General features: G+C 38.6%; 3 protein-coding genes and 1 long non-coding RNA gene across 5 annotated transcripts in view; 2 read left to right on the top strand and 2 right to left on the bottom strand.

The window, feature by feature from the left end:
• Positions 1-15,079, bottom strand: part of LOC125246021 (gastrula zinc finger protein XlCGF57.1-like) — a 15,505-nt gene extending 426 nt beyond the window's left edge. Inside the window, exons 1-3 of the mRNA XM_048156867.1 lie at positions 15,024-15,079; positions 14,540-14,729; positions 1-1,094 (exon numbers count right to left, since the gene is read on the bottom strand). The exon at positions 1-1,094 is cut by the window's left edge and continues 426 nt beyond it. Of these exons, the coding sequence (XP_048012824.1) occupies positions 1-1,094; positions 14,540-14,729 (1,284 nt within the window). The 5' untranslated portion in view covers positions 15,024-15,079. The remainder of the gene's footprint in view (positions 1,095-14,539; positions 14,730-15,023) is intronic.
• Positions 15,080-21,518: 6,439 nt separating this feature from the next.
• Positions 21,519-37,663, bottom strand: LOC125246237. Of its 2 annotated transcripts, none has more exons than XM_048157161.1 (10): positions 37,547-37,663; positions 37,018-37,181; positions 36,731-36,859; positions 33,106-33,252; positions 28,336-28,395; positions 28,078-28,206; positions 25,783-25,911; positions 22,518-22,595; positions 22,217-22,358; positions 21,519-22,139 (listed from the first exon to the last, which is right to left on the bottom strand). In XM_048157161.1, the coding sequence occupies exons 2-10, from the start codon at positions 37,169-37,171 to the stop codon at positions 22,034-22,036; spliced, it is 1,074 nt and encodes a 357-aa protein (XP_048013118.1). In that variant the 5' UTR covers positions 37,172-37,181; positions 37,547-37,663; the 3' UTR covers positions 21,519-22,033. The 2 variants fall into 2 exon arrangements, with proteins under 2 accessions (XP_048013118.1, XP_048013120.1); XM_048157163.1 differs by having other exon boundaries at positions 36,731-36,856.
• Positions 37,664-50,319: 12,656 nt separating this feature from the next.
• On the top strand, positions 50,320-59,718 carry LOC125244337. Its single transcript, XR_007179318.1, has 3 exons — positions 50,320-50,590; positions 59,311-59,388; positions 59,648-59,718. It is a non-coding gene; the product is annotated as an uncharacterized LOC125244337 (long non-coding RNA).
• Position 59,719: 1 nt separating this feature from the next.
• On the top strand, positions 59,720-66,478 carry LOC125245678 (phosphopantothenoylcysteine decarboxylase subunit VHS3-like). Its single transcript, XM_048156390.1, has 3 exons — positions 59,720-59,776; positions 59,845-60,019; positions 65,858-66,478. Exons 1-3 carry the CDS (start codon positions 59,720-59,722, stop codon positions 66,136-66,138), a joined length of 513 nt encoding a protein of 170 aa, XP_048012347.1. The 3' UTR covers positions 66,139-66,478.
• Positions 66,479-72,089: the final 5,611 nt, after the last annotated feature.

The following is a 72,089-nucleotide window of genomic DNA, read 5'->3' as shown; positions in this document are numbered from 1 at the left end:
GCTTCCTTTTCTAATGAAACTCTTTCCACACTGTTGGCAGGCAAATGGGCTCTCTCCAGTGTGAATATTCATGTGTTCCCTAAGGCTTCGTTCCTGTGTGAAGCCATTCCCACACAGAGTGCAGGTGTAAGGCTTTTCTCCAGTGTGAGTGCTCATGTGGGCTATAAGGCCTTCTTTTCGAATGAAACTCTTTCCACACTGTTGGCAGGTGCACGGCTTTTCTCCAGTGTGAATTCTCATGTGGACTGTAAGGCTTCCTTTCTCACTGAAACTCTTTCCACACTGTTGGCAGGTGTAAGGCTTTTCTCCAGTGTGAACTCTCATGTGGGCTTTAAGGCTTCCTTTTACACTGAAACTCTTTCCACACTGTTGGCAGGTGTAAGGCTTTTCGCCAGTGTGAATTCTCATGTGGACTTTGAGTTTTCCTTCTCCAATGAAACTCTTTCCACACTGTTGGCAGGCGAATGTGTTCGCTCTAACGTGAATTCTGATGTGAGCTATAAGACTTCCTTTATGACTGAAACTCTTTCCACACTCTTGACAGGTGTAAGGCTTTTCTCCAGTGTGAATTCGCATGTGGATTTCAAGGTGTACTTCGTGACTGAAACTCTTTCCACACTCTTGACAGGTGTAAGCCTTTTCTCCAGTGTGATAACTCATGTGGACTGTAAGGTTTTCTTTTCGACTGAAACTCTTTCCACACTCTTGACAGGTATAAGGCTTTTCTCCAGTGTGAATTCTCATGTGGGCTATAAGGCTTCCTTTTCGACTGAAACTCTTTCCACACTCTTGACAGGTATGAGGCTTTTCTCCAGTGTGAGTTCTCATGTGGGCTGTAAGGTTTCCTTTGTCACGGAAACTATTTCCACACTGTTGGCAGGTGAATGGGCTCTCTCCAGTGTGAACTCTCATGTGGGCTATAAGGCTTCCTTTATGACTGAAACTCTTTCCACACTGTTGGCAGGTGTAAGGCTTTTCTCCAGTGTGAACTCTCATGTGAACTTTAAGGTGTTTTTTATGTTTGAAACTCTTTCCACACTGTTGGCAGGTGAAATAACCAAGTTCATGGCTAGCCTCTCTCAGTGCCATTAGGTCTAGGGCAAAAATAGACATAAAACAATTTAGAGATTTAAAGCATCAAAATCAACAACATGTATGATCTATATCCTATCCTATCTTATGGATCAGGGATGGGCAGCTTTGGTACTGGAGGACCACTGTTTTGCAGAGTTAAGTTTCAATTTTCAAGCATTCCTGAAGACTTAAGGCTGATTTATACTTCTGTGTAGCCTGTACAATGCAGCCCGACGCGGACCTCTTCGAAAATGTTACCCGTCTATTCTACGTGGACCGCAAGTGCTATAATTGGTTTGCGGTTACCTATTTGCTGCCACCTCTATTTGTATGCTTTTCTGACAAAGTACATGACAAGCTGCTTCTTCTTTGGCCTTGATGCTCAACATGACCGTGGACACTGCCTACCAGTGGTCTGGATCCACGTCGACGTGGACAATGACGCAGAAGTATAAATGAAAACAGACGCATAGCCTACGGTGCAGAGGCTCCGGCGTAGATCTGACACAGAAAATCAGCCTTTACGATTAAATAATGGGGTTGGGTTAAATTTTGGAGGTGTGTTTGATCAGGGATGGAGCTAAACTCTGCAGAATAGTGTCCCTCCAGGACCAGAGTTGCCCATCCCATCTATAGATCTTATACTCAATACACCAGTGGTTTTCAACCCTGGTCCAAAGGGACCCACCACTGCACATTTTGTATATCTCCTGTATTTTTCACATTAGAGGAGAGCTGACATTGATGGAGGAATTTGCAAACTACAATTCCTGTTCACTAAGATGATTTATATCGGACTCGATATAAACCTAAATATACTCGAATTAATTAAATTAATTGAAAAGTGTTTTACTATTCAATAAGTAATAGAAAATATTTGTTGTTGTAAGGATGTCAGACATAGCACAAACAATAGTAGTAGCCATTCTGTACTCTGACACGGTTAGCGATCTTACTACATCTGTACCGCGCTCAAGCCTAATCCAACCGTGACTTTTCAAGCGGGCCAGGGCACGGTACAGAGAGATCACACTAGTGACATTAGACAGAAAGAATGAATGCTTATGAAATGTGTTTCCCTCAGCACAAAACTTACATTTTATGGTTATACTCTTACCTGTAAATGTTATAAAATCATGTGTTCTGCCCCCACTTTGTGTTGCATTAGAGACATCTAGTGGTTTAAAGTTATATTGCATTTGAGTTCTCATATTTTAGTCCCTCCTCTCTTGCCGTAGTTTTTCTGTTTTGCTTCTGACTTTAATCTATGGAGAAGACATACAGCAGCTACTCTTTTCTCTTTATCTAGTTTATGAAGATCTAAGTCTGTAAGTATTTTGTTGGAATTATATCTACTTTGCTATAGTCTTTGTGTATCATCCGTTTTAGTATAATTTGTATGTTGTACTAATAGAGGATAATTGCGATTAGCATCTCTCCATAGACATCCATGTTAAAGTTAGCTTAAATGCTTATTAGCCCTGACAGTCTCATTATAATGGCTAATTTTTCTTATGTGATAGCTATATATGTTAGACTCGAGTTGCATATTCATGTATATGAACAGTTTGTAAAGCCATATTATTATGTTTTCACAGTTTTACAAAAAAGATTGGAAAGATCATTACTAAAAGGCCTTTCTCCACTCCGGTTTCCTGGGTCTTTATTTCATGGATCTTATGTTAGCTATCTGCTACGCTAACCTGTTAAAGCAAGAGCAGAATAGTAAAAAGACTTAAAATTCAGTCTGCTATCAAAGAACAGAGAGTTATCAACGCTGCAACCCAGAAGCTCAGCATAGATTCAACAATCCATCATGGAGGGAAAAAGTGAAGAAAAACCTCTGCTATGTACAGAAGATGGTCAGTCTCAGTACTCCTACTATTCCAAACACTCAACCCGTTCTAGTCATGCCTCATCTCACAGTTCTGCTGCCACAAGAGCTAGAGCTAAAGCAGAAGCTGCAAAAGTCAAAGCATCATATGCACAAAAAGAAGCAGACATGCTAATAAAGCAGGCACGGATAGAAGCGGAAGAATTAAAGAAAAAAACTGAGCTTGAAGTGGAATTGAAACGGAGGGCAACTGAGTTACAGGCCAACCTCAAAGCACTGAAAATACAGGGCGCTGCTGAAGCAGCTATTACGGAGGCTGAAATCCTTGAAGCAGCTTATGAGGAAGAAGTTGGAAAACCAACACAGCAGAATGTGACCAAATTAGCTCCGTATCACTCACATCAACGCATTAGTGAGTATGTGCAACAACATTCTCAGGAGCATGGGGATCAACAGTCTCAACTCATGGAACCACAACCCATCTTTTCACCAGAGCACCAGCCAAACATAGACAACGGTGTTACAGATAATCGTAGAATCCAAACACACAGTTCAGGAGAATGTAGCGATGTCATGTTCCAAGAATTACCAGCACTACGCCAGAGCACGAGCACAGCCTACGCTCAGCAAAGCCATGAAAGCCCTTTGAAGTTCTACCAGGATGAACGCAACCCTCTACAGACTTCACATCCCACAATCTAAAGGTAAAACCTATTTCATGCCCTCTAGAACATCCCTGCATGATCAGTCAGACACAACAGACTTAGCCAGATACCTGATTCGCAAAGAAATAGTTAGCTCTGGGCTCCTAAAGTTTGACGATAAACCAGAAAACTACTGGGCCTGGAAAGCTTCCTTTGTCAACTCCACCAGTGATCTGAACTTAACCCCCAGGGAAGAGTTAGATTTACTAACTAAATGGCTGGGACCACAGTCTGCAGAACAGGCCAAACGCATCCGTGCAGTTCACATCAATAATGCCAGCTCAGAAATCAAAATGGTGTGGCAGAGATTAGGAAGAATGTTATGGATCAGCAGAAATGATAGAAAACGCTCTTGCTTAAGAAGTTAGAGGAGTTTCCAAAAATATCAAACAAGGACAACGAGAAGCTGTGGGAACTAGGGGACCTGTTGCTAGAGCTGGAAGCAGCTAGGAAAGATGGATTCTTACCTGGATTATCTTTACCTTCAACACACCACGGGGAGTCAATCCCATCGCGCAGAAGCTCCCCTATAACCTTCTGGAGAAATGGATCTCAGTTGGCTCTAAATATAAAGAAGACCATCAGGTTCAATATCCTCCCTTTTGCGTCTTTGTAAAATTCATCAGAGACCAAGCAAAGACAAGAAACGACCCCAGCTTTGCTGAACTGACCATGAGTGGTTCAGTCAAGATGGATAAACCTCTGAAATACACCAAACCATCTGTGTTCACCAGGAAGACTGAGGTTTCTTCAGAAAGTGGTGATAAGCAAAACACTGTAGAGAAAAAGGTTGAGGATCCAGATAGATTATGTCCATTACATAATAAGCCCCATCCTCTAAGAAAATGTTGTGGCTTTCGCAGCAAGACCTTAGATGAACGAAAAGCATACCTCAAGGAGAAACGTATCTGTTTCAAGTGTTGTGCCTCAACAAGTCACCTCGCCAAAAACTGTGACAAATCTGTGCAGTGCAAAGAGTGCGACAGAAACAAACACTTAGCAGCACTTCACCCAGGGCCAGTGCCATGGAAGACATTGAGCTCTGCTGTTAAGGAAGATCATGGCGGGGAGCAGCAGGAAGATGAGACTCCAGAGGTTATGTCAAAGTGCACAGAGGTCTGTGAGGACTCATTCGGCTCCCGATCATGCGCCAAAATATGTTTGGTCCGAGTCTACCCTGCAGGACAAAGAGAAAAAGCTGTTAAAGCATACGCTGTCCTTGATGAGCAGAGTAATAAGTCCCTGGCCAAGACCGAGCTATTCGACCTTTTGGGCATTGGAGAAAATGCTGCACCATACACCCTTAGAACGTGCTCAGGGATTGTGGAAACATCAGGACGACGTGCAAGCAACCTCATAGTTGAGTCAATGGATGGAAAGGTACAGATCTCGCTTCCATCACTCATAGAGTGTGAAATGATGCCAGATGACCGTTCAGAGATCCCCTCACCAGAAATAGCACATTATTATTCTCACCTCAAGCCAGTGGCGGATAAAATCCCAGCCATTGATCCAGGATGCAGCCATTCTTCTTCTACTCAGGCAGAGACATACTGCGCGTACACAAAGTACGTAAACAGTATGAATGGACCCAACAATGCACCATACGCTCAACAACTTGACCTCGGCTGGGTCATTGTTGGTGAAGTATTTCTCAGAGGAGCCCACAAGCCTAGCAGCGTTAATGTTTACAGGACTTGATGTCTTACCTACTGGGCATACGTCTTTCCTTAAATCATGTCATAGTGTTATTCACATCCAAGAAAAGGTTTGACAAGAGGAGATCAAACCCACAGGCATACAAATCCTTGAAAGAGATGGACATGCTGGCAGATGACCCCGATGATCTTGGAAGCACAGTATTCAAAAGAACAAAAGAGGATGAGAAAATAGCTTTGTCTATTGAAGATCAAGCCTTCCTTGAGATCATGGAAAAAAACGTCCACATGAATGATGAGAATAGTTGGGTGGCTCCCTTACCATTCCATTCCTCAAGGCACCGTCTCCCAAATAATAGGGAGCAAGCAGTCAAACGTCTCTCATCTCTGTGTCGCACACTGGAAAGAAAGCCAGACATGAAAAAACAATATATGGATTTCATGCAGAAAATTTTTGAGTCAAACCAGGCAGAACTAGCTCCGCCATTGAAAGAGAATCAAGAGTGCTGGTATCTACCAACATTGGTGTCTACCACCCTAAGAAACCAGACCAAATACGGGTGGTGTTTGACTCTAGTGCCAGGTACGAAGGTGTCTCCCTCAACGACATCCTCTTGAAGGGACCAGACCTCAATAATACTCTTCTTGGCGTCCTTCTTCGTTTCCGCAGGGAGCCTTTTGCAGTCACAGCAGATGTGCAACAGATGTTTTACTGTTTCACAGTATGTGAGGAACACCGTGATTTCCTAAGGTTTTGTGGTTCAAAGATAACGACTTCACCAAACCTGTGACTGAATACCGAATGACAGTACATGTATTCGGTAACAGCCCTTCACCAGCTGTGGCCATTTATGGTTTGAGGCGGGCAGCACAAGAAGGACAAAAAGAATATGGCAAGGATGCTGAGCAGTTTGTCATACAGAACTTTTATGTAGATGATGGACTCGCTTCATTCTCCACTGGCAGAAGAAGCCATCAACATTCTAAAAAGAACAAGGGAGATGTTAGCTGAGTCAAGTATCATGTTGCACAAGATAGCATCAAACAGCAGCACTGTTATGAATGCTTTCCCATCTGAAGATCGTGCCAAAGATCTTAAGGATCTGGATCTGTCATCTGACCCTTTGCCGCTCCAACGCAGTCTGGGCCTCAGATGGGACCTACAAACAGACAGCTTCTCCTTCTGCGTGTCTGATGAGGAAAAGCCATTCACTAGAAGGGGCATCCTTTCGACGGTCAATAGTGTCTATGATCCCCGGGGGTTCGTGGCACCAATTACGATTCAGGGAAAGGCTTTGGTGAGAGATATCTCATTAGAAGAGTACGATTGGGACACTCAACTACCAGAAGACAAAATAATTCAGGAAAGCCTGAAAGATCCTTGATGGAACTTAAGCTACTCCAGATCCAGAGGACCTCCTTTCTGTTTCTCTGCTTGCCATGTATACAGAGAAATTTGTGTCTTCGCGGATGCATCGACTTAGCTATATCCGCTGTAGCATACCTTAAGGCCATTGATTCAGAAGGACACAGTCATGTCGGGTTCATCATGGGGAAGTCCAAGCTGGCTCCACGTCCTGCGCACACTGTCCCTCGTTTGGACTGTGTGCAGCTTCTTGGCAACAGAGCTTGCAACCTGATAATGGATGAAATCGATGTGGATATCCATACAGTCAAGTTCTAACGGACAGTAGGATTGTACTTGGCTACATTCATAACACGTCCAGGAACTTCTATGTCTATGTCGCAAACAGAGTGACAAGAATCAGGAAATCCTCACACCCTACTCAGTGGCACTACATCAGCACCAGCCATAATCCTGCGGATCACGGATCCAGGTCTGTCCCAGCCGCTCTCCTAAAGGACACCAACTGGTTTACAGGTCCAGCTTTTCTGACGAGAGCTTAGTTGGATGAGTCTCCTCAGCCAGAGATATTTGATCTTCTACATCCAGAGTCTGATGCAGAAATTCGCCCTCAAGTTTCAACCTACGCTACAAAAGTTAAAGGTGGAGGTATCGGCTCATATCGGTTTAGTAGATTCTCCAGTTGGAAATCACTTACCCGTGCAACAGTCAGACTCATTCAAAGAGCCAGAGCCTGCTCCAAAAATACAGACCACAAACAGAGAATGGGTGAGCTTCCTCCAAGCAAAACTCATAATTATAAAAGTTTGCAACAGGACTTCATTAAACAAGAAATTAAAAACCTCTCAAAGGGTGAAGAAGTCTCAAGACACAGTTCAGTCAGAAGTTTGGATCCCATCATTGATGATGATGGTTTGCTGAGAGTTGGAGGCCGAATATCGTCAGCAGACATGTCCTGGGAAGAACAGCATCCTATTCTTCTTCCAAAAAACCATCATGTCTATACTCTGCTGGTAAGACACTTCCATGAACAGGTTGCTCACCAAGGAAGACACTTCACTGAAGGCGCAGTTCGAACAGCTGGACTGTGGATAACAGGAAGTAAGAGATTGGTATCAAGTGTGATTCACAAATGTGTGACCTGCAAAACATTAAGAGGAAAGTTGGAAGAACAAAAAATGGCTGACTTGCCTCTGGACAGACTCACTATGGATCCTCCGTTCCCAAATGTTGGACTTGACGTCTTCGGACCTTGGACCGTCTCGTCGCGCAGGACCAGAGGTGGTTATGTAGAAAACAAACGCTGGGCAGTTATGTTCACCTGTCTGAGTACACGAGCGGTGCATATTGAGGTCATAGAGACCATGTCAACCTCCAGCTTCATCAATGCTTTGAGGAGATTTACCGCTATCAGAGGTCCTGTGAGACAACTCCGTTCCGATAGGGGTACAAACTTTGTTGGAACCTGTAAAGAACTACAAATAAATACAGAAGATCCTGAGTTGAAAGCTCACTTGCAAGAAAAAAGTTGCACTTGGACATTCAATCCTCCACACTCCTCTCACATGGGTGGAGTGTGGGAGAGGATTATTGGTGTTGCACGCCGCATTTTGGATGCCATGTTGTTGAAGGAGAACTGTCGCCTCTCTCATGAAGTACTTGTGACTCTTATGGCTGAAGTCATGGCAATCATGAACGCCCGACCTCTAGTTCCAGTGTCCTCTGATCCAGGGATGCCAGCTGTTCTCACACCAGCAATGCTGCTCACTCAGAAGATTGACCCAGTATCTGCTCCTCTGGGGAAAATGAATCTCCAAGATCTCTATAGCAAGCAATGGAGACAAGTCCAAAGCCTCGCTGAAACTTTCTGGAGACGCTGGAAGCAAGAGTACTTGAAGACGCTCCAGATTCGCAAGAAGTGGAGATTAGAAAGACCGAACCTGCAAGTTGGAGATGTGGTACTCCTTAAAGACACTCAAGTTAAAAGGAATGAGTGGCCCACAGGTGTTATTGTGGAAACTTTCCCCAGCCGTGATGGCAGGATTCAGAAAGTCAATGTGAGGATCATGAGACAGGGTACTCCCAAGGTGTATTCAAGACCTGTTTCAGAAGTTGTGCTGCTTCTTAGTAATGGGACATAGTGGTATTATTTAATACCAGGTGGGGAGTGTTCTGCCCCCACTTTGTGTTGCATTAGAGACATCTAGTGGTTTAAAGTTGTATTGCATTTGAGTTCTCATATTTTAGTCCCTCCTCTCTTGCCGTAGTTTTTCTGTTTGCTTCTGACTTTAATCTATGGAGAGGACATGCAGCCGCTACTCTTTTCTCTTTACCTTTGGTAGTTTATGAAGGTCTAAGTCTGTAAGTATTTTGTTGGAATTATATCTACTTTGCTATAGTCTTTGTTTATTATCCGTTTTAGTATACTATGTATGTTATATTAATAGAGGATAATTGCGATTAGCATCTCTCCATAGACATCCATGTTAAAGTTAGCTTAAATGCTTATTAGCCCTGACAGTCTCATTATAATGGCTAATTTTTCTTATGTGATAGCTATATATGTTAGACTCGAGTTGCATATTCATGTATATGAACAGTTTGTAAAGCCATATTATTATGTTTTCACAGTTTTACAAAAAAGATTGGAAAGATCATTACTAAAAGGCCTTTCTCTACTCCGGTTTCGTGGGTCTTTATTTCATGGATCTTATGTTAGCTATCTGCTACGCTAACCTGTTAAAGCAAGAGCAGAATATTATGCAAGTGTGCATTTTCTGATAACAGGCTTAAACTTTACAGATTTCAGTGAACGAATACCAGTATGAACATGTACAACAAACAGACAGAGCGCAGTTGAACAGAAATTAAACACTAGACAACCTGTTTCTGGAGATCTACCAAAGATTGTATATTATAGGGAGATGAGAGGATCTGTATCTCTTACCATTGGAGAAAGCGCAACGCTAACTTAATCATGTGCGGCACCTCTCAGCCTATCGTGTAATGGCAGTGACATCAGTCACAACATTCTCTAGTCTGGCTTTTCTTGAAAAAATACATTTTAATCAAGCTAAAATCTACATATAGTTCCCAACGAAAGTTCTGTTTAGTGTAAAACATGCTGAAGATTAGCAAACAGGCTGTGGATTAATTAAATGATTAGCTATTTCCCCACAAAAGCTGTTTAATCAGCACAGTGAAGCCTCTCATCCATTGACTTCCATTCAAAAAACAGCCTCTGGTCCCATTCCCTGCGTACCTCGGGGGGCGGAGCGTTTGCGTTAGCCATTACGCATTTTTGGCTAAAGGTTGCAGGCTTGCCTTCCAGTAGCTTTGGATCTACATTTCCTGTAAAGTTCAGCTCCAACCCTGATCAAACACACCTGAAGCAGTGAACTAAGATCTTCAGGGGCAGGTGTGTTCTATCAGGGTTGGATCTGAACTCTGCATGTATGTAGATCTCCAAGAGCAGGATTGGGCATACCTGCTCTAGGTTCAACTCATCAGCACTGATACTCTGATCTGAGACTGATGAATATTTCAAATTCATCTACAAAGTGTCCTGTCGAGGTACACCAGGGCTGCGCTCAAGTTCGGATTTTTATGCCCTTAACTTCCCTCCATCTTAGATGTACATCATTGTTTACACTGAACCAACACTGGCAGAATCTGTCTAGCTACTTTATTAACGAGAACTAAAACTTGGTAACCATGAATGCATATTTGTCATTTTAACTAAGCAGAACTGGTGGTGGTGCTTAAGATATTGTTTGTCATTCAGTGTATCCAGATAATAGTAATTATTATTAAAAGAAGATAATACTCCTACTACTATAAACCCGATTCCAAAAACGTTGGTACACTGTACAAATTGTGAATAAAAAAGGAATGCAATAATTTACAAATCTCATAAACTTATATTTTATTCACAATAGAATATACATGACATATCAAATGTTGAAAGTGAGACATTTTGAAATTTCATGCCAAATATTGGCTCATTTTGGATTTCATGAGAGCTACACATTCCAAAAAAGTTGGGACAGGTAGCAATAAGAGGCCGGAAAAGTTAAATGTACATATAAGGAACAGCTGGAGGACCAATTTGCAACTTATTAGGTCAACTGGCAACATGATTGGGTATAAAAAGAGCCTCTCAGAGTGGCAGTGTCTCTCAGAAGTCAAGATGGGCAGAGGATCACCAATTCCCCCAATGCTGCGGCCAAAAATAGTAGAGCAATATCAGAAAGGAGTTTCTCAGAGAAAAATTGCAAAGAGTTTGAAGTTATCATCATCTACAGTGCATAATATCATCCAAAGATTCAGAGAATCTGGAACAATCTCTGTGCGTAAGGGTCAAGGCCGGAAAACCATACTGGATGCCCGTGATCTTCGGGCCCTTAGACGGCACTGCATCACATACAGGAATGCTACTGTAATGGAAATCACAACATGGGCTCAGGAATACTTCCAGAAAACATTGTCAATCCACCGTGCCATTCGCCGTTGCCGGCTTAAACTCTATAGGTCAAAAAAGAAGCCATATCTAAACATGATCCAGAAGCGCAGGCATTTTCTCTGGGCCAAGGCTCATTTAAAATGGACTGTGGCAAAGTGGAAAACTGCTCTGTGGTCAGACAAATCAAAATTTAAAGTTCTTTTTGGAAAACTGGGACGCCATGTCATCCGGACTAAAGAGGACAAGGACAACCCAAGTTGTTATCAGCGCTCAGTTCAGAAGCCTGCATCTCTGATGGTATGGGGTTGCATGAGTGCGTGTGGCATGGGCAGCTTACACATCTGGAAAGGCACCATCAATGCTGAAAGGTATATCCAAGTTCTAGAACAACATATGCTCCCATCCAGACGTCGTCTCTTTCAGGGAAGACCTTGCATTTTCCAACATGACAATGCCAGACCACATACTGCATCAATTACAACATCATGGCTGCGTAGAAGAAGGATCCGGGTACTGAAATGGCCAGCCTGCAGTCCAGATCTTTCACCCATAGAAAACATTTGGCGCATCATAAAGAGGAAGATGCGACAAAGAAGACCTAAGACAGTTGAGCAACTAGAAGCCTGTATTAGACAAGAATGGGACAACATTTCTATTCCTAAACTTGAGCAACTTGTCTCCTCAGTCCCCAGACGTTTGCAGACTGTTATAAAAAGAAGAGGGGATGCCACACAGTGGTAAACATGGCCTTGTCCCAACTTTTTTGAGGTGTTTTGATGCCATGAAATTTAAAATTAACTTAGTTTTCCCTTAAAATGATACATTTTCTCAGTTTAAACATTTGATATGTCATCTATGTTGTATTCTGAATAAAATATTGAAATTTGAAACTTCCACATCATTGCATTCTGTTTTTATTCACAATTTGTACAGTGTCCCAACTTTTTTGGAATCGGGTTTGTAATTCTACCACTAATGACAACACACTAAAGATTGATGAGCTGCTTGTTTCATGAATATCAATCATGTTGTAAGAGCTGCGATCATCTTATCATTAATTGACAAGATTATATTAAATTAGAATTAAACAAAATTAGAATTGATAAGTGTCTGTGAATCATTAAAAAATCCCAGGGGTTTAATTTTAGCTTACATGAACAAATAGCAAAAAAAAAACAAAAAAACAACAGAACATGAGGGTTCATCATCATCACGCTCCTGTGAATTTAAAGTAATTATGTGGGGTTTTTTTTTTGAAAAATGCCCCTCTCTAGATTATTTACACACACGCATATATATATATATATATACATATATATATATACACACACACACACACACACACACTAACTATCGAGTTTATAGTCATTGAAAGGCTTTCCTGAGGTAAATGTTACATTTTGTGTGATATATTTGTTTGCAAGTTTTATTGACTTCTTTCTGCGGTTAAAACTCAGATTAAGTGATTACATTACAAATGGATTCATTTCAGTAAGTACGTTTTGATGTTCATTCACGTTTATTTCGCGCTGTAATAGCAGAGAGGAATAGGTTCACATGCCGCTTGACCTGAGGTGTTACAGCGATCTGACGCTCCACGTTAAACAGCGTCACCACCACAAGTATTGTTTGAATCCCGTAGTAATATTGACTGAATTTAAAAGCTTAGACTTAGTTTTATATCAAAAGTAACCTGATCTGTCGGCGTGTTGTCTGTGTCCTCTTTGCTCTGCGATGCATCTTTCACTGTGTGAGAAAATGAACGTGTGGCGTGAGAACAGTGAGTTTGAATGAGAGTTGGTGGCCCTGCATGACAGTATTCTGTAGTTATGCTAAACGTTATGTTTGTTATGTTTATGCTATGTTAATCTCCCACATTTCACGGGTTCGACTTCGTTTGCACCATGCGCTCCAAAGCGCTGACTTCTTTTATTGGATTGGATCCAGGAGGGCTGCATTACAGTATTGCGCTACAGCGTTATTGTAGGCCCTTCAAATAGGTCGTATGAGATCAAGAGACTATTCGACAAAAAAAATATTTGTCGACAATTTTTTATTGTCGACTTTGTCGATAATGTTGACTAATCATTTCAGCCCTATTAGACTTAAGAATAAGTGTGATTCATAAACCTTAACATTCATAACATCATTGGTAGTGCATTCGCCTCACATGACAGCAGCGATCGGGCCGGGGTTCGAGACCGACTAAGAGCAGGGTGGCGACTCAGAGGTTAGGATTGGAGTCTGAGTTTTGAAGGCGGTACAATGAAGAGAGGGGTGTGTTTGTTTGGGTTGGTTTCAAATATCAACAGTGTTCAACAACAAATCTGAGAAATCACATACAGCACCTTTAAATGTGCTAAAATGCATTAAACATAATTATTGTTTAAGTAATATTTATTACATTTATTTGAAGTTATTCCATTTATTAATTAGGTCAGTTACAAAAAGAATGGACAATCAAGTTTATATCATTTTATCAACTCCATGTCATCATATAACTCCAATACAGCATATCTTCATTGGAAAGCATGCATCTCCTCTTCTTTGCTGCCATCTTGTTACTCTTAAAGGATCAGTTCACTTTTAAATTAAAATTTCCTGATAATTTACTCACCCCCATGTCATCCAAGATGTTCATATATTTCTTTCTTCAGTTGAAAAGAAATTAGAAGAAGATCTTTTTAATTTAATCTTTTTGAACTTGGATTGATTTTTTGGATCTACGCACCACCAGAAATATACGTATTGTTGTTTGGACTGATCTGGCGCTACGCTTCTTCATCTTTTCTTATACTTGTTTATTTTATGATCAATGTTTTGTTTAAATTGTGAGTGTACAAAAATAATAGGCATATTTAACCCTTCACAGATTCGGTTGGTGTTACATCTATGTGACCATAAATGTCTGAGTAGCCTATTTTAGAGTTGTTTCCACTTTTATAAGAAAATTCAAGTGATCGCGCCGGCGCCTCGCGTACACACAACATATATCAGTTTTAGTAACTTGACATCGCAGCCTGTTAATTGTAAAAATAACATACATTTAACCAAATATATAAAAAGTTATAGTAGTATGTGTACAATAAAAGTGTTTAAATAATATTAGATTTGTGCTAAATTCTAACGCCAGTTTCTGTTCCAGTTTAGCTTTAAATGAATTAGTCTTTGCTTAACTCTTATATATTATTTTTTTCATAATTAAAATAGTAGTGGTGACCCCCAAATATTCAGATATACCCGTGCGACTTACAGCTGGTTTTGTGGTTCAGCATCAAATTTAATGGAAACACTGAATTTTAGTGATGTAGTTACATGTACTCACTAGAGTAATGGGTTAATAATGCTTAATTACAAGTAACCAAACCCTAACTCTAGCTCTTAAAATGTCCAATTCTAATAATGATCAAATGACTGAGTTCAGCTGTGAATAAAACCAACCTGTTTGTTCCTCAGTATCTTCATGTTTCACTCTGAATGTTTCTTCAATCCTTATGTCTTCAGTCTCTTCCTCTTTAATAAACAAGTCTTCAGTCTCCTCTTTAATAAACACCATCTTTATATCTTCATTCTCCTCCTCTTTAATAAACTCAATATTCATGTCTTCAGTCTCCTCTTTAATAAACGCCATCTTTAAGAAGAGAATAATTTAACAGAGTTATTGGTCTAATGACCCGGTTAGACAAAAAGATCTCTAAAAAACTAATGCTGCAAATGAATAAACTTCATATTTAGGCATTTATGACTGATGAAAACAATGTTTAGTTTGTTAGTGTTTATTCTCGTTCATGTTTGAGTAGCACGTTCACTGCAGTTAGATAAAGCATTACAATGTTACATTATAGTAAATAAACTCATTTCACATCGCTTGTTTAAAACAAAACTGCTTCTATCGATTAAAACAGCTTAAATTCTTAAAACAAACCTTTCTTCAGCAGAATCACAGCAGATGCAGGAGCGCAGTCTTATGACGTCATGTCGTCACTCCAAAATAAAAGTCCCGTTCAGACGCTGCATTGACTGTTTTACCAGATAATATTTCTATTAAAATTAAAACAGTGACAAATATGATACAAACAATCATGGTAAAAAGGTTGTATGAGTTCATAAAGCAGAGTTCATTCATGTGTCTTGGATATATATATATATATATATATTATTTTAGAACATTAATTAGTTAATTTGAGTCTAAAAATGGGTATAAAATGTGAAAGAAAAGTTCTCTTTCAAGTCTTTAAAGGGGACCTATTATGCAAAATTCAAAACTATACCTGTTCTACCTCCATGCAGTATATATATCTCAGTTTCTGACATTACAGAGAATACGAATCTGACGTCATTTATCCGCCATATTGACAGGATGACTAGCCCACTGCGTTTGAATTATGGGTTGCACTTAGGTTTGGGGAACTTCCATTTAAAAAGACTGAAACGAATCGTTTCAAATCATAAGGTTTCCCTACAAATAAAGCTTATCCGTCAGTTTGACTGAATGAGCTGTCAATGTTTCTTTCATGTTTTATTTTCAGACATCATGAGGATAACGTAACACTTGGTATCCCATTAATAATTCACTGGAATGCACAAAAAATCTCTTGTTTTTCTCCTCAAAGCCTCACGTCTCTTTCCAGGTTTGTTTTCACAGGTAAATACAATTTATCATCTGTAAAAATGACAGAAATCACTTTGAAATAGTATCACTTAATGCTGAAGTTCATGACCATTTATCATTAAGCAACATACATTACATAATGCACATATATATCACTATAGTTATGTTTAACCCGTCCGTTATTGCTGTGGAAAGAATCACGCTTTTTCATCCCTAGTGAAAAAAAAGTATACTAAGTATACTTGCAGCAAGACTAATTATTAGTATATTTCAAGTGTGTTAATGATTAGTTCATTTAAAGTGTGCTATTTTGAAACAACTAATTTTGTACTAAGTATATTTAAGTTGAAATTAAGTAGTATTAAAATACAACTTTAAGTATATTTAGTATACTTATGTGTGCTAAATTGGAACAACTTCAAGTATACTTAGTACACTTTAAGTATATGTCTGTGTAGGGACTAATTACATGCTTGACTAGTGATATTAAAGTGTACTTAATTTGTGTTATAAGTATACTTTATTTGTGTTAAAATATATATTTTTGTTATAATATACGTTGTATTATAAGTATACTTTATTTCTGTTATAAGTATACTTTTATTTGTGTTATAAGTATACTTTATTTCTGTTATGAGTACACTTTGTGTTATAAGTACACTTTATTTGTGATTTAAGTACATTGCAAAATAATTACGAGTGTCTTCAGAAAACACAAGCAATATACACTGAATATATTATTTTACAGGTAATAGTATATACTGTATGCTCAGTACCTTTGGCTTATTCCAAATATTAAACATTACACACTTTGCAGTCAATAACAATACACTTTGTTATTACTTATACTTTGTATAATATAGTCAACATTTGAAGCGGATCAAAACCTTTAATCAAAGTTGTCCTAACTTTTTTGATCCACTTCAAATGTTGACTACTGTACTTTGAATTACATAATCTCACACAATACAGTTGTGCTACTATTTAAATACAGTTTAACACATTTTCCCAAAGTTGAATGCATTTGTTTTCAAGGCCATTAAAATAAATAAAATGTAACAACATCACTAATGAAGAGACATATTTCATTGACAAATCCAATAGTTTTTATTTAAACTTAGATTCAGCAAAACTTACCATGTTTTTCATTAAAGAAAAAAAAATATTGGACCATGGTGACCCTCTATACACAAATACAAATGACACATTATATTCCATTTTCTGATGAGCTTCTCATTGTGTCTGATGGCACAATGATGACCGCAGAGACTTGTGAAGAACAGCATCTGTTGACAGAATATACCAAAGATATAAGACAGCATGTTCAACTCTTTATTCACGTTTACAATAGTCTGTCTAAATCCTACATTGAACCAATACTATTTTTGAACAGTAAATGAGGATTAGCAGCAGGAACTGTATCAGAATGGCATGTCGATATTGTTTTCGGTACATAGTCAAGCATAAAACACTTTATGAATTAATATCGTACAGAATACGGGCCGATTTGACCAATCATATGAATGTTTTGGTGCTGCATACAAACATGTGCCATAAAACACCACACAAAAACTCAAAAAGGAGATATCAAGCCGAAATATCGCTCTCCGTTTGTTAAAGAAAATAAAATAAAGTTTGTTAACTGGTAGACTACAACTCACCTCCCAATAGCAGCACTTTTCTCCGGTTCTTTCAGGATCGCGTAGGCCATTAGATTAGCCGGTTGTCGTCGCCATCACGGTCAGGCTGCGATGTCACTTGATTGAACTGGTCAGAATCCCCAAGATTGAGCGATGTATTGCGCTTTCAGTGTTTTATTAAATAAATTATACATTGCGACATTATACTTCACCTGAGTCACTGAGCGAGGGGATTCAGACGACGACCGTGACGTCAGCAGCTCTGATTGGCTGAAGGCAGTGAGCAACAAAATCTGATTGGTCACAGACCAAGTTGAAGAGACATTTGAATTCCGATAAGTTTAACCACTCGACATATTTTTTCGCATTACTTGTGCTGCTGGTGTGTTGTTTAATATAGATTTGTGTGTACGATTGTAAAATGGTTCTGCCAGTGTAAACTTAATAAACATTTACACATATTTGGAAATTGTATAGGCTACACTGCATATACTAAAGGGGCTTGTAATGCATTCATACTGAAATGAATAGCACAAGTAATATAATGAATTTCAAGGATGAAGAAGTAAACTTAAAAATATACTCAAGTTTAACACTTTTTTTTCACTAGGGATGGCCTGTTGAAAGTACCTTGTTGATGCTTTCACACTTTCAAATGTCCTTTTAATGTTCTACCCTAGTGAAAAAAAAGTATACTTTATTGTATTTTAAATATATTCCCTTTTTCTATAGTACACTGCAAATATACTAACAAAAAATTTACTATCATTAAATATATAAAAAGTATATTAGTATCATATTTTCACAATGCAACTTTTAACACACTTTAAAATAATTGTACTTTAGTATATTTTCTAAAAAATATATTTTAGAAAAATATACTTGAAGTGTAAGTTCAGTTCATTTTTTAAAAGTGTATTTATTTGCACTTTATAAAAATATATTTGAGATATATTTTAACAGTGTGCTGAAAATGATCATTGTAACAATGCACTGAAAGTATATTTAAAAAATACATTATTTAATATCCTGAAGTTGTATCTAATGTTAAACTTGAGTATATTTTTTAAGTTTACTTCTTCATCCTTGGAATTCATTATATTACTTGTGCTATTTATTTCAGTATGAATGCATTACAAGCCCATTTAGTAAATGCAGTGTAGCCTATGCAATTTCCAAATATGTGTAAATGTTTATTAAGTTTACACTGGCAGAATCATTTTACAATCGTACACACAAATCTATATTAAACAACACACCAGCAGCACAAGTAATGCGAAAAAATATGTCGAGTGGTTAAACTTATCGGAATTCAAATGTCTCTTCAACTTGGTCTGTGACCAATCAGATTTTGTTGCTCACTGCCTTCAGCCAATCAGAGCTGCTGACGTCACGGTCGTCGTCTGAATCTCCTCGCTCAGTCACTCAGGTGAAGTATAATGTCACAATGTATAATTTATTTAATAAAACACTGAAAGCGCAATACATCGCTCAATCTTGGGATTCTGACCAGTTCAATCAAGTGACATCGCAGCCTGACCGTGATGGCGACGACAACCGGCTAATCTAATGGCCTACGCGATCCTGAAAGAACCGGAGAAAAGTGCTGCTATTGGGAGGTGAGTTGTAGTCTACCAGTTAACAAACTTTATTTTATTTTCTTTAACAAACGGAGAGCGATATTTCGGCTTGATATCTCCTTTTTGAGTTTTTGTGTGGTGTTTTATGGCACATGTTTGTATGCAGCACCAAAACATTCATATGATTGGTCATATCGGCCCGTATTCTGTACGATATTAATTCATAAAGTGTTTTATGCTTGACTATGTACCGAAAACAATATCGACATGCCATTCTGATACAGTTCCTGCTGCTAATCCTCATTTACTGTTCAAAAATAGTATTGGTTCAATGTAGGATTTAGACAGACTATTGTAAACGTGAATAAAGAGTTGAACATGCTGTCTTATATCTTTGGTATATTCTGTCAACAGATGCTGTTCTTCACGAGTCTCTGCGGTCATCATTGTGCCATCAGACACAATGAGAAGCTCATCAGAAAATGGAATATAATGTGTTATTTGTATTTGTGTATAGAGGGTCACCATGGTCCAATATTTTTTTTTCTTTAATGAAAAACATGGTAAGTTTTGCTGAATCTAAGTTTAAATAAAAACTATTGGATTTGTCAATGAAATATGTCTCTTCATTAGTGATGTTGTTACATTTTATTTGTTTTAATGGCCTTGAAAACAAATGCATTCAACTTTGGGAAAATGTGTTAAATTGTATTTAAATAGTAGCACAACTGCATTGTGTGAGATTATGTAATTCAAAGTACAGTAGTCAACATTTGAAGTGGATCAAAAAAGTTAGGACACCTTTGATTAAAGGTTTTGATCCGCTTCAAATGTTGACTATATTATACAAAGTATAAGTAATAACAAAGTGTATTGTTATTGACTGCAAAGTGTGTAATGTTTAATATTTGGAATAAGCCAAAGGTACTGAGCATACAGTATATACTATTACCTGTAAAATAATATATTCAGTGTATATTGCTTGTGTTTTCTGAAGACACTCGTAATTATTTTGCAATGTACTTAAATCACAAATAAAGTGTACTTATAACACAAAGTGTACTCATAACAGAAATAAAGTATACTTATAACACAAATAAAAGTATACTTATAACAGAAATAAAGTATACTTATAATACAACGTATATTATAACAAAAAATTATACTTTTAACACAAATAAAGTATACTTATAACCCAACTTAAGTACACTTTAATATCACTAATCAAGCATGTAATTAGTCCCTACACAGACATATACTTAAAGTGTACTAAGTATACTTGAAGTTGTTCCAATTTAGCACACATAAGTATACTAAATATACTTAAAGTTGTATTTTAATACTACTTAATTTCAACTTAAATATACTTAGTACAAAATTAGTTGTTTCAAAATAGCACACTTTAAATGAACTAATCATTAACACACTTGAAATATACTAATAATTAGTCTTGCTGCAAGTATACTTAGTATACTTTTTTTTCACTAGGGTATGGTTGAAGGGTGAGTAGAATAATGTCATCTCATTGTACCCAGTTTAAAAATAAAACACATTATTGCGTTCATAGAGTGAGTCTTTCACTGACTGTTTACAGCTTAACGGAAGTAACACCCATAATTCGCGCAGTGTCATGGGGAGTAGGAATAAGGTGGATAGTGCGTCCTGACTGACTCCTGACGTTTTTTTATGACAACTTTTATGTAGTTCTTTTTTATTCTTCAATATATTTCTCGTGTTAAGAATTTGACTTTTGTTCTCATATTCACGTTTTAATATGTGTACTGAATAAAAATTAGGTTATAATAAAAGAAAAAATAAAATTAAGCAACTGGTTAAGGTAAATTATCAATTATAGAATTATATATAACAAAGCACAGCATAAAAATGAACAATAAATGAATGTCAACATGAAGTAACATACTATTGCCAGTAGTTTACTGAAAAATTAAGTTTTGTGTGTCACCATTGTGCTGAAGAGTAGAGCCTGTGCTTAATTTCAGGAGAAGATCATGAAATGTGATATGCTGTGTGTTGTTTTGTTGACTGTAGTTTTTTTTTTTTATTTATTTGAAATGTTTTTAGTGTACTCTAATGAAATAAGTTCATAGTAATAATATGCTCTCGTTATTAGCATATTTTAAATATTGGTTTATAAATTTAAATGGCAGTCAGACAATTTGAGGCTGTCAGTTTCTATAAATGAAATGAGTTGAAGCTGCTGTGCGTAAATTTATTGGTTAAAAATGAACAATTTGAGAACAAAGTATAACAGTAATAATCATTTGTAGTTCAGTAATAATAATTAATCATCATTGACAGCACAATTTATTGTAGGCCAATTTTTCCTCAGTTGGTCAGAACAAAAGTGGCAGACATGTTACTTACTTGTTCAGATGATATTTTCCAGTGAAAATTCTTATATTGGTCAAACTTTCAAGACGTAGAATCTGTGATTCTGAAGTTCAGTATCCACACCGGTGCGGTGACTGACAGCAAACATTAGATTAATCCGTGCTGACGCACAACACACATACAGATAACTGTTCCGCATATGACTGCAATCGCAGGTTTCAAACAGAGATGGCGACAAAGAGGAAAAATGTTTTAATTTAGTTTGTGGTATCTTTACAGTAACATACTGTACAATAAACAGCAAATTATTATTAGAGTAAAAAAGCCTGGTAAGGTCTAACAGTGTGAAATACCATGCAATATCAGATTTAAAAAAAATACAAATAAAATCTTAGTATTTTGTGTGATATTTTTGCAGACCTTTAGGTTGAGAACAATTTATTAAAATAAAAATGGAAATTTGTGTTGTGAAAAAATGGCAGCAAGAAGTTAAATTAATATTTTGCTCATTACATTGTATGATCAGTACATCCTGCAGAGTTCATTATACATTTTACAATAAGAGATAAATCATATTTTGTATCAGGATATATATTTGCATATTTGAAAGAGAAAACCATAACATTCTTTTCAATTCATGGTGTTAGTTCTCTTTGAATTAGGAAGTGCAGTAATGTCCAGATGCTGCTGCCATTTCAGACACTCCAAACGTTTCTTTCGGTCTCTCAGATTATCTCTGCTTCAGAACAAGCTATAAGCGTTTGTGCACATGGAGGAGGGTTCCGCAGCTTGGGCAGGTGTGCTCTACATCCTTGCAGGAATTCGAGAAGAATGGAATCAAACAACACGGCCAGATCCTGGATTAAATAAAATAGTGCTTTTTTTTCTCATATCAATTTGATCAATTTGAAATCTGATGAATGCGGTTCTTTACCCTAAAACGCCAAGACTTCCACAGACGACCCACACCATCGTACCCTGGACAAATGTTATCTCCGTGACAACCTGCTTGTGGCAGTGAGGACATTTCATCTGCCCAGGGAGATCAGTCAGACGTGGCCGAATAACTACTTCTTCTACAAATGCATAGAAAAAGAAGTAATCCTGATTAAAATGAATAATAATGCGATCATAAAACTCTAACATACTGTTCTAATCAGATGCATGTTGTGCTTGCTGAAACTTTGTAGTATTTGAATGCAGAATCTGGTCCAATCTATGGCTTCGCTGCTCACCTGGGGCAGATGCAGTAGGCTGGACAGTAGGCTGGACAGTGATGGCGCACATGACCGGCGCTTGTGTGTTCACTGGAGCTGGAAAACAGAAAACCATGATCTCCAAATGGCAGCACAACATGAGGTGTTTTTTTTTTTCTTTCTTCCCAATTTCTGCCATATAAGAAAATAAAATCATGGGCTTCCATACAGATAACATCCAAATGTACGGAAGAGGATTAGGGCCAAGCAATAATAAAAAAAATAAAAACCATCTCGAGATTAAAGTTGTTAAATTTCGAGAAAAAACTCGTTAAATTTTGAGAAAAAAGTCGAGATAAAATGTTGAGAATAAAGTCATTAAATTGCGAGAAAAAAGTCGTTAAATTATGAGAAAAATGTTGTTAAATTTCGAGAAAAAAGTCGAGATAAAATGTTGAGAATAAACTCATTAAAATACGAGAAAAAAGTCGTTAAATTTCAAGAAAAAAGTCGATAAAATGTTGAGAATAAAGTCATTAAATTACGAGAAAAAAGTCGTTAAATTATGAGAAAAATGACGTTAAATTTCGAGAAAAAAGTCGAGATAAAATGTTGAGAATAAACTCATTAAATTAACGAATTTATTCTCGTAATTTAACGACTTTTTTCTCGTAATTTAATGACTTTATTCTCGTAATTTAATGAGTTTATTTTTGTAATTTAATGACTTTATTCTCGTAATTTAATGACTTTATTCTCAACATTTTATCTCGACTTTTTTCTCGAAATTTAACGAGTTTGTTCTCGTAATTTAATGACTTTATTCTCGTAATTTAATGAGTTTATTCTCGTAATTTAATGACTTTATTCTCGTTATTTAATGACTTTATTCTCGTAATTTAATGAGTTTATTCTCGTAATTTAATGACTTTATTCTCGTTATTTAATGACTTTATTCTCAACATTTTATCTTGACTTTTTTCTCGAAATTTAACGAGTTTGTTCTCATAATTTAACGAGTTTATTCTCAAAATTTTATCTCGACTTTTTTCTCGTAATTTAACGAGTTTTTTCTCACAATTTAACAACTTTAATCTCAAGATGGTTTATTTTTTTATTATTGCTTGGCCCTAATCCTCTTCCGTACAAATGTGACATTTCAGTTTCTTTTTAATCTTACATCTTCTAAATGTTTTCTAAGGATACCTATCCATTTATGAGTGTATCTTATTTATCAAATCTATTTACATTTATAAATAAAGCATAAACAGTGTTTCCACACTGTAAATAATACAATTCTAAAAAATTCATTCACTCAGCTTTTTTAATTTATCTTTTGCACTGACTCAGTTGAGTTGTCTTTACATACAATATTAAGTATGTTCAACTTGCCAGATGTAATGTTGTGTGAACTTACTTTTTTTACGTTTTCAGAACAAACGTTCCCTGTAAAATACGTTTGTTTGTTTTTTTGTTCACTCAAATGAACTTTTTGAGGTACTAATTTCCACTGACTTAGAATATTAAGTACTTTCAACTTTACTCAACAAATTTAGTTATTTAAACTTACAGTTCAATAGTTTTCAATACCAAAGTTAATGTTCATGTTACATAATGTGGCTTATTATATTAATTCAACCAAATAAATAATTTTATTTAAATTGTTCTTTCATGTCAATTGTAAATAATTATTCTATTTGAAATGTTTCAGCCATGTTTCGGTTGAGAACTTAATTCACATTTCAATTCATTTCTACTGCAAATAGTAATCGATCTGATTTCAACACTGAAACATCAACTGCAAATCAAATCATTGACATTTCTCAAGATCTGAGCAGAGGATGAACTCCAAAATCAGCTTCACCAGCTACACTTATTACAGACCAGTTTGTTGTTTCTGACAATTAACAGAGGTTTAGCTCTAATTAATGTTGATTTTTGTATTAAAAAGCATTTGCTTTAGTTGAGCGCTTGACCCTTGAAAACATTGAAATGCTTGTTATGCAATGATTTAAATGACTGTTTCAAAGCAAGTAAAGTAATAATAATTTCAAGGCTCTCTTGAACTATGGAAATATTTTCTTAAACTAATATTTAGCTGGAAGTGCTAGTTCATTAACACTGACACAGCTGAGAATATCCAAAACATCTTTTATGCCATATTTTCAAACTGGGCATTTAGACACTCTTTTGACATCAACACTCATCATACAAACCTCGACAACTATTACAAAACAAACTACTAAAATTCATGCCGCAATGCATTCTGGGAGCCATGGATGAGTTTTGTTTTGATTGGTGCACCCAGAATGCATTGCAGCATGAAGCTTTTTGTTGATTGTCATGATTAGTTTAAAACGTCCTGTCCATGATGTTTTTTTATACTTCAAATATGCAGTATCAGATCAGTAGGAAGTTTATGTGATCTGTTAATTGAACGCATTTAAATAATATGTGTGCATATTTAATTTTAAAAGGCAAATACTGCTGTCAGACAGAAAAGTGTCATGTCATTATCAGTTACTTATTGCCTCCTCTAGAAAGTGGTGACAGTGTTTTGGAATGCTGCAGAACTTCTGTGTCTTTAAAGGAACAATGTGGAATATCCGGAAACATTCCTGTAACGTTGAGAATTCCAGTAATCTGTGAATTGAAAATCAGAGTGGGGGTCCACAGACTGATTTGGCCATGTGACCAATGTTCCCTCTAAGCTGCATCAAATCCATATGATTTTAATCTTAACCGGACGAATTCTACCTCTGCTGCCTGAGCAGCCTCCTCGTGGCTACAGCCACCCTCTGGAAGTTTCGTGTCCGGGTCGGTACACACAGCCCCGCCCATCCCCTGCCAAAGGACGAGTGTGACCTGCTTTACGGCATACGTCACATATTTTACTCATAGCCAGGGGCGGATTAAGGTGGTCAGGGGCCCCTAGGCTGCTCTTTGTGCTGCTCTTGACGTGCCTGACACTACCTCGAAATAAACCAACATCCCGGAGTTATTCAGTTACACCGTAACTATGTCTTTGTACTTTCATGCGCTCTTTAAATATATAGAAGTGATATTCAGTGCTTGAGTGTGTGCCGCGTCCACAGTATAAGGTCTGAAAGGAAAAGAAAGTTTGTTTTCTGAGAGATTTTTATTTCTTTAGTTACGAAGTTAGAATAATGACACTGACATATCCTGACAGCAGATCAGGACAACACGTTTTCTCAGGCACTCTTTACTTTAATTACTGCATGTCTAACAGAAGTCAAAAGCTTTCAATATAAAAGTTTTGCATCAGAATAACATGTACAATTACCTTTTTTTTGTTTCTTTTTTGGGCCGTGATCGACTGGTTGAGAAACACTGACATCCTGCGGCGTCTTGTTGGGGATGTTGGTCTGGACCAATGAGGCATCAGTCAGATGTGGTTGACTAACTGCTGCTGCTACAAATACATAGAAAAAAGAGGTAATACTGATGAAAATTAATAATAATATGATCATAAACCTTTAACGTACTTTTCTATACAGATTTAAAGGAACATTTTTTGAAAATAGGCTAATTTTCTAACTCCCCTACAGTTAAAGGATTAGTTCACTTTTACATAAACTTTTGCTGATAATTTACTCACCCCCATGTCATCCAAGATGTCCATGTCCTTCTTTCTTCAGTGGAAAAGAAATTAAGGTTTCTGATGAAAAACATTCCAGGATTATTCTCCTTATAGTGGACTTCACTGGCCTCCAGACAGTTGAAGGTCCAGATTACAGTTTCAGTGCAGCTTCAAAGAGCTTTAAATGATACCAGACGAGGAATAAGGGTCTTATCTAGTGAAACGATCGGTCATTTAAAAAAAATAATAAAAAAGTTGTTCGCAAATGTTCACCTTGCTCCATTCTGCGATGCGTACCTTGACGTAGGCGGAAGTACCGAGTCAGTGTTTACAAAAAAAGTCAAACGTTGTTTACAAAAAAAGGTAAAACAACTAAGACAGTATGTACATTAACGACGATTTGAGAGAAATACAATGTACATAGCGCGGCGGACAGGCGCAGAATGTCGTCGCCGGTGTGCGTACACTCATAGAAAACAATGTGTTCGGATTTTAAAGACGTGGCGCGGCGCTGAGCTTTGTGTCCGGTGTGCGACCCCCTTAAAACGCTGTTGCTCAGTAACAGTGGAAATCCATTTTGTCCGGTAATGCAGCGAGATGGAAACAGGGACTCACCGACTGATTGAAATGGTCCAGTCGTGGCAGCATTGAGATACTTCCTCTGTTTGCAATGGTTGGCAGTTGCCACATGTGCACCACCACGTCTCGTTTCATCTGCCCGATGCTTGAGAGGTGTGTGTCGCCGCAGCAGTCTCTTTCATGTACCTAATTTCGTCCTCTGTGTATTCCGGTTCAAAAAAGTTGGGCTGGGCGAAAAACTCATCTTCTCCTCGTAGTTCAAAATCGTCCTACATTGTTGTTTTACCTTTTTTTGTAAATGCCGTTTGACTTATTTGCACGTTCAACTCGTAAACACTGACTCGGTACTTCCGCCTACGTCAAGCGTGACCTTTTCAACGTAATTGCGTATTACGCGACGTCACGAACACACATCGCAGAACAGAGCAAGGCCAGCATTTGTGCTTTTAAAACTTAAACTTTTTTATTTTTTATTTTTAAATGACTGATCGTTTCGCTAGATAAGACCCTTATTCATCGTCTGGTATCGTTTAAAGCCCTTTGAAGCTGCACTGAAACTGTCATTTGGACCTTGAACCCTTTGGTGCCCATTGAAGTCCACTATATGGAGAATAATCCTGGAATGTTTTCATCAAAAACTTTAATTTCTTTTTCGACTGAAGAAAGAAAGACATGAACATCTTGGATGACATGGGGGTGAGTAAATTATCAGCAAAAGTTTATTTAAAAGTGAACTAATCTTTTAAAGAGTTGAGTTTTACCGTTTTCTAATCCATTCAGCCGATCTCTGGGTCTGGCGGTACCACTTTTAGCATAGCTTAGCATAGTTCATTGAATCTGATTAGGCTGTTAGTATCTCGCTCAAAAATGACCAGAGTTTTGATATTTTTCCTATTTAAAACTTGACTCTTCTGTAGTTACATTGTGTACTAAGACCGACGGAAAATGAAAAATTGCGATTTTCTAGGCCAATATGGCTAGGAACTATACTCTCATTCCAGCGTAATAATCAAGGAACTTTGCTGCCGTACCATGGGTGCAGCAGGAGCAATGATATTAAACAGCACCTGTGACCCCCTGCTTGCACAGGGAGCGTGCCTTGCAACCATGGAAACATTTGTGAGAGACGCTGCATAATATCAGTGATATTCAGTGATCGCTTCCGCTTTTGTGCAAACAATTAAAGAGTGTGTGCCGCGTCCACAGAATAATGTCTGAAAGGACAGGAAAGTTTGTTTTCTGAGGTGAGACTTTTTATTTCTTAAGTTATGAAGTTAGAATAATGACACTGACATATCCTGACAGCAGATCAGGACAACACGTTTTTTCAGGCACTCTTTACTTTAATTACTGCATGTCTAACAGAAGTCAAAAGCTTTCAATATAAAAATTTTGCATCAGAATAACATGTACAATTACCTTTTTTCTTTTTCTTTTTTGGGCCGTGATCGACCGGTTGAGAAACACTGACATCCTGCGGCGTCTTGTTGGGGATGTTGGTCTGGACCAATGAGGCATCAGTCAGATGTGGTTGACTAACTACTGCTGCTACAAATACATAGAAAAAGAGGTAATACTGATGAAAATGAATAATAATATGATCATAAACCTCTAACGTACTGTTCTATACAGATGTATATTGTGCTTGCTGAAACTTTCTAGTATTTTACTGCTCACCCGGGGCAGGGGCAGTCGGAGTGATGGTGGACATGGCCAGCTCTTGTGTGTCCACTGGAGCTGGAAAACAGAAAACCATGATCTCAAAATGGCAGCACAACATGAGGTTCTCATTGTTTTTTAAGGTAATATCAGAAGCTAATTTCTGCCATAAGAAAATACATCAAACTTTGGTGAATCATAATTATGAGATTTGAAAGTTGCAATTATGAGATTAAAAGTCAAAATAATGACATAAAAAGTTACAATTTTGTTATAATTTTGAAGTATGTCATAATTGTCTTCTTATATCATGATGATGACATTTTATCTTATAATTGTGACTTACCATGTTGTAACTTTGACTTTTTATGTCATAAGTATGCCATTTTTGTTATAATTTCAACTTTTATACGACTTTGTCAAAATTATTTGTCAATCCATGAATATTTTGGTTTTGTGGCGAAATGGGCTTCCATACATAACAGAACATCTGAATGTGACATTTCAGTTTTAATCTTACATCTGTTAATATAATGTCATTTAGTTAGTATGATTAGTATGATGTTGATGAACATCTGCTCTTAAGAAGCAGAATCACTGAAAAGAAAAACATCAAGAACAAGAAACTACAACTGACTTCCAGCCACAGTTTTAAATGAAATCAACTGAAGACTCTCAAGATCTCAGTAGAGGAGGATTAAACAACAAATCACTTATTAATAACCAGAATTACTGGAGTTTTGTCTACAGAAGTACTTATTGAGAATTAACAGAGGTTTAGATGTTAATGTTTTATGGAATGTTTCATTTCAAGTCACCATGATGGTGATCCGTGTTTGTCTACGTTTGGGCTCTTGGCCCTTGACTTTTGTTAACTTACTTCTCCTTCAGTAATTGCAAGTGAACATTTGAGAATTGCTCAAGAAAGAAAAAGTTGAAAAAACAGACTGACATGTCTGTTTTAATAACTGATGGCTCCTTTTTCTGTAGTTTCATGACAGATTTAAATAATTATGAATTTCTTCTCCATGCTCTCTGAGGCAGATGTTTCCAAACTCATCCTATCCAATCACCCTACTACCTGTCCACTAGACCCTATCCCCACTCATCTTCTTCAGGCCATCTCCTCCTCAATTGTACCTGCACTCACTCACATTATCAATTCTTCCCTTCACACTGGTACATTTCCCACAGATTTTAAGCAGGCTAGGATTACCCCACTGCTTAAGAAACTCGCTCTGAATCCAGCACTTTTAGAAAACTACAGACCAGTATCCCTTCTTCCTGTCATTACAAAGACAATTGAGAGAGTTGTGTTCAACCAACTGTCTACTTATCTCACACAGAACAACCACCAGTCTGGCTTCAAGAGTGGCCACTCAACTGAGACTGCCTTGCTCTCAGTCACTGATGCCCTGAGACTGGCACGAGCGACTTCAAAATCATCAGTACTCATCTTGCTGGATCTGTCTGCTGCTTTTGACATGATTAATCACCAGATCCTCCTGTCAACACTCATGTCGAAGGGCATCTCAGGAACTGCACTCCAGTGGTTCAAGTCTTACCTCTCAGGCAGGTCCTTCAGGGTATCTTGGAGAGGTGAGGTGTCCAAGTCTCATTATCTTGCTACTGGGGTGCCTCAGGGCTCAGTGCTTGGACCACTTCTCTTCTCCATCTACACTTCATCACTAGGATCTGTCATTCAGGATCATGGTTTCTCATATCACTGTTATGCTGATGACACACAACTCTACCTCTCATTCCAACCAGATGATCCGACGGTTGCTGGCCTGCCTGACAGCCATTTCTGCCTGGATGAAGGATCACCACCTTCAACTCAACCTTGCAAAGACGGAACTGCTTGTGGTCTTTGCCAACCCAACACTTCATCACAACCTTTCAATTCAACTTGGGTTGTCAACCATTACTCCTTCCAGGACAGCCAGAAACCTTGGAGTGGTGATGGATTATTGTTTAAGCTTCACAGGTCATGTTGCGACAACGGCCCGGTCCTGCAGATTTGCCTTGTACAACATCAGGAAGATTAGACCCTTCCTATCGGAGCATTCCACACAAATCCTTGTCCAAGCTCTTGTTCTATCCAGACTGGACTATTGTAATGCTCTCTTGGCTGGCCTTCCACCATGCACTGTCAAACCTCTACAACTGATCCAGAATGCTGCAGCAAGACTGGTCTTTAACGAACCGAAGAGAGCACGTCACTCCTCTCTTCATCAGTCTGCATTGGCTGCCAGTAGCTGCTCGCATCCAATTCAAGGCTCTGATGTTTGCCTACAGAACGACCGCTGGCTCTGCACCGCTATACCTTAACTCACTACTTCAGACTTATGCGCCCTCCAGAAACTTGCGTTCTGCAAGTGAACAGCGCCTTGTGGTGCCATCACAAAGGGGCACAAAATCACTCTCACAGACCTTCTCCGGGTCTGTTCCTGGCTGGTGGAATGACCTACCATGCTCTATCCAAGCAGCTGAGTCTTTAGCCATTTTCAAAAAAATATGAAAGACGTATCTTTTTCGTCAACACTTGACCCAGTAATAGTAGCACTTACTTTTGATTTCTATTCTTTTTCCATCTGTGTATTTATTTAAAAAAAAATAAAAATCCTTGCTACAAGCACTTTACTGACGGAACTGTGACTTCACACAGCACTTACATACTGTTGTTTTCATGTTGATTTGTCACAGAGACGAACTCTGTGATTCCCTCCTCTGACCATTGGAGGGCACCCTCTCCTGAGTACTGACACACACACACACACACACACACACACACACACTCACACAATACATTTCCCATCAGCCCCGTAGATTGGACTAATCACCACACCCAGCTGCAGCTCATTTACTGGACTATTTAACACACTCACTACCCCACCATCATCGCAAAGTTCTGAGCGTTTTCTTGTATTGATTGCCTGCCTGTTACTGAACCTGTTTGCTTCTCGTTTACGACTCTCTGCTGCCTGCTTTTGGACTGTTTACTGTTTCCTGGACTGTGAGTGATATCTCCCTGCCCTGATTCTCTGCCTGTATCCTGACTACGATTCTGCCTGTCCCTTTCTATTCCTGTTTGACCCTGCCTGTTTGTACTATGCTTTCTATTAATAAAGCCTGCTGATGGATCCCAACTCGAGTGATGAATTTTACTATTCTCATTTGTAAGTCGCTTTGGAGAAAAGCGTCTGCTAAATGACTATGACTAATGATTATCACACATCAACTCTCATCACACAAACCTCAACAATGGTGACAATAAAAAAAAAATCAAATATAAATAGCAAAAGAATTCAGCTGCATAATTTATTTATATTCAATGCATGCTGGGAGCCATGAATGGATTTTGTATGCTGGCATGATGCATGTCACCATTGTTGTGTTTCATATGCTGATTGTTGATGTCTGTGAATGTCTAGCTAACACCATTGTTCGCAACATGTTCATTTTTCAGAATGTCTGATTTTCACAATATCTAAACAAATGATTAATAAAAAAACTTCTGATCAGTGATTAGACTTCACATGTCAACTGTGAAAAAGTAATAAACAGTTAAAGGTGCCCAAGAATGCTTTTCACAAGATGTAATATAAGTCTAAGGTGTCTCCTGAATGTGTCTGTGAAGTTTCAGCTCAAAATACCCCATAGATTTTTTTTAATTAATTTTTTTAACTGCCTATTTTGGGGCATCATTAACTATACACTGATTTTTTCAGTCGCCGCCCTTTAAATCGCGTGCCCCCTGCCTCACGAGCTCTCGACTATATTACAGCGCATTTACAAAGTTCACACAGCTAATATAACCCTCAAATGGATCTTTACAAGATGTTCGTCATGCATGCTGTGTGCATACATCGAATCATGTGAGTAAAGTATTTATTTTGATGTTCACATTTGATTCTCTATGAGTTTGAGGCTATGCTCCGTGGCTAAAGCTAACATTACACACTGTTGGAGAGATTTATAAAGAATTAAGTTGTGTTTATGAATTATACAGACTGCAAGTGTTTAAAAATGAAAATAGCGACGCTCTCTTGTCTCCGTGAATACAGTAAGAAACGATGGTAACTTTAACCACATTTAACAGTACATTAGCAACATGCTAACGAAACATTTAGAAAGGCAGTTTACAAATATCACTAAAATATCATGTTATCATGGATCATGTCAGTTATTATTGCTCCATCTGCCATTTTTCGCTGTTGTTCTTGCTTGCTTACCTTGTCTGATGATTCAGCTGTGCACAGATCCAGACGTTAATACTGCCTTTCCTTGTCTAATGCTTGAACATGGGCTGGCATATATGCAAATATTGGGGGCGTACACCCCGGCTGTTACGTAACAGTCGGTGTTATGTTGAGATCTGCGTGTTTTCCGGAAGTCTTTTAAACAAATGAGATTTACATAAGAAAGAGGAAGCAATGGGGTTTGAAACTCAATGTATGTCTTTTCCATGTACTGAACTCTTGTTATTCAACTATGCCAAGATAAATTTAATTTTTCATTCGAGGGCACCTTTAACATCACTTGATGTTATTCTGTCTTGACTGTTCACTGTTCCAAAAGTGTTTTCTGAACACAGTATTAAAGCAGCCAGAGAAAAACTAAAAAGGGACAGGCTACAAAACTTTACCAAGTTATTTATTTTAAAAGAGCACACTTCATTTGAAGTTAATTTTCATTCTAAATGTTTAAGAATGTTCTCAGAATGCTGTTCAAAGAACAGTGAATGTATAAATAACATTTTTGCATCAGAAAAACATTTACAATTACCTTTTTTTTGTTGTTTCTTTTTTGGGTTGCGACGCACTGGTTGAGAAACACTGACATCCTGCGGCGTCTGGTTGGGGATGTTGGTCTGGACCAATGAGGCATCAGTCAGGTTACTACTGTCAACTACTGGTTGACTAACTACTGCTGCTACAAATACATAGAAAAAGAGGTAATACTGATGAAAATATATAATAATGTGATCATAAACCTCTCACGTACTGTTCTATACAGATGTATATTGTGCTTGCTGAAACCTTCTAGTATTTGAATGCAGAGTCTGGGTAATTATCTTATTTCTCAAGTTCACTAAAAAGAATGCTTCTAAATTAATTAACTAGAAACATCAATTTAACTCAGTCGTCTTGCAGATAATTGCTAGTTAACAACAGCAAATATGCATGAGTTAACCTCTTAACTGTCACGGTCCTCCCAGCCAGCACAGCCATGTAGGCCCCACATGGTTTCGCCCAGATGAAATGAACACTATTCAATGTGAACACTAGGCTGTTAAATGTAACTTAATTAATGAGATAATTAAGTACTTAATTAAGTGATGATTGAGCGTTATTGAAGATAGCTGCTGTTAATGAGCAGAATCAATGAAGGAAAGAGAAACAACAAGAACAGAAACAATCGAACCACTAGAACTACAACTGACTTCAGCCACAGCCTCAGATAAAAGAAGAAGAAATCTCAGCAGAGGAGGATTAAACAACTCCATATACAGAAGCTCTTATTGAGAATTAAGAAAGAGAGTTTTTTTGTTGATTTATTGAAATTTGTTTGGATTTTTTTATCACCATTGTGGTGATCAGTGTTTTCTTTAGTTGGGTAGTTTGACTTGTCTTTGTAATGTTAGACTTTCTCTGGCTGCTGAAACTGAGTTTGTTATAGCAAGAGAAAACAATCTGATGCTGTGGCTGCTTCATGATAAGATAATCATTGTGTAGTGGCTTAATTCACTGATCTTATGACTGAGTTCTATATGAGCAATAATCTTGTTAATGTTGTTTTATTGTGATTCACCTAAAGATTCTTCACAGTTTTAATCAGAAAATCTGAAAGAGTTTTAAAACAGATTGTACACTAAGCACTAAGCAACTACGGTGAGATTTACTCACAAACATAAATTAATAATCGGCCAATGAATCTCAACAATGGTGCCATGCACTACTATGTACTAAGCTAGTACCCAGCATGCATTGCAGCATGGCACTTTTGATTGTCACTGTTGTTGAGATTCATACATTGATTGTTGATGTCTGTATGTGTCTGCATGTCATTGTTGACATTTTTTGCTCATGTTTTTGTAGTTTTCTAACTGATTTTTATATTACTGCTGGGTCTCATGTTGCAGTGACACAGGGTTTGTAACGTAAATATGTTAATGCATCAAAAGTATTCGATTCGATTAGATTCAAATGACATCAGGGTATTCCTGATGATTTTAAAACCATCTACAGGTAACCATCATCACTTGATCTCATTTCACTTTAGCTTCCTTTGTTACTTCAAATGTGTTTAACAAACACACAATCACAGCAGACAAAATGACAAAATAATAAGAGTTAAGAGCCCAACTAATGGAACCACTATTCACTTTTATGCTGACTTCAAATGAATTAGAGTTAATTCTCAATAACAACTTTTGTAGAGGTTTGACATAAATAAAGTCAGTCTGGTTAGTAATAAGTGAAGCTGGTAATGCTGCTTGTGGAGTTGTTTGATCAGATCTTGAAAGATTTAATGTCTTTTATCTTCAGTTGATTTCATCTAAGGCTGTGACTGAAGTCAGTTGTAGTTCTTGTGTTTCTGCTCGTCTCTCTTTCTCTGTTCTCTTCTTTCCTTCAGTGATTCTGCTTCTTAACAGGCTTATTAATGCTTAGATGACTTTATACTTAACATACACAGATTTTGTTGCTCAAATAAGTTTCATTTCTGGTTTATTTCTTTGCTCTTGGCTGACATGTGGCATTGCTGTGGCCTGCTTGTGTCCCAGATCTGGCAAAAGGAGTGGGCCACCCAAGGGCCATCATTCCATGCAGCATGTGGGCCAGATCATTGGCTGGATCTGGGCCGAGACATTGTTGCTATCTGGGTATGAATTAGTATGTTGTAGCCTTTTTATGTCATAAATATGCCCCTTTTGTCATAAATTCAACTTAACGATCTTATAATTATGACTTAGCATGCCATAACATAACTTTTATTTCATTTTCAATTATGACTTTTTAAAATTATTTGTCAAAGCATGTTTATTAAATTTAGAAATAAAGCATAAAAAGTGTTTCCAATGCATACATTATTTTTTAAATAATTAAGTCTACAAAGTGTAGTTTTAGTCATCTCAGACGGCATATCATAAAATCAACCTCTTCCAGTGAGATTTCTTTATATGTTATGTAAAAATATACAGTGGGTATGGAAAGTAAATTTTTCACTCTTTGTTATATTGCAGCCATTTGCTAAAAAGTTCATTTTTTTCCCTCATCAATGTACACACAGCACCCCATATTGACAGAAAAACAGAATTGTTGACATTTTTGCAGATTTATTAAAAAAGAAAAACTGAAATATCACATGGTCCTAAGTATTCAGACCCTTTGCTGTGACACTCATATATTTAACTCAGGTGCTGCCCATTTCTTCTGATCATCCTTGAGATGGTTCTACACCTTCATTTGAGTCCAGCTGTGTTTGATTATACTGATTCGGACTTGATTAGAAAAGCCACACACCTGTCTATATAAGACCTTACAGCTCACAGTGCATGTCAGAGCAAATGAGAATCATGAGGTCAAAGGAACTGCCTGAAGAGCTCAGAGACAGAATTGTGGCAAGGAACAGATCTGGCCAAGGTTACAAAAAAAATTCTGCTGCACTTAAGGTTCCTAAGAGCACAGTGGCCTCCATAATCCTTAAATGGAAGACGTTTGGCACGACCAGAACCCTTCCTAGAGCTGGCCGTCAGGCCAAACTGAGCTATCGGGGGAGAAGAGCCTTGGTGAGAGAGGTAAAGAAGAACCCGGTTTTGAAGTGTCCCGCTCTGTGCAGCACGCAGCCTCACGTCACGTGTCAAAACAAACTCTACGAGGCATCAGTGATAGTTTTTATTTCGCCTCTAGAGGCCGCTCTCTTACTGTATAATGCCAGCGGACTCTTCTCAGCCGCTCCAGCAATGGACGCAACCCAGAAAATGAAATCAACCACGGTTGTGCGAGCACTTGTTTGCACATGCTTGCTTGCAGTCTGTGTTTTTCCTACTAGTAAGTAACGAAAATGCTTTGGGAAAAAGTATCGGAGTAAAAGTATACATTTTAATTAGGAAATATAGTGGAGTAAAAGTAAAAGTTGTCTAAAATCTCCCAAAAAATACTTAAGAACTGTTACTAAGTGTTATTACTTTGTTACATTACACCACTGGTAACAAGATTAAAAATAATAAAGTTAAAATAATGACACTGAAATATAGCCTGATAACATCTAATCTGACAGCAGATAGCTTACTGTATCAAGACAACACATTTTTTTTCAGGCACTCTTTACTTTAATTACTGTATGTCTAACAGAAGTGTCATCAGCTTTCAATATAAAAGTTTTGCATCAGAATAACATGTACAATTACCTTTTTTCTTTTTCTTTTTTGGGCCGCGATCGACCGGTTGAGAAACACTGACATCCTGCGGCGTCTTGTTGGGGATGTTGGTCTGGACCAATGAGGCATCAGTCAGATGTGGTTGACTAACTACTGCTGCTACAAATACATAGAAAAAGAGGTAATACTGATGAAAATGAATAATAATGTGATCATAAACCTCTAACCTGCTGTTCTATACAGATGTATATTGTGCTTGCTGAAACCTTCTAGTATTTGAATGCAGAGTCTGGGTAATCTAGGACTTTGCTGCTCACCCGCGGCAGGCGCAGTCGGAGTGATGGTGGACATGGCCAGCTCTTGTGTGTTCACCGGTTGATAAACAATGATACTCTGCGGCATCTGGTAGGGAATGTTGGTCTGGACCAATGGCGGTCCAGGATATGGAGGGGGGTCTGGTTCTTTTTCCATTATCAGCAATCTGTGAATGAGAAAAACATAAGTGCTTCAATGGTGTGACAGTTCTACATTCAACACTGACAAAGCAATAATAAAAATAACAAATACACTGATTGCTGCCTTTGATGTCGAAATTTAAGAAAGTTGCAGAAATTTTACATGTTTCATTTATGTATGACTGACAAACATGCATCACATTAAGTTTATTAGACTGTTAAAACTGTGAAAATGTTACATTAAAAATGTATATGGAATTCAAATACATAAATCTTAAATTTAGTCCATCCATCCAATCTGAATGTGAAAGTGGAAACACACAATCTAAAGTAAAGAATGATCCTCATCTATTTCAACCTGAAATGCCTAAACAAATGATATGACGCATACCTGTGTGTTTCTCCAGTCGAAGGAGAGCTGAAATTCTGATGCTCTTTCCTCTAGAGACACTGGGATAGTATAATGAGACTTCGAGAATAAGCACTGATTTGGCGGATTTAAGGGGTGGAGCTGAATTATAGTTATGAGGGCTGATGCTAATGTCTTTTCAAAAATTCCACATGATTTCATACAAAATAGTTCCACTTATATCTGTCAGCTTATCCACTTTTGCTGTCTCAGATTGTCAACTTTTATACTCTTTTAAATGCTTGATATAAACAATAGAATTCACAATATACAATTTTTATGTTGAATTCAGAAGTAAGAGAGCTTATGCATAATGTATAATGTGGAGACAACAGTGTTTTTGTTGTCTTTGTGGGATTGGTGATTTATTCTGCTATCATACAGGACCATGATCTGAATATGTCAGTCAAAGGGCTGAGATAATGATGCTTCTATGTATAATAAATCTTTTGTGAGTGAAGTACAATAATAGCGAGGATTGAGCAAGATATTCTTCCAGGCAGTGAGGACAGGTAATGTTGCTGGTTACAAGCTAGTATGCCATCTAATGTTTAAGCAAGGTAGCACATTAATACTTTCGATATGTTTTATTTATCTATTATTTTTTATTATTACAATTAATCGTCTACTGTTTAATCCAAAATCTCATAACATCATGGGTCTTCAGCGCTAAATTATCCCTTATGGAACAAAAATAGATGTGAATATACTGCAAAATATAATGTGATATATCAGATAATGCATTTCCATGTATGGGAAACTAGTGCTTATATTTTTTAATATACTGCAACATATGCATTGATCATATATGTTTATATACTGATCCATATAAAATATTTAGAAATGAAGACAAAAAATAGCATTACCTGTAATATTCATAAAGTTTTATCCTTTTTATATCCTGATTATATTGTGACATTTGACTCTCAAGTTGGGGGGGAAGTTTTTTTTTTGTTTGTTTGTTTGTTTTTTTGCAGGTACAAAAGGTCTTTTTGAACCTGCATCAGCAAATTATTTGCATACATTTTAAGCAAACAATTTTGAGTTTGCTTGTTGTCTATTTACTTTATTAATTGACTTAATTTTATTATCACAGATATGACACGCATGATATGTGAATCAGTGTCCATCGTTTTTGCAAGCAACTGGTGATAAAGAAAAATGCCACATCGCAATATTGCAAATATTTCCATTTTAAACCATGAAGGTGAGCCAGTTGATATCACACAAACAATGTGCAAACTTTGCGCGAGATTTATGCAGGTGAAGAAGTCTCAATCTCCAGTCAATTATTCACTACAGAAACTGAAAGTAAAAACTGACTGAGCTTTTGGCATCCGATGCTGCAATAACGGCCCATATTCTCTTAGAGACAATGAGAGATGAATCTAGATTATTTTCTTAATATTTCTCTTGGGGCCCATAGTTAGAAAAAAAAAATATTTTTGTTAAACGGGAAGCATTTTTTGTTAAACAAGTTTTTTTTAATTGAGGATTTTGAGGATTTACCATTTCATTTCTACGGGATGTTCTGTGCAGCTTGTCAGTATAGGTTTTCACAACTGCCTTTAAGAAAAATAAATGCCTGTTTTCAGTAACACACATAAATCAGTTAAATCCTTCAAAAGGAGAGAAAGCGAAAGACATTTTTTCTCAGTACGGCTTAAGAATGCTCTCTGACTTGTTTTCATGTCAAATTGAAACTATTTTCCTTGACAGCTGCTGCCTAATACTACTTTATCTCATATCATTACTCGTTTCTCTCACACACTCACTAAAGTTTTAATCAGACATAACTGTAAGAGATTTTCATATTTTCATTAATTTATTCATCAGCTTTTTTCTTGTTCACAATAATGTTTATGCCAAAAATGAATAGAGACATTTTCTACAGCTGATTTTTTTAAAAAGAGCAAAACATTCTAAGAAGTTCTTGAGAACAGGTTGAACTGCACTTTTTTCTGACAAGGAAGTCTCATTCACAGAAATGTTCAAACTTTCAACACGAAAATCTGTGTGTTTGTGAGTCATGAAGCTGATTGAAATATAAATCCTTAGTGATGTAATTAAAGACCCAGCTAACAAAGCTGGCTTTAAAATAGTTTTCCAAACTGTGTTTTGGTTATGGGAAGGTTATTAAGCCTCTACATAATGATTATCTTCTTATCATGAAGCAGCCACATCATCAGATTGTGTTTTCTCTTGCTATAACAAACTCAGTTTCAGCAGCCAGAGAAACTCTACCATTACAAAGGCAAGTCAAACTACCCAACTAAAAACCCAAGCAAATTTCAATAAATCAACAACAAAACTCTCTCTCTTAATTCTCAATAAGAGCTTCTGTACATGGAGTTGTTTAATCCTCCTCTGCTTAGATCTTGAGAGATTTAATGTCTTCTTTTATCTGAGGCTGTGGCTGAAGTCAGTTGTAGTTCTAGTGTTTCGATTGTTTCTGTTCTTGTTGTTTCTCTTTCCTTCATTGATTCTGCTCATAAACAGCAGCTATCTTCAATAATGCTCAATCATCACTTAAAGGATTAGTCCACTTTTAAATAAACCTTTGCTGATAATTTACTCACCCCCATGTCATCCAAGATGTTCATGTCTTTCTTTCTTCAGTCAAAAAGAAATTAAAGTTTTTGATGAAAACATTTCAGCCCTCCACGGGTCAAAGTTTGAACTAATTTTTATATGCAATATGCTAGTATATAACAATTAGTTCAAAGGGCATTAATAAGCTTAGCAGCATCTACACTGCTGGAATTCTAATAAAGAAGAAGAAGAGAGCTATTTCAAGATGAGCATTTATGGTTAAAATGTATATAATTTTCAATCATTTTCAGAAAATGAGTGATGGTTTCACTAGATAAGACCCTTATTCCTCATCTTGGATTGTGTAGAACAATGTGAAGCTGCAGTGAAACTAATTATGACCTTCAACCATTTGGTGTCCATTGAAGTCCACTATAAGGAGAAAAATCCTGGAATGTTTTCATCAAAAACTTTAATTTCTTTTCGACTGAAGAAAGAAAGACATGAACATCTTGGATGACATGGGGGTGAGTAAATTATCTGGAAAAGTTTATTTAAAAGTGGACTAATCCTTTAATTAATTAATTATCTGATCAACTCCAACACTTTGTTCCCTTTCAGTCGGTCACGTTCGACGTACGTCAGTAGTGACCGACAAATCGGGATATCGCTAGAGAGCCCTATCAGCTTCGAGAGAACTAAAACAAGCCAATGGAGATTGGCGTGCGATATTTGCATAATGTACACCGCCCCCAACAGGGGATATAAATAGGAAATGGATGCAATCGCACTCTGTCTTTCACTTCGGAGCCAACCTATGTGTTCCTGCTATTAGACTAAGAGTGACTTCTCAAGTCTTTGAAGAGCTTTCGTTCTACAGTGCTGGCTTTATGGCACCGTACAGTGAGGCCGCAAGCTTTCCCAGAGTGAGCTTTTTGAGCTGTTATACAGCTCTCAACTGCTGTTTTCACAGCATTATTTGCCCCGTTTGGTTTGCGATTTGCCATTATTTGCCATAATCTGCATTAAGTTTTTTCTCTCTCACTACCCTGTGGTGGGGTGGCAGTACTACGGGCACACCACCTCTGCGCTGCATGGGTCTTGGCCCCCGGCAAGTCCGTGGAAGGCCAAAGCACTCATTGCATTTGGGTAGTTCTGAGTCGGGGTTGAGCTAGGCTTGAGGCAAGTCATAGCGCAGGCCCCTGGCCAGACAATATCCACCATGGTGGCCCGGAAACACCCCTCTTGTAGAGGTGTGTCGTCGTCAAAGTACGCTTTCTCGATGCTCTCATCTCACAAGCTGGCCTAAAACCCAGCCTGCTCAGCGCAGCCAACCCAGTTGGCAAGCGAGAAGCTTTCCTGGAGAAATGGTGACCTGGAGCTGAGGTAAACAGTTCTTCGGGGGGGTGATGCTCGCATCGCTCCCTCCCCGGAGGAGGGCCGGGTGGAGAATTTTGGTCTGTTCCACCGCTGGCTCTCCGGAGTCCAGCGGTACCCACGAAGTAGAACTGTTATCTGATCCTCCAGGTCCCAAGAGGGTGTGGCTCGCAGTGTGCAAGGCCCCGCCTCGCCACTCTCAGCCCCCTCTCACTTCACCAGCAGGTTCCAGTGTGATGGTTCAGGCCGCACCCCATGTGCCGTCTCCCATTCACACTGCTACCTCGCAGAGTCTGACCACACTCTGGGCCGCAACCATGCCGTCCGAGTCCCTGTACTCTGCCTCGCTGCCCCACCCCCGGTACGTCTGTGGTGCTTTTGGTCCTGTTGGCTCGGTATCTGGAAGTGTTGACAGCGCGCTTCCAGCCCGTCCCACTGGCTCATTCGTACTATCGACTCGGTTACCTGATTTAGTTCACCCGGTGTCCCCTGGTTTTCAGGGGTGTCCATTACACTCAGGTGTCACTGGACAACGCACCTGTTCCCCGGGCGGAGATTGCTGTCCTCCTGGAGAAGGATGCAATTGAGCTGGTCCCTCCAGCCGATATGAATTCGGGGTTTTATAGCCCCTACTTCATTGTACCCTAAAGGGCGGTGGGCTACGGCCAATCCTGGATCTGCGCATCTTGAACCGGTACCTTCAGGCTGCCGTTCAAGATGCTCATGCAGAAGCGCATTCTCGAATGCGTCCGTCCCCAGGATTGGTTTGCAGCAATCGACCTGAAGGACGCGTACTTTCATGTCTCGATTCTGCCTCACCAAAGACCCTTCCTACGGTTTGTGTTCGAGGGTCGAGCATATCTGTACAAAGTCCTACCCTTCGGGCTGGCCCTGTCGCCCCGCGTCTTTACAAAGGTTGCGTAGGCGGCCTTTGTTCCCCTCAAGGAACAGGGCGTTCCCAACTACCTCGACGATTGGTTGATCCTGGCCAGTTCGCGAACACAGGGACATGGTTCTAGCTCACCTCAGCCGGTTGGGTCTTCAGGTCAACTGGGACAAGAGCAAACTCGCCCCCTGGGCAGAGGATCTCTTATCTCGGTCTCGAGCTAAACTCGGTCGCCCGGACTGCGCGCCTCACTGAGGAGCGCGTCCAGTCGGTGTTGAACTGCCTGAGTACACTCAAGCGCAGGACAGTGGCCCCACTGAAAGACTTTCAAAGGCTCCTGGGGCATATGGCATCTGCAGCCATGGTCACACCGCTCAGATTGCTCCATATGAGGCCGCTTCAACACTGGCTCCGCGGCCGGGTCCCGAGATGGGCGTGGCAGCACGGTACGCTCCGTGTCCCCGTGACAACGAGCTGCCGTCGCACCCTCATCCGGTGGTCGGACCCCTCATTCCGGCGGGCGGAGTGCCCCTCGAACAGGTGCCCAGGCACGCTGTGGTCTCCGCAGATGCCTCTGCCACCAGATGGGGGGGCCACGTACAACGGCCATGCAGTGTTGGGCCTTTGGACGGGGCCTCAACTGCATTGGCATATCAATTGCCTGGAGTTGCTAGCAGTACATCTTGCACTGTGCCACTTCAAGGAGCTGCTGTCACACAAGCACGTACTGGTCCGCTCGGACAGCACTGCAGCCGTTGCGTACATCAACCATCAGGCTGGTCTACGCTCCCGTCGCATATCGCAAATCGCCCCCCATCTCTTGCTATGGAGTCAGAAGCATCTGAGGTCGCTTCGTGCCATTCATGTCCCAGGTGTGCTCAACCATGCAGCCGACGAGCTCTCACGGCAGCCTCCGCTTGCGGCAAGTGGTGGCTCCATCCCCAGGCGGTCCAGCTGATCTGGCAGCACGTCGGCGAGGCCCAGATAGATCTGTTTGCCTCCCCAGAAACTGCCCACTGCCAGTGGTTCTTTTTCCCTGACCGGCGGCATGCTCGGCACAGATGCCCTGGCACACAGCTGGCCCCGGGGCCTACACAGATATGCGTTTCCCCCAGTGAGCCTTCTCGCACAGCTCCTGTGCAAGGTCAGGGACGACGAGGAGCAGGTCTTGTTGGTGGCTCCATACTGGCCCACTCGGACCTGGTTTTCGGACCTAATGCTCCTCACGACAGCCCCTCCCTGGCCAATTCCTCTGAGGAAGGACCCCCTGACTCAGAGACGGGGCACCCTATGGCACCCGTGTCCCGACCTGTGGAACCTCCACGTATGGTCCTTGGACGGGACGCGGAGGTTCTAAGTGATCTCCCGCAAGCGGTTGCAGACACCATCCCCTCCACTAGAACTCCTTCGACTAGGAACCTCTATGCGTTGAAGTGGAACCTATTCGTTGAATGGTGCTCCTCTCACCGAGAGGACCCCCGATCATGCTCGGTCAGATCCGTGCTTTCCTTCCTGCAAGAGGGTCTGGAGCGTAGGCTGTCCCCCTCCACTCTCAAAGTGTATGCTGCCGCTATTGCTGCACAACACGATGCAGTTGATGGGAAATCCTTGGGGAAGCACGATCTGGTCGTCAGGTTCCTGAGGGGGGTGAGGAGACTAAATCCACCTCGCCCTTCCTCTAAACCCTTTTGGGATCTCGCCTTAGTGCTTACATCTCTTCGGCGTCATCCATTCGAGCCTTTGCAATCAGTTGAGTTAAAAGAACTGTCCCTTAAGACCATCCTCCTGGTTGCATTGGCCTCGCTTGAGAGGGTAGGGGACTTGCACGCATTTTCGGTCGACGAATCGTGCCTGGAGTTCGGGTCTGGTTACTCTCACGTTATCTTGAGACCCCGGCCCTGAGGAGTGGCCTCTTCCTTTGCGCTGGCTCATGGCGCCTCGCTGACAGATATCTGTAGAGCTGTGGGCTGGGCGACACCTAACACGTTCGCGAGATTCAATAGCCTACGTGTGGAGCCAGTATCTTCCTGTGTACTCGCTTCTAGTAGCCAGTAGATGCGTTGAGCCTGCTCTAAGTGTCGACTTGCAATGCCACTCCCGCCCCCTGGGCCGGATACGTGCATCTTTGACTCCAGTCGCGTTCCCCGCTTGGCGAACCCTGTCGAGTTCCTCCGCCTCCCCTTTTGGCTCGGACATTGCGGAGTGTCTGGGGCCAGGCCAACATCCGTCTCTGACGTCGATGGTTGGCTGGGTTCCGTATGTTGCGACCTCTCTATGTGAACGGTCCCATACGTGTATTGTCCGCAGTCAAACTCCCTATGTTAAGCCCGTGTCTTTCCCTTAGCAGAGCCAGCTCTGCTGTCACCTGTCAGATGTGTCTCCCCCTACCTAGGTGGGGTCATCCCAGGGACTTCATATGCGTTCTGCCCACCTGGCCAGTCCATACGCTATACCCCATGTAATTCCTCCCTACGGGTAGGTAGTGATCTCCGCAGCGTCCCCTACGGGTTCGCTTCCCTAGTGTAGTCTAGTTTACTTAGTGGGTATTTCGGAACAGCAGTAAACTCTCTCGGTGTGAGCTCGCCCCCTTCACCGTCCCTTTGGTGCGACGGGTGGCCAGGGCTTGCGCTGGGCACTGGAAGGGGTTTCGTAACTGTGGCGTTTTATTTGGGATCCCAATTCGTCGGTCACTACTGATGTACGTCGAACACGACCGACTGAAAGGGAACGTCTCGGTTAAGTATGTAACCCTCGTTTGAGGGAACGTCGCCACAGTTTCTGTACCCTCACTGTTGTGCGGACACCTGTTGCCTCCTCAGCGAAAAACAGAGTGCGATTGCATCCGCTTCCTATTTATATCCCCTGTTGGGGGCGGTGCGCATTATGCAAATATCGCACGCCAATCTCCATTGGCTTGTTTTAGTTCTCTCGAAGCTGATAGGGCTCTCTAGCGATATCCCAATTCGTCGGTCACTACTGACGTACGTCTCCGTTCCCTCCTTCAGGGAACGAGGGTTACATACGTAACTGAGACGTTTTTTGTGTTGACTTTTAGTAGTGTTTTGTGATGTTTAGAGTTGATCTGTTTATCATTTTTGTTGATTGTCACCATTGTTGAGATTCATATTATGATTTCTTGATGTCTCTGTGAATGTAAATGCTGCTGTAGTTCAAATTTTTCAATTTTTTTTTTTGTAAGTGATGAGTTTAAAAATTCTTAACTGAATGTTCAGCCCTGCCTCATCCTTTTCTGTAATGTCACAGTGTTGTTAATATATAAAACTAAATTTATTTATAAAAAACACACATTTCTGATAATTGATTAGACACTAGATTCAGTATTAATGCATTACATAATGATCATGTCATAATTAAAACATAACCAACACATTATTAAATCTTCTCTTTACTTCTTCATTCCATAACAAGTATGTCTTTAAAAAACACTTTTGAGTTTAAAAAAAACTCTTTGGTTATAGCAACCAAAGAGAAACTAACATTACAAGTCAAGTGTCAAGAGCACAACTAAAGTGAGCACTGATCTCCATCATGGTAATGGTGAACGAAACAATAAAACAACATCTGAAGTTCTGTTAATTCTCAATAAGAGCTTCTGTAGACGTCTGACAGAAATAAAGTCAATCTGGTTAGTAATAAGTGAAGCAGGTAATATTCTTTTTGTTTTTTATCATCCTCTACTGCAGGGATGGGCAACTTCAGTCCTGGAGGGCCACTGCCCAGCACCTGAACCAGCTAATCAAGGTCTTCAGGATTAGTAGAAAGCTATAGGCAAGTGAGTTTTTATCAGGGATGGAGATAAACTCTGCAGGACACTGGCCCTCCAGGACCGGAGTTGCCCATCCCTGCTCTACTGAGATATTGGTGCCGCGTTCGTTCCGTAAGTAGAATAGGGAAGGCATAGGACATACAGCGTAAACTTTTTGAAGAATGCAAAACCGGAAGTACGTTCAAGGTGATATTTTGTGTTTATAAAGCATAAACAGTTTTTTTTTTTTTTCGAAAATGACTGATCGTTTTGCTAGATAAGACCTTTATTTCTCATCTGGTATCGTTTAAAGCCCTTTGAAGCTGCACTGAAACTGTAATTTTGACCTTCAACCATCTGGAGGCCATTGAAGTCCACTATAAGGAGAATAATCCTGGAATGTTTTCATCAAAAACCTTAATTTCTTTTCCACTGAAGAAAGAAAGACATGAACATCTTGGATGACATGGGGGTGAGCAAATTATCAGGAAATTTTTATTTGAAAGTGAACTAATCCTTTAAGCACAGGAGAAGGTCAAGAAATGTTGGTGATAAGTTGTGTGTTGCTTTATTTAAAGGTGCCCTAGAATTGAAAACTGAATTTACCTCGGCATAGTTGAATAACAAGAGTTCAGTACATGGAAATGACATACAGTGAGTCTCAAACTCCATTGTTTCCTCCTTCTTATATAAATCTCATTTGTTTAAAAGACCTCCGAAGAACAGGCGAATCTCATCATAAAACCGACTGTTACGTAACAGTCAGGATCATTAATATGTACGCCCCCAATATTTGCATATGCCAGCCCATGTTCAAGGCATTACACAAGGGCAGCCAGTATTAACGTCTGGATCTGTGCACAGCTGAATCATCAGACTAGGTAAGCAAGCAAGAACAACAGCGAAAAATGGCAGATGGAGCAATAATAACTGACATGATCCATGATATCATGATATTTTTACTGATATTTGTAAATTGTCTTTCTAAAAGTTTCGTTAGCATGTTGCTAATTTACTGTTAAATGTGGTTAAAGTTACCATCGTTTCTTACTGTATTCACGGAGACAAGAGCCGTCGCTATTTTCATTATTAAACACTTGCAATCTGTATAATTCATAAACACAACTTCATTCTTTATAAATCTCTCCAACAGTGTGTAATGTAAGCTTTAGCCACGGAGCACCATCAAACTCATTCAGAATCAAATGTAAACATCCAAATAAATACTATACTCACATGATCTGATATGCTGCATGACGAACACTTTGTAAAGATCCATTTTGAGGGTTATATTAGCTGTGTGAACTTTGTTCATGCAATGTATTATAGAGTTGTGAGCTTGGGGGTGGGGAGCGCAAGCATTTAAAGGGGACACGCTCAGAAACAGCGCATTTCTAATTATGCCCCAAAATAGGCAGTTAAAAAAATTGAGCTGAAACTTAACAGACACATTCAGGGGATACCTTAGACTTATATTACATCTTGTGAAAAAGGGTTCTAGGGCACCTTTAAGAGATGATGACTATGTTGTTGCTAATGCAGTGAAAATCTCTTTGTTTAAATATTTTCTGTGGGCACTAATGAAATAAGTTCACAGTAATAAAATGCTCACATGATTAAAATATTATAAATATTAGTTTATAAATTTAAATGGCAGTGGGACAATTTAAGGCAGTCGGTTTCTGCAAATGAAATTAGTTAACGAGTTTTAATTTAATTCATGGCATCTTTACAGTCACATACTGTAGTTTACAGTGCAATCAACAGTAAATTACTGGCAACAGTAGCCAGTATTTTACTGTAAAAAAGCCCAGCAAGGTCTAACAGTGTACTCTAACACTTTGTAGTATGGATTTTCATTAACTAATGTTAAAAAAGATTAATAAATACAGTAACAAATGTATTGCTCATGGTTAGTTCATGTTAGTTAATACATTAACTAATGAACTGTAAGGAACCCACCCCCCCCACCCACCCCCCACCCCCTGATCTTTGGTACTATAACTGCAAAACACACTACATCAAATGAAACATTCGCCAAAGAAAACAAAGCTAAAGTTATTTGTCGAAACCCTCAAAGCTGAAGAATGTTGAGAGACTTCATTTTCTAAAGTCATCTACAGAATTTAACCTCAAGGCATGTTAAGTTCATCTGTGTCTTTCATGCTCTCTTTATAATCAAAAGAATTTAACTCCCTGAGGTCTGAAAACGCGCCGGCGCGTTTTGCAGGATTTTTTTCACATTGCAGCAAAACAGACTTAAAATACTCTGTCATTTCTTGTCATAGAGACATAAGTAATATATCAATTGAAACTATAGAATGTCTTCTTTTATTTGTGTACACTCAGAGTAAAAACACAATGTTGTGCTTTTGTAAAATAAAGAAAACTAACATGATGCGTGATCTCTCCTCTCCCTCTGAACGAAGTCCAATCTGATAGTTCTCAGAAAATGAACTGTAACTTAGTGAATACTAATGACAAAAAAATGACACTTATGTCTAAAGAAACGTTGAAATGTCAGGTTTTAAATCATGCAAGTCAAATCGAAAACAAACATTCTGTGTTTATGTAATCTGTATGAAAAGAGAGCCATGTCAGAAGTCTGTGATTCAGCTCATTATCCGCTAATGTGGCCACGCCCACGGAGCCAGCGCTATTCAGACGCAAATTCAGAGGCAATGCATGCATTCATCGTCTCAATCGCGTATTTATTGTCTTGAAAAGTGTTTATTTGGATGTTAAAGCAATGGTTAGCGATCTCTAGAAGACATGCCGTTAGTTCCTAGTTCCTTTTCTTCTTTATATGAATTTGTGGCCTAAAGGTGTACAGAGAGCGCCCTCCGGCTGCAAGTATGAATTGAAAAAACAGTATCCAGCACTCATAGTGATGACAATAAATATTACTTCTCAGTATAGAAAATTGACATAAATATATAAGAATCCATCAATATTCTCCAAATGTGCATGCTTTTAAGCTAAAAGCCTATATGAAATGCCATAGAGGTAACATAATTGTTCAGACACTTTGCATCACAGAAATACATTATATTTTAAAGAATATAATAGAATACCATTATTTTAAATTGTAATAATATTTCACAGTATTGCTGTTTATGATGAGCTGAGACATTATTACAGAGGGTTTTTTTTCACAGCCTACCTGACTGAAAGGCCTCATTAATATGCAAGTCATTTCAGGTCATTACTATGTGATTCTTTTGTCTTCTCAGGTGTAAATGACTCATTATTCATGATGATTCATGCCTCCATGCATACTGTGTTTCTTGACAAAAAGTGTCTTACAAAAACTAAATCAATATATTGTTTTATATGAAGGAGTAGGCAGCATAATTTTTACATAATTCTGAAGCAAAAACTCTAGTCTACAACCTCCAATACCCAGAAGTCTTGTGAACACAGATTTAATATACTTTTTTTGGCCTTATTTCAGTGACTTAAGTTTTTTGTTTTTTCAATAACCACGCATAAACGTTATTCCTTCAAAACACAAACATGCACATACATGTTCCTCACATATTATTGTAGCCTAGTTTGTGCTGAATACAGTGTAATGACACTTTTGTAATTTATATGTTTATGAACAACTGAAAAAAGCACAAATGTCAGGGCATGTCCAAACTTCTCCAAGCCCCAAATCAGCCTCAGACTCCAGAGGGTTAAAGTATATGATTGTTTAATTGAGTTGTTTTTTTAGTTTGTTTTGGTCTTTTTGGATGGATTTGTATTTGTGTGTATATTTCAAATTTTTTATTACATTAAACAACCATTGTTATTTAGTCAATTTTGAGTTTGCATAATGTACATATAATCAATAAGATGTAAGAGTTGTGTGGTAATGAAGAGGAATTTAAAAAAAAAAAACACACAGCGGGTCAGTATCAGTAAAAATGATGAAGGATGAAGCACAATGTTTCTCTTTTCCTAGTGTTGACTGACCAGGAGATTTTTTTGTTGTTGTTGCATTGAACCATTGTTTTACTCAGTGTCCCTTTAGGTGGGCTCTTCTTTAATGGTGACAGTATTTCTGATGAATTCAGCTGAAGTTGGTTATATTATTACACTGAAATAAATATCATTAAGTTGTTCAGTTCATTAGTTTCATACTATATAACCCAAGGGGATGCTATAATTTTCTGTATAATTTTGTTCTGTTCTTCTGAAGTTTAGATAAAATGTGTTTGGGTGTGCTAACATTGCCATGAGCAAAAAGATACTGCAAGTTACTGCAGGTTAAATATGTGATCAACAGGTGTCTTTATACTATACAGGAGGCATTTCCTCATATTTAGTGTGTGCTAAAACTTAGACACTAAAATACTTGGTTTTCCTGCCAAGACAAAAGCTGAGATCAGTTTGTTACTCCTACTCAGTTCATGAATTCAGACAAATGCTGAGCGACTCTGAGTGACCGCAAGAGACACAATGGCATCAAGATATACAGGTCAGTCTAAACGAAATAACCTATTATGACACCCACAGACTACAGCTGTACACTCTAAAAAAATTAATCATTTTCATTAATTAAATTGATAATTAAAAATAGTGTGTATATTTTATTAATAAAACTTTGGTTCGGTGTTGTATAGAAAATACTGAGAACATTTCACTAATGAAACCAAGAGTACATTTTCCTAATTTTTTGAAGGAAACTTAAGCAGATAAAGCTAATAAAATGAAGAAAAAAAATGCTCTTAAAACAGATGTGTTAAAAACAACACACCTGTGTGTCTAGTTAAGCACAACACATTTTGTTTTACCTCAACCAGTGTGTTATTCTTCTTAACACAGGCATAAAATATTTAACAGTAATGTGAGAGAGAGAATTTTGAATTTGAAAGATCCTTTATTACAAATTCTAAAACATTATCCAGTTAATTAACTCACTAATAAACAAAAAACAAAATGAAAAAACAAAATGAAAAAACAAAATTAGCTTAAGAGGGGTGCAAAGTACAGATTATCTTCAATAACCTCACACAAAGCCCCTTTGAAACACCAAATCAAAAGAAACAAGATCATTCATGGCTTTGAAATAATGAAAATCAATTAAAATTCTGGATTTCACAGAACTGAAGTACACAGCCTTTAAATCACAATTCAAATTGTGTTCAGTTTTGTGTTTTCTAGTATTATAAATTGCCATTTTAGCTTGGCCTAATAAAAAGTTTAAAAGTTGACACTTAAATCGGTGTCTCTGCACATATTTAAAACCATAAATAAAAATCCTGACAGAAAAGATTTCACCAAAACAAACGAATAAATTCTGTAACACAGTGAACAATGGCTTTAACACAATGCATATACGCGTAAAACACAGTTTCTCTTTGTAAACAAAGATGGCAATCATGACCAACACCAGGATTTAATAATGAAAAAAAAAGGATTGCACCATGCAAAATTCTCCACTGTAAATCCCCTATTTTCTTAGCTAATGGTGACTTATAAAGTGCTTTCCATTCTGGATTTGTACTCATGTGCAAAAAGAAAAACCAAATGTGTCCAACACAACATGTGTTAACTATCATCCAATCACATTGCTGCTACATCACTCCGCAAGCCGTTAAGCAAGTTTGCGCCTCTTTCTTCATCGGTGTGTTAAGATATAACACAGGTTGTGTTGATTTTCTCCTTCTGTGATTCTGCTTGTTAACATCAGGTGTCTTCAATAATGGTCAATAATCATTCAATGAATCACCTAATTATTTCATTCACTTTAACATTTAACACTGGAGTTTTTGCCGTGTGGGTGGAATAAACATATGGCAGGACTTTTACTTTCCGACCCCTGGACTTTACACCTCCGATTAAAACATCCATCAAGAAATCAGTTCAGTGCTGAAAAACTGAAACTGGAAAAGAGCGAGGATAAACAGGAACATCTCTCTTGTCACACGAACATTCTCTAACAACATGAGAACCATGTCACCATTGTTAAGATTTATGCTCTATGTCTGTGAATCTAAAGATTTTTGTTTTCCATATTGTAATTAAAAATCTAAAAACAATGGTATGTGGAACAAAAGTCTTGATAAAACGATAATAAAAAACATCCACTTTTGGCCGTTTTACTTTATAGTGTTAAACTATGTCACCCAATTATCCTGGTGGCAAAAATTCTGCAATAATTCATGGAAACCAAAAAATAAGAGTAAAAAAGGTAAAATAATTATACCATAAAACAACCAACACCTCCTGATCACATTTTCTCTTGGCTTGTCTGGCTATTATAACTCAGTTTCAGAGAGCCAAACAAAATCCACTATTAAAAAGTAGAAGGTCAATAGCCTGACTAAATTAAACACTGATCTCTAAAACGGTGACTGAAACATTTGAATGTTCTCCTTCGGTGAATCTGCTTGTTAACATCAGTATCATCACTCAATTAATCACTTAATTAACTCTCATTAACTTTAACACTGCTTCAGTGCTCGTTTAACACACTTATTTTAACACTATAACGCTCTTGAGTATGGTCTCACATATACTCCCAGGAGAGTTCATTTAGCAAAAAACTGAAAAAAGTGTGCTAATTAGCAAATCCAGGTGATTGGAACAAAATACCGAGGAGGACTTTTACTTTCTGAACCTGGACTTTACACCTCTGGAATCATGTCAGATCAGGTATACAGAAAACAATAAGTGATCCTTTTTCAGGTTTTTCATCTGCTATCATTGAAATCTGAAGTTCAGGAAAACATTCTTTCATTTCCCCCTCTCTTTTTTATATATCACAGCTGATTTCTTTTGTACTTTGTATGTAAACAGAAGGAAGAACTGAAAAAAAAATTCCTTCATTATTTTTTCCATAAATCTAACAAACTTAATGGCTGTCAAACTACACAATTCTTGGGAACTTTTCCACTTGTTACCATCCATTAGATGTGCATCCTGCTCTCACCATAGAAGATTGCAAACTTCTCATTTAACACATTTGCTTGTATTAGGGCGTTAATAAAGGTTTCTCATGTTTGTAAAGTTTGTATATTTGACGTGTGTTGCTTCTAATGCAGTGCTCTCACTGTTTCCTGGATTATGATCGTTTGCTCCCTGCCCTGATATTTGCCTTTTTTTTTTTTTTTGGACTACTCTTTGCCTTGTCTTTCCTGATCCTGTTTGCTGGTGTATGACTTCTTGCTTGTTTGACTACGCTCTTTAATAAAGCTTGCATTTTGATCTACCACCCTGTCGTCTCGATCCCAAACATTACAGAATACTCAGCCGTCACCAAGATCCAGCGGCTTGTTGAGCATTCCCAGTTCAATTATGGATCCGGTCAACCAGCTACTAGATCTTCATCAGGGATCATTCTGTGAGTTATTTTTTCTGGTTCCTTGTGATGAGGTGTTTTTAAAGGACATTTTTCGTTTGGGACTCAATGAGCCATTAAGATCCTGGTTCTCTGAAAGAACATTAAATTCCACTCTGAGAGACTTTACGGACTATGCTTTAATGTTGTGTGGTTCACTGTTTACTGTGGAGGAATCTCTGGCAGCAGCAGAGCTTGTACCATCGCAAATTCCTATGCCCTCCAGTCTAGTTATTGCAACCCCAAAACTCTCTTTACTCCCAAATAAAATCAAGTAACTCTCTCGATAGTTCCTGATCACATAATGGTGGCCGCATCAGATTCCGTTTCTGCATTTAAGACCATTCCAGAGCCTCATTACATCTAAGCAGATCTTCCAGAGCCTCATCTCATCAGATCTTCCAGAGCCTCGTCGCATCCCATCAGATATTCCACAGCCTTGTCTCGTCTCGGAAGACCTTCCAGAACTTCTCCACGTCTTGTCTACCATCCCTGAGTCATGTCCTATGGTAGTTGGCTTTCCAGAACCCTGCTCAGTTCTATCAGGGGAAACCATCCTCAAGCGTCAGAGGTTGGCATCCAGGGTGGAGGATCCACCGCTGGTGTCAATACGTACTGCTGGTATCCCCAAACCAACTCATATAAACCCTGTGCTTTATGCACCTTCCTGCTCTTTAGTTCCCATACCTGAGCCAGTTCACAACATGGCTGCCACTTCAAAGACTGTTTACAACGTGGCTGCCGTGTCCGAGGCTCCAATCAAGATGGCCGCCCTTCCTGAGCCAAGTCAAGTCACGGTTGATCTTCTTGACCCAAGTCAAGTCAAGGTTGTTCTTCTTGAGCCAAGTCAGGTCACCACTGATCTCCCTGAATCAAGTCAAGTCACAGTTGATCTCCCTGAGCCAAGTCAAGTCCCGGTTGATCTTCTTGAGCCAAGTCAAGTCCCGGTTGATCTTCTTGAGCCAAGTCAAGTCACAGTTGATCTCCCTGAATCAAGTCAAGTCACAGTTGATCTTCGTGAGCCGAGACAAGTCACAGTTGATCTTCCTGAGCCTTGTCACGTCTCAGCAGACCTCTCAGAGCCTCGCCACGTCTCCGCTGATCGTCCAGAGTCTCATCCAGTCATGGCCATCAAGCCGGTGTCTATGGACAAGATGGCCGCCCCAGTGCCCGAGTCGTCTCCAGACTCCGCTCTAGTGCCAGAGTCCGCTCCAGCCCATGAGTCCACTCCAGAGCCCGCTCCAACCCATGAGTCTGCTCCTGCTTCAGAATCCAGCCTCGTAATCTACGAGTTCCCTTTTTGCCTCGACATGACCACAGAGGTCGTATCTGAACGTCCGTCTGTCCAGCCTTCTTCACCCTGGTTATCTGCCCTGCTTCCACCTTCAGTCCTTCTCCCATCACATGGTCCTGGCCCATCCCTCCCCCTGTTCCTCCTCCGCTCCACCACGCTCCTGGATTATACTGTTTTAAGAGCGTCTAGAAGCCACTTTTTGGGGGGCTTCCAGACGCTCTGCTGTTTCCTTCTACTCCCCCACCAGAGGTCACCGTTCACCATTGTGACCTTTTCAGCTATCCCAGGAAGGGGATTGACAGTTAAGAAATTGACAGTTTGGGAGTTCAGGTGGCAGTAATCAATGCACAGCCTCAAGCCTCCGTCCTTCTTGGCCATGAAGAAGAAGCTTGAAACAGCAGGGGACACTGATGGTCGGATGAAGTGTTGTTTGAGAGCCTCCTGAACATACTCATCCATGGCCTTCTGGTCCGGGATGGACAAAGGGTAAACCCTACCTTTGGGTAGAGTAGCCCCAGGGAATAGGTCAATGGCACAGTCCCATGGCCGATGAGGTGGTAATTATGTAGCCAACCACTTGCTGAACACATCCTGGAACGCCCAGTATTCATGAGGAATTTCCACTTTGAGGTCTGTTTCAGGACTTTCGACGGAAGTGGAGAGGACAGGTAGAACGTTGGAAGAAGAAGAAGAATTTTCTGGAAATAGTTAAACACTTGGAAAAACATTCGGCACTCCATTTGAGGATCTCACTAGTGTTCAGGTGCTGGAAGAGCGACAGATGGTGTGGTGGGCAGAGGATTAACAGCGGGTGAGTTGAGATGACACGCAGAGAATCATTGGGCGACCCAGATGGTTTTCTGAATAGTATCATAGTACACAACCATTAATTGTTTGACATTATTATTTAAGCCCTGGCAAAAAGCAGTTATTAAGGCAGTTTCATTCAAACTGTTGGCAGCTGCCAGGGTACGGAAATGGAGGGCATACATACTCACAGATTCATCTTGCTTGCTTAGGTTGAATAATTGGTGTACGGAAAGCTTGGCGATGCTTTGTCCGAAAACCTCTCTGAAATGGGCGAAGAAGGAGATAATGGAGGCAGTTACAGGAGCATGGGATTCCCAGAGAGGTTGTGTCCATTGTAGCACTCGTCCAGCGAGTAGTGAGATCACAAATGCCACCCGGGCGCGTTCCAAATGAAACAACTGTAAATGTGCTTCGAGGTAGAGAGAACACTGTAGCGAAACCTGCTGCAATCCTCAGTTACTTAGCTGAGTATAAATAGAATCTCTATTGCAGGAATGGATATCCGGAGTGGGGCTGGAGACAGGAGATGAAAGGAGGGAATCACAGGAAGACGTAGGTGAGTCACAGGTTAGGAGTCCAAGTCTGAAAAGACCAGACACTGTGTGTGGGGAGTGAACGTCTTTTAAAGGGGACCTATTATGCAAAATTTACTTTTGCATGATGTTTGGACATAAATGTGTGTTGGCAGTGTGTGTACACAACCACCCTATAGTGATAAAAATTCACCCACTCCTTTTTTTTTAATCCCTATAAATCATAAGCAGTGTCTCAGAACAAGCCGTTTCCAGATCCCTGGCAGTGTGACATCACAAATGCCACAGGCCCCACCCACGAATGTTGACAGACACTGACGTTTGAACATAAACCCGCCCTGAGCGCGAGTCTGCCATTGCTGCACTGACGAGAATTTCTCCCAAGCGTTTTAGGTGTTCTGTAGCTGGATGGATTAATCCACATAGCTCTCTCCATTTACTACCTAAATCTGAAAACAAGATGGATTAACTTGGTTTTCCAGGAAAATGCTCCCTCAGTTCTGTCAAAATTATTTTATGTCTGCGCGAATCATTTCACACTGGACTGCTAGTGAACGAATATCAATACAAAGGGACAATACAAAACAGAGACTGTGATAAAAATATGCCACTCAAGGATATAAAGGTAAAAACTGTTCGTGATCCAGCTTACAGTCTCCACAGTGATACTGGATACGGCAGTAATGAAGGTGAGAGCACACTTTATTTTAATGCACACTTGCAGTGTTTTATTAAGCTCATACAGTGATTTTCTAGAGTGAAAACGGACGCTTCATCTTTTGGGTAAAGTACAATAAACTTCATAAAACTCATCTGTATAGTTTTGGCCATCATTCGGACGGTACAACAGGCTTGTAGTAATATATTGTCTTCTTGTTTTAAATCCACTATAAGTTATAACCGTAATTTAACTAAACTATACCTGTTCTATCTCCATGCAGCATATATTCACAGTTTCTGACATTATAGTGCGTCCTGACTGACTCCTGACAGGGGAGAACGAGCTCGTAAAGCTCCGCCCTCTTAGGCCGATTACAGCAGCTCATTTGCATTTAAAGGGACCACACTAAAACGGCTCGTTTTTGCTCAACCACTAAAAGTGGCAACTTTAACATATTATAAAAAATTAGGTATTTTGAGCTAAAACTTCACATACACACTCTGGGGACACCAGAGACTTATTTTACATCTTGTAAAATGGGGCATAATAGGTCCCCTTTAGGTGTGTCTGGTGATGAGGTGCAGGTGATCAGAACTCAGGGGATTGTGAATGAGTGGGAGGAGCGTGAATGTGTGGTGACGATGGTGCTAGCTGTGTCTCCGTGACATTGTGCATCCTTTGTCATAACCTTTGGTAGCTTAGCACAAAAACCCTCTTCATTTCCATTATCACCAGCACCTACACACAACTACCAACTACACTTCCAGTTTTCAGAATTTCTTTTCTTCTGATTACTCATCTCTGCATTTTCATCTTTGTTTTTCCCATCGTTTGGTTCTTCACTAATTTCATTTTCTCCAGTCTGTACACTAGGAATGCCTTCAATATAATTTACATTGTTTTCCAGGTGCATTTTATTATGTGGGCAAGCAATCTTTTTATGCCCAACATCACCACATTCTAAACATTTCAAGTTTCCGGTAATCGCATACATCATATATGATTTACCCTCATGTTTAATTCGGAAAGAAATTTCAAGTGATGGTTGATCAAGAAACAAACACATGACGCCTAAAAGACAACGCGTTTCAATGCTTCATTCCTACACCTCAACGCAGTCATTTCCATTTTGCTGACCATTTTCCCAAACCTCAACAATTATTTTTCAATGTCACTGTTTAGTATGAAGGGGGGTACATAAGAGATCGTAACTTTTACAGATTGCGACACAAGCGGTAGTGATGGGAAGTTCAGTTCTTTTTCCACAAACCGGTTCTTACAGACAGTTTGATTCAATAAACCGGTTGAAAAAAACGTACATTACGCTCCGGCATGAAAGAATACTTAACACATTCAAATATATAAAGTCAGTAATCATAACATCAGTCAACTAAAACATCATTATGATCTGAAACATTTCTTACAATTTAGTTTTGCATCTAAAGCATCCAAACACATACAGGCAGTGATGTGCAAACGAAGTTTAAAGGTTATAAAGTGAATAAATTAGTCTTCATCAGCGCAGAAACCATGATCCTCTTACTTTACGATTTATTTGTAATTAAATAAACTTACATTTCGCCAGATTGGCCCCTCATTTTAGTCCTCTCATAGCATCAGTTGTCCTAGTTAGCCGGTGCTCTGACAGTCATTACTGTTCGGTAGCTTCAGATCACACGCTGAATCACGCATGCGCAGTATCATCAGCTCATCGGTTCTCAAATCGGACACGTCCGAAAGAAGCGCTTCTCGGTTGTGTACTGGTGATCCGAAAACCGTTGCAACCAGTTCTTGACTCGAGAACGAGAACGGTGACAGGCCGTGTACGTTCCTTCATGTACGCCGCGCATGCTCACTCATATCAGGTGCTCTGCTGCTCGTGCCCATCATCATCAGTAAATCAGTGTACTTTTGGAGTAAATGAATAACTCTGGGATGTTGGTTTATTTCAAGAGGTAGTGTCAGGCACGTCAAAAAGTGAGTAACTTTAGTAATTTGTGAATAAGTGTTTGCTTACTGGAGATGCGAACTGTTTGGAACGATTCAGACCGATTTTGTGAACTGGTTCGACCGGTTCACTGAAAAGAACCGGCTAAAAAGAATGATTCGTACTCACCAAACTTTCGTCTTTAAGGAAAATCACCACCGCTCATCCTTGACGCTGAAATAATATTTTCGTATCCAATTTGCTCACCAACCACAACAAGCACGTCTTCCACATTTGAATCAGCGTCAGGTACTCACCTGACTCCATGACAGAGCGAGAGTGAGGCAACACCCCCACTTGGGCGAGCCTCCATCTCAGGCCTCCGCCACAAAGTCTAAAACTTCCCGGAAATGAAATGTATAATACTCAAAATTAAATTAATCTATAAACTAAACAAAACAAAACATAAAAGAAAGTGAAAATAGAAAAAAAATCTTAGCAAAGTAGTAGAAAAACCCAACACTCCTCTCACCCGTTTGTTGCTCCCATAACCCAAACTCCCAACATGCAAAGCGAGAGAGAGAACAGCCGCCATGTATTTAATAGCAAATGTCTCTTTTATGATTTCAGATGACATTGCAAAGAACCTGGACCACCTTTCATTGAATGGAGGTGTAGGTGAAAGAAATGCAAACATTCAGACAACAGGTGATGATAATGCATTTAATGTAAATGACCACTCTATGTGTAATGATGCTATTCTAATTTGAGATTGGACTCATGTTAGAAAAAAACATTGGATTTACTTAAACCAGTGTCAATACATTATTAAGCCAAGTGAATTAAAGAAACTGCTGTATGCAGTGATACACTGTATGCACTGACATTTAGTTTAATTTGATTTTATTCCTGCATGAAATTTATATATAATTTGAATATGATGATAATGAAAAAGAATATTTTGAAGGTGATGATGATGATGATGATGATGATGAAGATGATGATGAAGAAGATGATGATGATGAAGATGATGAAGAAGATGACGATGGTGAAGATGATGAAGATTATGACGATGATGGTAAAGATGATGAAGAAGGTGATGAGGATGATGACGATGATGAAGAAGAGGAAGATGATGAAGAATGTGATGAGGATGATGAAGAGGAAGATGATGAAGAAGGTGATGAGGATCAGGATGATGAGGATGATGAAGAAGAGGATGATGATGATGATGATGATGATGATGATGATGATGATGATGATGACGACGACGACGACGACGATGAAGAAGAAGAAGGTGATGAGGAGGATGATTATGAGAGCTCAGAATTAACCTCTGGTATGTGGGAAAAAATTTAATATCTTAAGTATATAAAACAATGATTATTACCCAGTTAACAATTTGTCTCACAGTGATATCACCATGTGGTCACAGTGATCTAAAACATCACAGCGCTTTCACTGTGTGCTCATACTATGTCCACAATATGAGGTCACCCCAGACAGAAATGTTGTTTTAAGAATGTTCTGAGAACATTATGTTCTTTTAATGTTTGCAGCAGCTAGTTTTATTTTTGTTACCAGAATGATTGCTAAAAGGTAGGATAACATTCTCTAAAACATTCTAAACATTTTAGTGATAACATTGATGGAACGTTATTCCCTAACTTTCTTGTAAAGTTTTAGAAGGAAGTTTCCCAGTTGGCACTGGACTCCAATGTCATTCAGATGTCAAATTTTGGTTGAAAGTGAAAATATGGTTAAAATCAAGCTCCATTGCCATTAAACAACTCCAAAAAACAGCATTAGCAGATTCAGTTATTAGAAACGAGATGGACTTTATTTTTGTCAAATGTGTACAGAAGTTCTTATTGAGATTAAAACAGGTTTAGATGTTGAAGTTGTGAAAGTCAAACATCACCATAATGGTAACATCGAACCAAAATATTATTTTCAATAAATCCTTAAATCTGCTTTGGTGCAATTTTTACTAGCAATTGGTACATTTTTAAAACTCTTAGTCCTAATATCACAACAGATCATTTCAGCATATTTTCAATTGTGTTAGTACAATACACAAAATCACAAAGTATCCTTTTCACAACAATAAATAAGTGTTTTGATCTACACTGTTAGACCTTGCCGGGCTTTTTTACAGTAAAATACTGGCAACACTGTTGAGATTCCATGAACTAAATTAAAACTTGTTAACTAATTTAATTTGCAGAAACCGACTGTCTTAAATTGTCCCACAGCGTTTTAAATTTATAAACTAATATTTTGATCATGAGAGCATTTAATACTGTGAACTTAGTCAAGTCAAGTCAAGTCACCCTCATTTATATAGCACTTTTTACAATGCAGATTGTGTCAAAGCAGCTTTACATTGATAATTGGTATATAATTTTTCCTTTTAAAGAATAGTGTCAATGCAGGCAGATCAAAAGCACTGTTGAATAAATGTCAAGGATACTATTGAATATCAAATGTCAAGTCAAATTAAATTAAATTAGGGCTGCACGATTAATCGTATTTTATCACCATAACGATATCTGCTTCTCCCGATTGATTTTAAATAATCGTCACGATATTGGCCCACTCTATGAAAATGAACATAATTTGGAAATATTGGAAGTAATATTAGGAGTTTCGCTATTTTATCTTTTGAAGTTCCTAAAGGTTTCACCAGTTTTCATAATGTTGATCAGCTAGAAATGATTTTTCTTTGCTTTACGAATTTGCCGGGCAATTTGAATCTGGTTTGTCTTATTGCAAACGAATTGTGTTGCTTTAAAATCTAATGTGAATACATATTACAAAGCGCTCACCAAAACCATGTTTTGTATTGATTTACCATCTAACGAAGTTATCATAGTTGGTTAAATTTAAGTCTTTGTGCCACCTACAGGCCTTTTGGGTGAAGTGTAGGTTGGTAAAGAACTTGCAAAATAGCCATAATTACATTACTCTTTTTGATAGAATAAACATGATTAATAATCGTGATTATAATTTTGAGGAAACTGTGGCACTAGCTGTCGTGTCGATGATGTCTTCACAATGGATGATCTAGTCGACTCGATCTCTGCTGATACTTCAGGGCTGCGTTGTGGTCATATCAAGGCACCGGTCCTCGGTCTCATCTGGAAACGGCCCCGAATCCGGTTGGCTACGGTAAACCTCGGGATAAACAGAAAGACTAATATTAGCGTAGATGCCATTCTTTTTCTGATGTAACAAGTACATCTGGTGTTATAGGAAGTGTTCCCGGTTCCGGCTGAACTAATTTATGCAGCCTAATAATCCTTTAATGGATTTGAAAATATAAATTGATAATGTGTTATGTGTATGCCAGGTTAAAGAGATGCGTTTTTAGTCTAGATTTAAACTGACAGAGTGTGTCTGCGTCCTGAACAATGCTAGGAAGATTGTTCCAGAGTTTAGGTGCCAAATAGGAGAAGGATCTACCGCCTGCGGTTGATTTTGATATTCTAGGTATTATCAGCTGGCCTGAATTCTGAGATCGCAATAAACGTGAAGGACTATAATGCATTAAGAGCTCGCTTAGGTACTGGGGAGCTAAACCATTTAGTGCTTTGTAAGTAATTAGCAAGATTTTAAAATCTATACGATGTTTAACAGGAAGCCAATGCAGTGACGACAGAACTGGGCTAATATGGTCATACTTCCTAGTTCTAGTAAGGACTCTAGCTGCTGCATTTTGTACGAGCTGTAGTTTATTTATCAAGCGAGCAGAACAACCACCCAGTAGAGCGTTACAGTAGTCTAGCCTTGAGGTCATGAACGCATGAACTAACTGTTCTGCATTTGTCATTGAGAGCATATGTCGTAGTTTAGATATATTTTTAAGATGGAAGAATGCGGTTTTACAGATGCTAGTAACATGACCTTCAAATGAAAGATTGGTATCAAAGAGCACACCCAGGTTCCTAGCTGACGACGAAGACTTAACAGAGCAGCCATCAAGTGTTAGACAGTATTCTAGGTTATTACGTGAATAAGTTTTCGGTCCAAAAATTAGAATCTCTGTTTTTTCTGAATTTAGTAGTAGGAAATTACTGGTCATCCAGTTTTTTATATCAGCTATACATTCTGTTAATTTTGTGAATTGGTAAGTTTCGTCAGGGCGCGAAGAAATATAGAGCTGAGTATCATCAGCGTAACAATGAAAACTAATGCCATGCTTCCTAATGATATCTCCCAAGGGTAGCATGTACAGAGTGAAAAGCAACGGTCCTAGTACTGAGCCTTGCGGTACTCCATATTTAACTTGTGATTGATATGACATCTCATCGTTTACTACTACAAACTGATAACGGTCAGATAAGTATGATTTGAACCATGACAATGCAATTCCACTAATGCCAACATAGTTTTTGAGTCTATTTAAGAGAATATTGGGATCAATAGTGTCAAATGCAGCACTAAGATCCAGTAACACTAATAGAGAGATACAACCACGATCTGATGATAAGAGCAAATCATAAGTAACTCTGACGAGAGCAGTCTCAGTACTATGGTACGGTCTAAATCCTGACTGGAAATCTTCACAGATACTATTTCTTTCTAAAAAGGAACATAGTTGCGATGAAACTGCCTTTTCTAGTATTTTTGATAGAAAAGTAAGATTTGAGATTGGCCTATAATTGACTAATTCTTTAGGATCTAGTTGTGGTTTTTTAATAATAGGTTTAATAATAGCCAGCTTAAAAGTTTTTGGTACGTATCCTAGTGACAAAGATGAATTAACAATATTAAGAAGAGGATCTATGACCTCTGGAAGCATCTCTTTCAATAGTTTAGTTGGTATAGGGTCTAACATACATGTTGTTGATTTTGATGATTTAACAAGTTTAGACAATTCTTCCTCTCCTAAAGCAGTAAATGAAATGAATTTTTCCTCAGGGACACTACAATGCAAGGTCTGACACGATACTGTAGTAGACGGTTGCATGGTTATAATTTTCTCTCTAATATTATCAATCTTGCAAGTAAAGAAGTTCATAAAGTCATTACTGCTGTGCTCTTTGGGAACATCAGAAGTTGAAGCTTTATTTCTTGTTAATTTAGCCACTGTATCAAACAAATACCTAGGGTTGTGTTTATTTTCTTCTAAGAGTTTTGAAAAATAGGCAGATCTAGCAGTTTTTAAGGCCTTTCTGTACTCAATCATTTTCTCTCTCCACGAAATGCGAAATACTTCTAGTTTTGTTTTCTTCCAGCTACGCTCCATTTTTCTGGCTGCAGTTTTTAGGGTCCGAGTCTGTTCACTGTACCATGGCATTGGATTAATTTCCTTAATCTTTTTTAAACGCAAAGGAGCAACTGAATCTAATGTGCTGGAAAAGAGAGAGTTAATAGTTTCTGTTGCAATATCGAGGTCTTCTAAGCTGTCTGGTATGCTAAGGCGATGAAACTGATCAGGAAGATTATTTATAAAGCGATCTTTAGTGGTAGACGTGATGGTTCTACCATATTTATGGCAGGGAGGCAGTTTAGCCGCTTTCACCAAATGTAATATACACGAGACTAGATAATGATCTGAGATGTCGTCACTCTGCTGCAGAATTTCAACGGCATCAATATCGATTCCATGTGACAATATTAGATCTAAAGTATGATTACGACAATGAGTGGGTCCCGGCACGTGTTGTCTAACACCAATAGAGTTTAGAATGTCCGTAAATGCCAATCCCAATGAGTCTTTTTTATTATCTACATGGATATTAAAATCACCAACAACAAGGACTTTATCCGCAGCCAGTACTAACTCTGATAGAAAATCAGCAAATTCTTTGATAAAGTCTGTGTGGTGTCCTGTATACAGTAGCCAGCACAAATGTCAGCTTACATAATGTTACGTAAAGCACCATCACTTCGAAGGAATTATATTTGAAAGACTTTTGACTAATACTGTAAATATTACTATAAATTACAGCAACACCTCCCCCTTTTCCTTTCTGTCGAGGATTGTGTCGATAGTCATAACCTTGAGGGCTGGACTCATTTAAAGTAATGTAATCGTCCGGTTTTAGCCAGGTTTCTGTCAAACACAGCACATCTAGATTATTGTCTGTGATAATATCATTTACAATAAGTGCTTTTGAAGAAAGTGATCTAATATTTAACAATCCAAGCTTTATCATTTGTTTATCATTATTATCTCGATTTTTTTATTTGTTGAACATCAATTAAATTAATCAACATAAATTAACACAACACATGTGTTTTCTAAACACAGTGTTAAAACAACCAACAAAAGCTAATTGGAAAAAAAACAAGGTTTAAGAGCACAACTAAAGGAAACTCTATTCAACAAAATGGTGACTTAAAAAATATTTTATTTTCAATTATAAATAAATACATAAATATAAGTGAAGCTGACAAAGCCGTTTTTTGTTTTTGTTTTGTTTTTTAGTTGTTTGATCATCCTCTGTTGAGATCTTGAGAGATTTAATTTAAATGTTTGCAGTTGATATTCCATTGGCTGACATCAGATCAACTATTGTTTACGATAGAAATGAATTTGAATAAAAAAAGATCTCAACTAAACATGGCTGAAACATTTGAAATAAAATAATTATTTACGATTGACATAAGAACCATTTTATTTATTTATTTATTTATTTATTTATTTATTTATTAATGTTTAACTAAGAAATAAGTCAAATTAGGTTAAATGAACATGAACTGTGGTATTGAAAACTTAGAAAAATAAGTTCACTTTACTTTCGAAATGTTATTCTAACTAAACTTTATAAGTTCCATAACTACATTTGTCAAGTTGAAAGTACTTAAAATTCTAAGTAAATACAACTTAACTGAGTCAATGTGAAAAGATAACTCAAAAAGTTAAGTTAGAAATTTCCTCTTTTTTTACAGTATGTGAGACAAATTGTTAATGTTTTTCAACTTCAAAAAAATGTTTAATTGAATGTGTCACTTGCCATTTCTTTGTTTTTCTCAGTGAAACTGTTTCTACATCAAATTTATCTTTAGTGTAAAGTGCTAAATCGGACTGGTACTGAGTCGCTGTCAGTCTCTTTAGCACAAACACGCTTTCTTTCTAAATGAATTTAGCTCACAATAGATTGCATCTTTTCACAACTTTATGCTAATGCAGTTAACATCATGCTTTTACCACCCACATGTGAATAAGAGGAGAATGAGTATGAGGAGGAGCGGAGACGGCAATTGGAAGAGGAGAAAAAGAGGAAGAAGAAGAAGAAAAGACAGAAGAAGATCCTGATGGGGGTTGCAATCGGAGTCGGTGTAGTAGCAGTTGCAGGTTTAACCGTGGCTACTGGTGGTGGAGCAGGAGGTGTAGCTGGGAAGATTGCTTTTGTCGCAGGTAAAGCTGCAATTAAACGTGCAATTAAGAAGAAGAAGGAAAAAAAAAAGTTGCAAAAAATGTACAAAATAAATCATTTGACTTACTAGGACATGACAGTTTATATATAGTTTTTCCACACTTATCATTTGTCATGCTAACCTGATAGGTTGCATCCTTCTGTACAAACGTCTTTGATCTCCTGTTATTGTCATGGTGTCCTGAATGGTCACTGGTCAGTGTGTGTTGTTTTGTCTTTTATTCAACAAATAAAAGCTTGCACTAATTCATATGAATATTTATTTTTGCTTTATCTTGGATGCATTTCTTTGATTTTGTTCAGTTGTTCCCAGTTCTGCTTTATGTAACTGTCTTTACAACTATGAACTTGTGCAGGCATGATCTACATTATTTGTTTTAAATAAATACACACTTTGTTAAATAAATAAATCAAATAAACTGTCAGTTTTATATTTATAAAATAATGTATAACAGTCACAAGCCTGTTAAAGGGGTTGTTGCTCTTCCTCAACACTAGGGGCACTAGAGGGCATTTTTTTCATTTCTCTTCTTAATATAAATATGATATTTTGCATTCCATATGAGTCTCTGAGTTGTGTTATGCTTTGTTAAACAGATTATGTTATTGCAGTAGATTTCCTTTTTATAAATAAGTGTATGACTAGTCTTTGGTTGAGTTAAATCAGAAACGGTTATAAATGTACTCGGTTACTAACATAACCGTGGTTCCCTGAGATACGGGAACAAGTACTGCATTGCTAGACACGATGGAAAAACTCCTTTTTCTCCGATTACTGAAGCCTTTTTCATAACACAGTGAAAACTGCATGGCCATTGGTTTATGCAATTCAGATAAAACGAATCAAAGAAGAGGCAGCGGAGCTGCCAAAATGGGCAGGGTCATCTGGCTATATAAGCGGGCATTTTGACATAGGATCCTCAGGTTCCACTGAAGCAACGACATTGAGTCGTGCAGCGACATAGCACGGCTAGCAACGCAGTACTCGTTCCCGTATCTCAGGGAACCGAGGTTAAGTTAGTAACTAAATATATTTCCTTTCGATACTTCACTCATACTGCATCGCTAGACACGATAGGGAATCAGTACAATCACACCGTGCTATGATAGAGACCAAAATTTAGACAAGGGGAGGTAGCAGCTTCCAAAGATTCAAAGACTATAATCTCTGTTTTGCTTTCATTGAGGTGAAGGAAATTTAAGGACATCCAGGCCTTAACATCTGCTAGACAAGCGACCAAAGTATCCCAACCCTGATGATCAGAACCCAGGGGCAGATAAATTTGGGTATCATCAGCGTAACAGTGCAAGGAGATACCATGTTTCTTATAAATTGACCCCAGGGGAAGCATATATAAGAAAATAATATTGGTGCGAGAATGGAACCTTGGGGGACACCACACATAAGAGGAGCTGCATCGGAAGTAAATTCACCAATACCAACGGAGAACCTACTGTTATTAAAATAGGATTGGAACCATTTAAGGGCATGACCCTGAATGCCCACCCAGTGCTCCAAACGAGAGAGCAGGACAGAGTGGTCAATAGTGTAGAATGCCGCACTCACGTCTAACAGCACTAACACAGCAGATTTGCCAGAGTCAATAAAATAAATAAAATAAAACCTGATTGAAACACTTCAAAAATATTATTATTAAACAGAAAGCTCTCCAGTTGGTGCAAAACTATTTTTTCTAAAATTTTAGACATAAAAGAAAGATTTGATACTGGCCTAAAATTAGTCAGCTCTGTCGAGTCTTTTTGAGAAGTGGATGGACAATGGCATGCTTCATATCATCTGGAACCATAGCTGTTTTGAGACAGCAGTTCATAATCTTTAAAACAGTAGGCCCAATCACCTCAAAGACTTGTTTAAAAAATCATGGGGGAAGAACATCATGGGGGGATCCAGAAAGTTTAAGCTGGCTTACAATATCTTGTAAGGCCGGCAGAGTTACAGGCTCAAACTGATTCAGGATGCTGGTACAGGATGGGGAAACAGAAGGATCATGGCAAGAAAAGGGGATATTTAGCCTGATATCTCTTATCTTGTCCACAAAAAAATAAGAAAATTATGTCTAGAGTCTCTGTAGGGAAGAGACCAACTGAGGGGTTAACAGCAGCATTAATAGTGGAAAAGAGTGCTTGTGGATTGTGATGATACTTTTCAGTCCGATCTGAGAAATACTTTGATGTTTTAACCGCTTTCTGATAATGTATCAGATTGTGCCTTAGTATTTCATATGAGACTTGCAGCTTATCTTTTTTCCATCTTCTTTCGGCCCTTCTACAGACCTGTCGAAGAGCACGGGTGTCATCATTTAGCCAGAGTTCAGATTTTGGTTTATGTTGTTTGGCTTTTATAGGAGCCACGGAATTTAAAGTATTTGCTGAGATAATATTGAGCTGATTAAGACAATCCACACCAATTGGTTAAGGTAAATTATTCATTATTATAAAAAAGACCTATGTATAACAAAGCACAGCATAAAAATGAACAATAAATGAATGTCAACATGAAGTAATATAAAAATATAGAACCAAACTGATGAACTGAACAAAGAAAGAAGAGGAACGAGTGAGAGGTAAAATGAACAGAACATGTCAACAATAGACCCTTAAACAAGAACACAAATGAATCAATACTAAAACAATTAAATTATAATAAAAATAAATACTAAACATGGGGAAACTGTAATAAATTAACAAAATTAATCAAAAGTTACATTAAAACATAAATTAAGGGAACTATATACAAAACCAAAGCAACAGCACCCTAAATGGATCAAACACAGTGGGCAGTTCTTCTAGTCTTCTCTCTCCACTGGAGGAAGAGCTCCTCTGTGCTGTGGCTTTACTGAATGACCCAGAGAGCGTCAGCCTACAGGGTGTCTAAATAATGGACAAATACAAAAATACATGAACTACGTACAAAAGTCAAGAGCTCAAACAGCAATGAAAAACAATGTAAAGTGTGTGTTCATAGCTGGTTGTCCAGACAGCATTATCTGTCCTACACCCGGTGTGGAGCTGAGCGGAGGCTGTGCTGCCCAAACAGGGCACAATCTGACACAGCACACCCCTGTTCAGCTCCTGAACCTCCCTGCCCATGTGTTCTCCATCCGGGGCTCCTGGTGGATCAGGAAGTAGCATTTGCACTTCTTCACTCATGTCTGCATTCACCTGAACCCATCAGGACAAACTCCATCTCAACTATAATGTACCAAACATCACCAGTGAAGAGGGAAACAAGACTGCTGAGAAATCCATGAGTGTGGAGAACTTGAGCCATGAATCACAGAGAGAACGAGCCGTCTGAAGGATCCTGCTGCTTCAAGCTATGTTAGTGATGCCATAATTCCCCAACAGACACATAAATGCTGTGTCCATAGACAGCCTAGTCAGAGGACACTGAACAAGTTACAGGCTTCGATCAGAGCTGGTTTCCCTGGAGACCTCCAAATGTGGCAGCATAGCAATGGCACAACATCAGCGTTATTTCGATAGACTCGCTCCAATTGTTCATCAGGAAAGTTCATTACTCTTAAATTGTGGCTAAATTAGCATTCCCCAAAATTGTTAAATGTTGAAATCCAGCAAAAATAATTTGCACGACAACATTTTTTTATTGTTTCATATAAAAATATATGAAAATAGGCCTGGGGGAATCCAGAATTGAAAGCCACAAGTCTCATCAGTTTATATTTCAAATTGGAGGAAGATATCATGAAAAATGGGCTTCCTGATAACTTTTTCCAAGACTATGTCTTGAGGCACATCCCCAGAAATGACATCCCCAGACTAAAACAATTGCAGTTGTGGTGTTAAATTTGAAAATAACTTATACAAACAAAAAGTTATAGAAGTTGGAGTCTCTTAAAGATAACTTGTACTACATTGAACATTTTATTATTTCATGTGAAAATATATTAAAATAAAACTGGATCAATCCAATTAGGTAAAGGATTGAAAGCTACAAGTCTCATCAGTTTTTATTTCAAATTTGAAAAATGAAAAATGGTCAGTGCTGGTCATGCCAAACAGCAAAGCAGTCACGCTTTGGCTAAAAGCACAATGCTGTTGAACAAGTCTTACAGAAAACAGGGTTTTTTGGGAACAAACCCTGCACTGGCGCCTTCCTTTGGTACTGTCTGAAGCAAAGTTCCCTGGTAAGTGGCGATTCTCAAGTTCCTCAACAAGTTGTTCTCTGAATTGTTTCTGTGTCAGTGGCTTCTGATTCTTCACGTAGGCCTTTTGACGATGGAGTATAAAAGCATTTACAATGGCTATGTCCACAAAGTGGTAGAAGAAGGTGCGATACCACTTTCTTGTTTTATGCGAGACTGTGTAGTAGCCAATGAGTGCATCCGAGACATCTACTCCACCCATGCTCCTGAATAGAAACAGAATAGGTCATATTTTAGAATGAGAACCACTACTGGTTCCAATCTACTAACCTGTTATATTCTGCAACACAGTCTGGAACAGGTACATCCAAGGTTTGCCATTGTCCATTTCCACCTTTCACTTTCCTCTGCACAACATTCCTTCCAGTGCCTGTGTGAATGGTGGAGCAGATCTGGACACTTATTCACTACATTTCCCATAAGCCCATGCCTCAGACTAATTATCCCGCCAGCTGTTGCCATTCACCCGGACTATAACAGACTCTCATTCACATCTCAGCTTTGCGAAGTCTTGTATTGCCACGGTGTACATTTCTGAGCGTTTATATCCTGTCTGATTGTCTGTTGCTGAACCTGCTGTCTACCCTGACCTTTGCCTTGTCTGATGTTCTGTGAGTGATATCTGCCTGTCCTGACCATTGCCTGTTTACTGACCAAGATTCTGCCTGTCCCTTGCTGCACCTGTTTGCTACAATAAAGCATGCAAATGGATCCCAGTCCTTGTGATGAATTATTACATACTACTTGCATAAATGCGAAAAATGCGTTTGTTATAAATATTTTATTGAAAAAAAGCAGTCTGTCATCGATGCTTGAGGTTTTGACCTAAAGGTCAAGTAGTACACATCAGAACACTTTGAATATTTGAGATGTTCCTTTATTTTGAATAAAATAAAACACCCTTTTTAGTGGTTGTGTTTCGCTGCAGGCATAACTGACCTAAATAAAATGTCAAATTAACAACATAGCCTTGCTAACTAGAGTGATCAACCGGTATTGATTTTTTTTTTTTAGAACCGATACCGATCATTTGTGTTTGTGCCTGATAACTGATATACAGAACCGATATTTAATTCTGTTTTTGACCCGATTACAATGCCACTGAATTGAACGAACCATTTTATTTATAACACTCACTCCCTCTTTGCATAGAAAACATCTTATTTATACACCAATAAATAGAGGGTCTGAAAGTGCACTGTTACTAAACTGTTTTTGTTTAAAAAATAAAAAATTTTCGATGAGGAAAAAAAAAAGTCAAATAAATAAAGCACATAAGTAATTCTTACCAATTAAAAAACTAAAATAAAAATCTAAACCACCTGATAAAATAGCCAGTGCCGCTGCTAGCCATTTTGGTGCCCTAAGCATAATTCCTTTATGATGCCCCCCACCCCGACCCCGAGAAAAAAAAGTTTGTTTTTGCCAGTTTAACTTTTTATTACCAAACATAACTCCATACCAATAACAAATAATAGCAGCATCACAGTATAAAACTTAAGAACACTAAAAAGAGAAAGTAAAATCTTAAACTGAGTAAAATAGTAAAATCTTAGATTAAACTGAGAAGGGTCATAGGCATAGCACTTGCATATTGTTGTCCTACTGTTAGTTTAACTGCTTCTATTGTTCTCATTTGTAAGTCGCTTTAGATAAAAGCATCTGCTAAATGAATAAATAAATGTAAATCTAAATCTAATCTAATATAAAGCATAATAGAATGAGGTGCAATAATGCACACAAATCAACAGTAATGTTTGCTTTATATCATTCATAATGACATTTTATATTTTATATATTATGTCTAAAATATATATATATATATATATATATA

This window comes from Megalobrama amblycephala, linkage group LG14 (assembly GCF_018812025.1).
Source record: "Megalobrama amblycephala isolate DHTTF-2021 linkage group LG14, ASM1881202v1, whole genome shotgun sequence".
Taxonomy (NCBI): Eukaryota; Metazoa; Chordata; class Actinopteri; order Cypriniformes; family Xenocyprididae; genus Megalobrama; species Megalobrama amblycephala.
Note: the sequence above shows the minus strand (reverse complement) of the source record. Positions and strands in the feature narration are given on the sequence as shown.

Excerpts from the sequence above, each read along its gene's own strand:
- LOC125246237 (XM_048157161.1), bottom strand. The coding sequence starts at position 37,171 with ATGGAAAAAGAACCAGACCCCCCTCCATATCCTGGACCGCCATTGGTC. Across the intron at positions 33,253-36,730 it reads AAAAAAGAAAAAGAAAAAAG|CAGCAGTAGTTAGTCAACCA; the intron begins GTAATTGTACAT and ends ATGTATTTGTAG. Across the intron at positions 25,912-28,077 it reads AAAAAAGAAAAAGAAAAAAG|CAGCAGCAGTTAGTCAACCA; the intron begins GTAATTGTACAT and ends ATGTATTTGTAG.
- LOC125245678 (XM_048156390.1), top strand. The coding sequence starts at position 59,720 with ATGACGATGGTGAAGATGATGAAGATTATGACGATGATGGTAAAGATG. Across the intron at positions 59,777-59,844 it reads TGGTAAAGATGATGAAGAAG|GAAGATGATGAAGAAGGTGA; the intron begins GTGATGAGGATG and ends GATGATGAAGAG. Across the intron at positions 60,020-65,857 it reads GAGCTCAGAATTAACCTCTG|AGGAGAATGAGTATGAGGAG; the intron begins GTATGTGGGAAA and ends CATGTGAATAAG.